Raw genomic sequence first — 60,948 nt, forward strand, 5'->3', positions numbered from 1 at the left:
TCATAGAACCATCCTTCTTTTCACAAATAACACGGAGCACCCCAAGGTGAAAAACTTCGGTCTCACAAAGCCTTTATCACCAACTCTTGCAATCGCGACTTTAATTCTTTCAACTCTGTTGGTGCCATTCTATATGGAGCAATCGAGATCGGAGTGTTCCCTTATCAAATCAATACCAAATTCTACTTCCCCGACCGGAGGCAAACCCGCAATTCTTCCGAAATACGTCCGCAAATTCACACACAACCAAGACTGATTCAACTTTCTTTTCAACTTCTTTTGTATTAATTACATACGCCAAATAAGCTTCATAACCCTTTCTCGATATCTTTGAGCCGACATTGAAGAAATCACACTAGGCAATGCCTCGATTTATCCGATTCAACCCGCAGAGTTTCACCATTTCCACACTTTAATTCTATAACCTTTTCTTTTCAATTTACTATAGCATCATGCAATGTCAACCAATCCATACCCAAAATAACATCAAATTCATCAAACGGCAACAACATCAAGTCGGTAGGAAAGTAATGATCCCGAATCATTAAAGGACATTTCTTACATACTTTATCAACAAATCACACATTTGCCTAACGGATTCGACACTCTAATCATAAATTCAGTATTCTCAACAGGTATATTCATACTAGACACCAATTTCATGCACACATATGAATGAGTAGAACCGGATCAATCAAAGCAATAACATTAACATTATAGAGAGAAAATGTTCGGTAATCACATCGGTGAGGAAGCATCTTCACGCGCTTTAATAGCATAAGTTCTAGCGGAGCCCTTCCTTCAGTCTAACCTGCATCCTCGCTACATTCTTACTACTTGTTTCACTTCCAACTTTTCTCGGATACCTTCCCTCGAGTCTGCACCACTAGCTTTTACATTCGAAATTTTTCTTTCTCGGCTCTCTGCAGGCGGTCTCTAATAAAATGATCCGGAGAACCACATCGAAAACATTCATTTGCTCTGCGCGGACCAAAATGATTTCTACCACACACGGCACTTTCGGGTTTAACAAATCTCGTATTTCCCACACTAGCCGCAGTAGTAGTCCGAGATTTAGGACCCACATTTCGCTTCTTAAAATTTCCATATGATTGCCCAAATGAAACTTGGGAACGAGGATTCATATTTCTTGACTTTCCGGTTTCTTTGTGAGGGTGCATTACTCATTGGTCTTTTCTTCCAATTTCGTGTTTGATTCTACCTTTTCTTTTCCTTCAAGAATTCTTCACCTTGCAAGCTCGATCGACAAGTACCACCATTTCTTTTAGTTCAAGGATCCCAACAAATACCTTAATGTCTTCGTTAAGCCCGTCTTCAAATCGTCGGCACATCTTGGCTTCAGAGGAACATATTCCCGGCATACTTACTTAATCGAACAAACTCTCTTTCATATTCTCGAGATCGTCATATTACCTTGCTTCACTCAAGAAACTCTTTACATTTCGATCAATAAATCTTTCACTAATATATTTCTTCCAAACTCTTCTTGAAAGAATTCCCGGTTACCCTCTCTTTGGTACCACCGAAATCAAAGTCTTCCACCAATTATAGGCTGAATCTCTCAACAAAGATGTAGCACATTTCAAACATTCTTCGTGTACAAGATAATTCATCAAATACCCGATAGAATTTTCAAGCCGAACTCGCTTTCTCGCATCATCATCAATATTTGCTCTAAATTCTTCAGCCCCTTGTTTACTTAATTCTATCAACGGGGTTCTGTGAAATTTTATCATATCCACTCCTTGAGGTATTGGAGGCATAGGTTGAGGAATTGGGGAGGTGGGGAGGTCGTACATTTGGGTTCGTCGAACGAACTCGATGTACCATGCACTCATCATTTGGAGAAAGGCTTCCGATCCCTTTCCTCCTCCCCGACCAACAGTGGGGTGGGTTTTCAGTCGCGCTCCATCAGCCGAGTGGCGCATTACTTTGTACTTCATCTGCCACAATGGATCGGGATCCATTCACTATATAAAAAAAATTTCATTTAAAAAGGTCAGAAGTCGTCACACTATCACAATTCATACATATGGCATGTATAGCAAAATCCGTACATACAACACGTAGTCCGAGAACCGACTAAACCTGCTCTGATACCACTAAATGTAACGCCCCCACACCCGAGACCGTCGCCGGAGTCGAGTATGAGGTGTTACTAAGCTTAGTTTAACATTTTTAGAACTTTGAATTATTTGTTTCTACATTCACAGCTTTTAAGCTACTTGCGTCACAGTTACAAGAAAAATCATATCTCGAGTTACGAAACTCGAAATTAAGATCCGTAAATTTTTGCTGAATCTAGAATCATAAAACTATCTACTAATTTTTTTTTAGAATTTTTGGTTGGGCCAATTAGTACAGTTTATTAGTTAAAGTTACCCCTGTTTCAAGACTCGACTGGTCTGACCTCTGTTTACTACGAACCACATTTCTCTCTGTACAAAATTCATATGACTATGAGGTTTGTTTATACTAAAACTAGACTCAATAAGGATTCTGAGGATATAAAATACACCACCTAATTATATCTTTACAATTTATGGTGAATTTCTAAAGTAGGAATAGGGGATTCAGAAACTGCTATGACTCTGTTTCACTAAAATTAAAATATCTTCTAACATATACTTCCTTTACTTGTTTCATTTGTTTCATGTGAAACTAGACATAATAAGCTTCAATTTGATATGTATTTCACCACCAAATTCAATTTCTATGATTTTTAGTAAATTTTCAAACTCGCGTTAGTATTGCTGCGGTATTCTGTTTATGGTAAATTTCATCCTTTTTATGAGTTTTTATGCACTAAGTATCTTAATAGTTTTCCTTAACATCAAACATAATCTAAACTAACCATTTTCATAATTTATCATTATCAAGCATTTCCTCAACCATTTCACAACCATACCATAAGATCATTTACACAAAATGGGTATATTGCTATACATGCCATACTTAAATTTACAAGCCATTTACCAAAAATCTTACGGATAGTGTGGTGAGCCTTCGACCTATCCCGACTCTGAAATGGCTTGTCCAAAACTACAATGAGTAAGAAGGAGGAGTAAGCATAAATGCTTAGTAAGTTCATATGAAAATAATAAGTAACATAACAAACAGTTATACCAGTCAACATTAGCATACATCACTAAAACACATATCACATTTTAATCATTCTTCATCATCTTATTACCTTATCGTGGTTGTATCAATACTCAACCCGAGGGTTAAATATATACCTGTCCAAAATATCCATTTCATATCACTTACCAATACGTCTCTTTACATCTCAAATTTTCCTCCATTTGAGTAGAACTTTACCCGTTGAACACATCGAATATAATTCGGATACATGGAAAGTTTGCACATAAGTGCCACATATGTAGCCAAGCTACCATGTAACCCGCCCATAACGAACTCGGACTCAACTCAACGAGCTCGGGCGTTCGCATCCATAAGTGAACTCGGACTCAACTCAACGAGTTCGGATGCCTAGTTACATCTCAGAACTCGGACTCAACTCAACGAGTTCGGACATTCGCATCCATAAGTGAACTCGGACTCAACTCAACGAGTTCGGATGCTCAACCATCCTAGTGACATGTCACTTGTATCCTAATCTATTCCTAAGGTTCAAACGGGCTTTTCCTCGAACAATTATCCTTGCCGTCTTCCGTAGAATGCCAAATCAATACTCAGTAACAATTATATTTAACAAGTAGTTCACATAATTTACATATTATTTGAAATTAACCACAAAGCATACATTTCATAATAAAATTCAGCATAACACATAATTAATATCAATAACTTAAAAATAACAATTATGCTACATTATTTACACATGAACTTACCTTGGTACCAAAATACAAAGATTTTGCAATTTAGTCCACAATCTTTTCTTTTCCTCGATTGAGGTCGATTCCACGTCTTTCTTGATCTAAAATAACACATTTAGCTTATTTAATACTCACATTATCAAATTAATCCTTAACTCAAATTTTGGTAAAATTACAATTTTACCCCTAAACTTTTGCATATTTACATTTTTGCCCCTAGGCTCGGGATTAAACTTTATTCCTTATTCTTATGTTTTACAACATGCTGATCACTTTTCTCTTCTATGGCAACATCAAATTCTCACTCTAACATGTACTTGTGACTATTAGGTATTTTTACCGATTAAGCCCTTTTACTCGTTTTTGCTTAAAATCGAGTAGTACAAGTTGTCTAACATAATTTAAAACTTCATATTCTATCATAAAACATCAAAATACACAAATTTCACCTATGGGTATTTTTCCAAATATAAACCCTAGGTTAAATTATTGCTAACATAAGCTTTATCGAGTTCTGAGATCTCAAAAACGTAAAAATCATTAAAAGCGGGCTTGGAATCACTTACTATGGAGCTTGGAAGCTTGAAACAAACCCTAGCTATGGAGAACCCTTGAAATTTCGGCCTAATGAAGAAGATGGACAAAATTGGCTTTTAATTTTGTTTTTAATTCATTTTAATAACTAAATGACCAAAATACCCTTACTACTAAACTTTCCAAAATTCCTTCCATGTCCTAATTTTGTCCATGAACTTAAAATTGGTAAAATTGCTATTTAAGACCTCCTCATTAATATTCCAAAACAATTTCATACTAAAACTTCTAGAATGCAAGTTTTGCAACTTATTCGATTTAGTCCCTACTTTCAATTTAAGCACTTTAGGCATAGAATTTCATCACGAAATTTTCACACAATCATGCAATCATATCATAAACATCAAAATCATTGTAAAATAATTATTTCTATCTCGGATTTGTGGTCACGAAACCACTATTCCGATTAAGCCCTAATTTAGGATATTACAACTCTCCCCTTTTAAAGATTTTCGTCCTCGAAAATCTTACCCGAAACAGTGTGGGTATTGGTTTCTCATAGTTTCTTCAGTTTCCCATGTAGTCTCTTCTACCCCATGCTTTTGCCACAACACTTTCACAAGTGTAACACTTTTATTTCTTAGTTGTTTGACTTCTCGAGCTAAAATCTTAATCGGTTCTTCTTCATAAGTCATATCGGTCGCAGCTCAATTTCATCGGTGAAATTATATGTGAAGGATCTGAACGATACCGACGTAACATAGATACGTGAAACACATCATGAATCTTTTCTAATTCGGTGGTAAAGCTAGCCGATATGCTACTGTCCAACTTTTTCAATTATTTCATACGGTCCAATAAAACGCGACTTAACTTGCCCTTTCGTCCAAATCTAAGGACTTTCTTCCATGGAGACACTTTCAAAATACCTTATCACCAACTTGAAACTCAATGTCCTTTCGCTTTAGGTCGCATAAGATTTACATCTATCTGAAGCGACTTTCAAACAATCTCGAATTATCTTCACTTTTCTTGATTTCTTTTATTAAATCAACTCCATAAATCTGATTTTCCTTGAGTTCACCCAATACAAAGGCGTTCGACACTTGCGACCATACAATGCTTCATAAGGTGCCATTTTCAAGCTCGTCGATAGCTATTGTTGTAAGCAAATTCTACCAACGGCAAATATCTTTCCCAACTTCCTTGAAATTCCAATACACAACATCGAGCATGTCTTCAAGAATCAATTACTCTCTCGATTGTCCATCGGTTTGTGGATGAAAAGCATCTTGAAATTTAACCCGTACCTAACGCGTCTTGCAACTTTTGCCAAAACCGCGAGGTAAACCTTGGATCTCTATCTGAAATAATCGATAATGGTATTCCGTAATCTAACAATTTCTTTAATATACAGTTCAGCCAACTTGTTAAGAGAATAATTAAATGCGCATCGGGATAAAATGAGCCGACTTAGTTAATCATCAACTATTACCCGGATGGCATCTTTCTTTCCGAGTCAATGGCAATCTGAAACAAAATCCATAGTAATCCGATCCCATTTCCATTCAGAACCATAATAGGTGGAGTAATCCTCAAGGTACTTGGTGTTCACTTTCACTGTTGACAAATTAAGCATTTGGACACAAACTCGATATATCTCTTTTCATTCCATTCCACCAATACATTTTCTTCAAGTCATTATACATTTTCGTACTACCCGGATGAATCGAGAAATAACCACTATGTGCTTCCTGTAGGATCTTTTGAATCAATTCCTCATTCTTGATACACAAATCCGATCTTTAAACATTAAGCACCCATCGAACCAATTCAAATCGATCCCGTCGACTTCACACTTTATTTTCTTTTGGCTAGCAAATCTTGATCATTTTTCCGAGTTTGAAATCTCTTGTAAAAACATTGGTTTTGCTCTTAACTCTGCTAGAATCGAACCATCATTTGACACTTTCAACCGAGTGTTCATAACTCTCAAAGCAAACAACAACTTTCGCTCAAAGCATCAAGAACCACATTCGCTTTTCCGGATGATAATCAATAACAAGCTCGTAATCTTTCAACAACTCCAACCATCTTCGTTGTCTCAAATTCAAGTCTTTTTGTGACATCAAGTACTTAAGACTTTTGTGGTCGGTATATACCCGACATTTTTCACCATACAAATAATGTCGCCAAATTTTCAAAGCAAACACCACCGCAGACCAATTCCAAATCGTGAGTAGGATAATTCCTCTCATGAGGTTTTAATCGCCTCAAGCATATGCCACCACTTTTCCTTCTTGCATGAGCACACACCCCAAACCATTTAGAGAAGCATCACTATACACCACAAATTCTTTACGATTCGGTCTGTACTAACACTTTGGTGCCTCTGTTAATAACTTTTCAATTCTTCAAAACTCGTTGACATTCTTCCGTCCATTCAAATTTAACATCCTTTCGGAGTAATCTAGTTATAGGAGCAGCAATTATAGAAAATCCATTTACAAACCGCCGATAATACCCAGCTAGCCCCAAGAAACTTCTAACTTCGATTCGTTTTTGGTGGTTTCCAATCAACAATGGCTGAAATTTTACTAGGATCAACCCGTATACCATCACCAAACAATATGACCCAAAATCCAACTTCCGGAGCCAAAATTCACTTTTACTAAACTTAGCATACAAATGCTTATCTCTCAAAGTTTGCAAAACTATCCTCAAATGCTCAAGATGTTCTGTCTCATCTTTTGAATAAATTAAAATATCATCTATAAACACCACAACAAATTTGTCCAAGTATGGCGAAATATGCGATTCATTAAATCCATAAACACAAAGCAGGAGCATTTGTCAATCTGAATGGCATAACTAAAATTCATAATGACCATACCTTGTTCTAAAAGCGCTTTTAGGTACATCCGACTCCTTTACCCGCAGCTTGGTAATACCGGATCTCAAGTCAATCTTTGAAAACCATGTCGCTCCTTTTAGCTGATCAAACAAATCATCAATTCTCAACAGCGGATACTTGTTTTTGATTGTCACCTTGTTTAACTGCCGATAATCAACACATAATCTCATAGAACCATCCTTCTTTTCACAAATAACAGGGAGCACCCCAAGGTGAAAAACTTCGGTCTCACAAAGCCTTTATCACCAACTCTTGCAATCTGCGACTTTAATTCTTTCAACTCATTGGTGCCATTCTATATGGAGCAATCGAGATCGGAGTGTTCCCTATCAAATCAATACCAAATTCTACTTCCCCGACCGAGGCAAACCCGGCAATTCTTCCGAAATACGTCCGCAAATTCACACACAACCCAAGACCGATTCAACTTTCTTTTCAACTTCTTTTGTATTAATTACATACGCCAAATAAGCTTCATAACCCTTTCTCGAGATATCTTTGAGCCGACATTGAAGAAATCACACTAGGCAATGCCTCTGATTTATCCGATTCAACCCGCAGAGTTTCACCATTTCCACACTTTAATTCTATAACCTTTTCTTTTCAATTTACTATAGCATCATGCAATGTCAACCAATCCATACCCAAAATAACATCAAATTCATCAAACGGCAACAACATCAAGTCGGTTGGAAAGTAATGATCCCGAATCATTAAAGGACATTTCTTACATACTTTATCAACAATCACACATTTGCCTAACGGATTCGACACTCTAATCATAAATTCGTATTCTCAACAGTATATTCATACTAGACACCAATTTCATGCACACATATGAATGAGTAGAACCGGATCAATCAAAGCAATAACATTAACATTATAGAGAGAAATGTACCGTAATCACATCGGTGAGGAAGCATCTTCACGCGCTTTAATAGCATAAGTTCTAGCCGAGCCCTTCCTTCAGTCTAACCGGTGCATCCTCGCTACATTCTTACTACTTGTTTCACTTCCAACTTTTCTGGATACCTTCCCTCGAGTCTGCACCACTAGCTTTTACATTCGAAATTTTTCTTTCTCGGCTCTCTCAAGCGCCTCTAATAAAATGATCCGAGAACCACATCGAAAACATTCATTTGCTCTGCACGGACCAAAATGATTTCTACCACACCGGCACTCGGGTTTAACAAATCTCGTATTTCCCACACTAGCCGCAGATAGTCTCGAGATTTAGGACCCACATTTCGCTTCTTAAAATTTCCATATGATTGCCCAAATGAAACTTGGGAACGAGGATTCATATTTCTTGACTTTCCGGTTTCTTTGTGAGGGTGCATTACTCATTGGTCTTTTCTTCCAATTTCGTGTTTGATTCTACCTTTTTCTTTTCCTTCAAGAATTCTTCACCTTGCAAGCTCGATCGACAAGTACCACCATTTCTTTTAGTTCAAGGATCCCAACAAATACCTTAATGTCTTCGTTAAGCCCGTCTTCAAATCGTCGGCACATCTTGGCTTCAGAGGAACATATTCCCAGCATACTTACTTAATCGAACAAACTCTCTTTCATATTCGAGATCATCATATTACCTTGCTTCACTCAAGAAACTCTTTACATTTCGATCAATAAATCTTTCACTAATATATTTCTTCCAAACTCTTCTTGAAAGAATTCCCGTGTTACCCTCTCTTTCGGTACCACCAAATCAAAGTCTTCCACCAATTATAGGCTGAATCTCTCAACAAAGATGTAGCACATTTCAAACATTCTTCGGTGTACAAGATAATTCATCAAATACCCGGATAGAATTTTCAAGCGAACTCGCTTTCTCGCATCATCATCAATATTTGCTCTAAATTCTTCAGCCCTTGTTTACTTAATTCTATCAACGGGGTTCTGTGAAATTTTATCATATCCACTCCTTGAGGTATTGGAGGCATAGGTTGAGGAATTGGGGAGGTGGGGAGGTCGTACATTTGGGTTCGTCTTTAACGAACTCGATGTACCATGCACTCATCATTTGGAGAAAGGCTTCGATCCCTTTCCCTCCTCCCCGACCAACAGTAGGGGGTGGGTTTTCGATCGGCGCTGCTCCATCAGCCGAGCTGGCGCATTACTCAGACTTCATCTCGCCACACTGGATCGGGATCCATTCACTATATAAAAAATTTCATTTAAAAGGTCAAGTCGTCACACTATCACAATTCATACATATGGCATGTATAGCAAAATCCGTACATACAACACGTAGTCCGAGAACCGACTAAACCTGCTCGATACCACTAAATGTAACGCCCCACACCCGAGACCGTCACCGAGTCGAGTATGAGGTGTTACTAAGCTTAGTTTAACATTTTAGAACTTTGAATTATTTGTTTCTACATTCACAGCTTTTAAGCTACTTGCGTCACAGTTACAAGAAAATCATATCTCGAGTTACGAAACTCGAAATTAAGATCCGTAAATTTTGCTGAATCTAGAATCATAAAACTATCTACTAATTTTTTTAGAATTTTTGGTTGGGCAAATTAGTACAGTTTATTAGTTAAAGTTACCCTGTTTCAAGACTCGACTGGTCTGACCTCTGTTTACTACGAACCACATTTCTCTCTGTACAAAATTCATATGACTATGAGGTTTGTTTATACTAAAACTAGACTCAATAAGGATTCTGAGGATATAAAATACACCACCTAATTATATCTTTACAATTTATGGTGAATTTCTAAAGTAGGAATAGGGATTCAGAAACTGCTATGACTCTGTTTCACTAAAATTAAAATATCTTCTAACATATACTTCCTTTACTTGTTTCATTTGTTTCATGTGAAACTAGACATAATAAGCTTCAATTTGATATGTATTTCACCACCAAATTCAATTTCTATGATTTTTAGTAAATTTTCAAACTCGCGTTAGTATTGCTGCGGTATTCTGTTTATGGTAAATTTCATCCTTTTATGAGTTTTTATGCACTAAGTATCTTAATAGTTTTCCTTAACATCAAACATAATCTAAACTAACCATTTTCATAATTTATCATTATCAAGCATTTCCTCAACCATTTCACAACCATACCATAAGATCATTTACACAAAATGGGTATATTGCTATACATGCCATACTTAAATTTACAAGCCATTTACCAAAAATCTTCGGATAGTGTGGTGAGCCTTCGACCTATCCCGACTCTGAGTGGCTTGTCCAAAACTACAATGAGTAAGAAGGAGGAGTAAGCATAAATGCTTAGTAAGTTCATATGAAAATAATAAGTAACATAACAAACAGTTATACCACCAACATTAGCATACATCACTAAAACACATATCACATTTTTAATCATTCTTCATCATCTTATTACCTTATCGTGGTTGTATCAATACTCAACCCGAGGGTTAAATATATACCTGTCCAAAATATCCATTTCATATCACTTACCAATACGTCTCTTTACATCTCAAATTTTCCTCCATTTGAGTAGAACTTTACCGTTGAACACATCTAATATAATTCGGATACATGGAAAGTTTGCACATAAGTGCCACATATGTAGCCAAGCTACCATGTAACCCGCCCATAACGAACTCGGACTCAACTCAACGAGCTCGGGCGTTCGCATCCATAAGTGAACTCGGACTCAACTCAACGAGTTCGGATGCCTAGTTACATCTCACGAACTCGGACTCAACTCAACGAGTTCGGACATTCGCATCCATAAGTGAACTCGGACTCAACTCAACGAGTTCGGATGCTCAACCATCCTAGTGACATGTCACTTGTATCCTAATCTATTCCTAAGGTTCAAACGGGCTTTTCCTCGAACACTTATCCTTGCCGTCTTCCGTAGAATGCCAAATCAATACTCTGTAACAATTATATTTAACAAGTAGTTCACATAATTTACATATTATTTGAAATTAACCACAAAGCATACATTTCATAATAAAATTCAGCATAACACATAATTAATATCAATAACTTAAAAATAACAATTATGCTACATTATTTACACATGAACTTACCTTGGTACCAAAATACAAAGATTTTGCAATTTAGTCCACAATCTTTTCTTTTCCTCGATTGAGGTCGATTCCACGTCTTTCTTGATCTAAAATAACACATTTAGCTTATTTAATACTCACATTATCAAATTAATCCTTAACTCAAATTTTGGCAAAATTACAATTTTACCCTAAACTTTTGCATATTTACATTTTTGCCCCTAGGCTCTGGATTAAACTTTATTCCTTATTCTTATGTTTTACAACATGCTGATCACTTTTCTCTTCTATGGCAACATCAAATTCTCACTCTAACATGTACTTGTGACTATTAGGTATTTTTACCGATTAAGCCCTTTTACTCGTTTTTGCTTAAAATCGAGTAGTACAAGTTGTCTAACATAATTTAAAACTTCATATTCTATCATAAAACATCAAAATACACAAATTTCACCTATGGGTATTTTTCCAAATATAAACCCTAGGTTAAATTATTGCTAACATAAGCTTTATCGAGTTACTGAGATCTCAAAACGTAAAATCATTAAAAGCGGGCTTGGAATCACTTACTATGGAGCTTGGAAGCTTGAAACAAACCCTAGCTATGGAGAACCCTTGAAATTTCGGCCTAATGAAGAAGATGGACAAAATTGGCTTTTAATTTTGTTTTTAATTCATTTTAATAACTAAATGACCAAAATACCCTTACTACTAAACTTTCCAAAATTCCTTCCATGTCCTAATTTTGTCCATGAACTTAAAATTGGTAAAATTGCTATTTAAGACCTCCTCATTAATATTCCAAAACAATTTCATACTAAAACTTCTAGAATGCAAGTTTTGCAACTTATTCGATTTAGTCCCTACTTTCAATTTAAGCACTTTAGGCATAGAATTTCATCACGAAATTTTCACACAATCATGCAATCATATCATAAACATCAAAATCATTGTAAAATAATTATTTCTATCTCGGATTTGTGGTCACGAAACCACTATTCCGATTAAGCCCTAATTTAGGATATTACAACTCTCCCCCCCTTTTAAAGATTTTCGTCCTCGAAAATCTTACCATAAACAGTGTGGGTATTGGTTTCTCATAGTTTCTTCAGTTTCCCATGTAGTCTCTTCTACCCCATGCTTTTGCCACAACACTTTCACAAGTGTAACACTTTTATTTCTTAGTTGTTTGACTTCTCGAGCTAAAATCTTAATCGGTTCTTCTTCATAAGTCATATCAGTCGCAGTTCAATTTCGCTCGGTGAAATTATATGTGAAGGATCTGAACGATACCGACGTAACATAGATACGTGAAACACATCATGAATCTTTTCTAATTCGGTGGTAAAGCTAGCCGATATGCTCTGAGTCCAACTTTTTCAATTATTTCATACGGTCCAATAAAACGCGGACTTAACTTGCCCTTTCGTCCAAATCTAAGGACTTTCTTCCATGGAGACACTTTCAAAATACCTTATCACCAACTTGAAACTCAATGTCCTTTCGCTTTAGGTCCGCATAAGATTTACATCTATCTGAGCGACTTTCAAACAATCTCAATTATCTTCACTTTTCTTCAGCTTTTATTAAATCAACTCCATAAATCGATTTTCCTTGAGTTCAGTCCAATACAAAGGCGTTCGACACTTGCGACCATACAATGCTTCATAAGGTGCCATTTTCAAGCTCGTCGATAGCTATTGTTGTAAGCAAATTCTACCAACGGCAAATATCTTTCCCAACTTCCTTGAAATTCCAATACACAACATCGAGCATGTCTTCAAGAATCAATTACTCTCTCGATTGTCCATCGGTTTGTGGATGAAAAGCGATCTCGAAATTTAACCCATACCTAACGCGTCTTGCAACTTTTGCCAAAACCGCGAGGTAAACCTTGGATCTCTATCTCAAATAATCGATAATGGTATTCCGTGTAATCTAACAATTTCTTTAATATACGCTTCAGCCAACTTGTTAAGAGAATAATTAAACGCGTCGGGGATAAAATGAGCCGACTTAGTTAATCATCAACTATTACCCGATGGCATCTTTCTTTCCGAGTCAATGGCAATCTGAAACAAAATCCATAGTAATCCGATCCCATTTCCATTCGGAACCATAATAGGCTGGAGTAATCCACAAGGTACTTGGTGTTCAACTTTCACTGTTGACAAATTAAGCATTTGGACACAAACTCGATATATCTCTTTTCATTCCATTCCACCAATACATTTTCTTCAAGTCATTATACATTTTCGTACTACCCGGATGAATCGAGAAATAACCACTATGTGCTTCTGTAGGATCTTTTGAATCAATTCCTCATTCTTGATTTACACAAATCCGATCTTTAAACATTAAGCACCCATCGAACCAATTCGAAATCGATCCCGTGTCGACTTCACACTTATTTTCTTTTGGCTAGCAAATCTTGATCATTTTTCGAGTTTGAAATCTCTTGTAAAAACATTGGTTTTGCTCTTAACTCGCTAGAATCGAACCATCATTTGACACTTTCAACCGAGTGTTCATAACTCTCAAAGCAAACAACAACTTTCTTCAAAGCATCAAGAACCACATTCGCTTTTCCGGATGATAATCAATAACAAGCTCGTAATCTTTCAACAACTCCAACCATCTTCGTTGTCTCAAATTCAAGTCTTTTGTGACATCAAGTACTTAAGACTTTTGTGGTCGGTATATACCCGACATTTTCACCATACAAATAATGTCGCCAAATTTTCAAAGCAAACACCACCGCACCAATTCCAAATCGTGAGTAGGATAATTCCTCTCATGAGGTTTTAATCGCCTCAAGCATATGCCACCACTTTTCCTTCTTGCATGAGCACACACCCCAAACCATTTAGAGAAGCATCACTATACACCACAAATTCTTTACGATTCGGCCGTACTAACACCGGTGCCTCTGTTAATAACTTTTTCAATTCTTCAAAACTCATTGACATTCTTCCGTCCATTCAAATTTAACATCCTTTCGAGTAATCTAGTTATAGGAGCAGCAATTATAGAAAATCCATTTACAAACCGCCGATAATACCCAATAGCCCCAAGAAACTTCTAACTTCAGTTACGTTTTTCGGTGGTTTCCAATCAACAATGGCTGAAATTTTACTAGGATCAACCCGTATACCATCACCTGAAACAATATGACCCAAAAATCCAACTTCCCGGAGCCAAAATTCACTTTTACTAAACTTAGCATACAGCTGCTTATCTCTCAAAGTTTGCAAAACTATCCTCAAATGCTCAGCATGTTCTGTCTCATCTTTTGAATAAATTAAAATATCATCTATAAACACCACAACAAATTTGTCCAAGTATGGCCGAAATATGCGATTCATTAAATCCATAAACACAAGCAGAGCATTTGTCAATCCGAATGGCATAACTAAAAATTCATAATGACCATACCTTGTTCTAAAAGCAGTTTTAGGTACATCCGACTCCTTTACCCGCAGTTGGTAATACCCAGATCTCAAGTCAATCTTTGAAAACCATGTCGCTCCTTTTAGCTGATCAAACAAATCATCAATTCTCGGCAACGGATACTTGTTTTTGATTGTCACCTTGTTTAACTGCCGATAATCAACACATAATCTCATAGAACCATCCTTCTTTTCACAAATAACACGGAGCACCCCAAGGTGAAAAACTTCGGTCTCACAAAGCCTTTATCACCAACTCTTGCAATCTGCGACTTTAATTCTTTCAACTCTGTTGGTGCCATTCTATATGGAGCAATCGAGATCGGAGTCGTTCCGGTATCAAATCAATACCAAATTCTACTTCCCCGACCGGAGGCAAACCCGGCAATTCTTCCGAAATACGTCGCAAATTCACACACAACCAAGACCGATTCAACTTTCTTTTCAACTTCTTTTGTATTAATTACATACGCCAAATAAGCTTCATAACCCTTTCTCGAGATATCTTTGAGCCGACATTGAAGAAATCACACTAGGCAATGCCTCTCGATTTATCCGATTCAACCCGCAGAGTTTCACCATTTCCACACTTTAATTCTATAACCTTTTCTTTTCAATTTACTATAGCATCATGCAATGTCAACCAATCCATACCCAAAATAACATCAAATTCATCAAACGGCAACAACATCAAGTCGGTAGGAAAGTAATGATCCCGAATCATTAAAGGACATTTCTTACATACTTTATCAACAACACATTTGCCTAACGGATTCGACACTCTAATCATAAATTCGTATTCTCAACAGTATATTCATACTAGACACCAATTTCATGCACACATATGAATGAGTAGAACCGGATCAATCAAAGCAATAACATTAACATTATAGAGAAAATGTACCCAGTAATCACATCGGTGAGGAAGCATCTTCACGCTTTAATAGCATAAGTTCTAGCGGAGCCCTTCCTTCAGTCTAACCGGTGCATCCTCGCTACATTCTTACTACTTGTTTCACTTCCAACTTTTCTCGGATACCTTCCCCGAGTCCGCACCACTAGCTTTTACATTCGAAATTTTTCTTTCTCGGCTCTCTCAGGGTCTCTAATAAAATGATCCGGAGAACCACATCGAAAACATTCATTTGCTCTGCACGGACCAAAATGATTTCTACCACACCGGCACTCGGGTTTAACAAATCTCGTATTTCCCACACTAGCCAGTATAGTCCGAGATTTAGGACCCACATTTCGCTTCTTAAAATTTCCATATGATTGCCCAAATGAAACTTGGGAACGAGGATTCATATTTCTTGACTTTCCGGTTTCTTTGTGAGGGTGCATTACTCATTGGTCTTTTCTTCCAATTTCGTGTTTGATTCTACCTTTTCTTTTCCTTCATAATTCTTCACCTTGCAAGCTCGATCGACAAGTACCACCATTTCTTTTAGTTCAAGGATCCCAACAAATACCTTAATGTCTTCGTTAAGCCCGTCTTCAAATCGTCGGCACATCTTGGCTTCAGAGGAACATATTCCCCGCATACTTACTTAATCGAACAAACTCTCTTTCATATTCTCGAGACCGTCATATTACCTTGCTTCACTCAAGAAACTCTTTACATTTCGATCAATAAATCTTTCACTAATATATTTCTTCCAAACTCTTCTTGAAAGAATTCCCGTGTTACCCTCTCTTTCGGTACCACCAAATCAAAGTCTTCCACCAATTATAGGCTGAATCTCTCAACAAAGATGTAGCACATTTCAAACATTCTTCGGTGTACAAGATAATTCATCAAATACCGGATAGAATTTTCAAGCCGAACTCGCTTTCTCTGCATCATCATCAATATTTGCTCTAAATTCTTCAGCCCTTGTTTACGAATTCTATCAACGGGGTTCTGTGAAATTTTATCATATCCACTCCTTGAGGTATTGGAGGCATAGGTTGAGGAATTGGGGAGGTGGGGAGGTCGTACATTTGGGTTCGTCTGAGCGAACTCGATGTACCATGCACTCATCATTTGGAGAAAGGCTTCCCGATCCCTTTCCCTCCTCCCGACCAACAAGAGGGGTGGGTTTTCAGTCGCGCTGCTCCATCAGCCGGAGCTGGCGCATTACTCTTGACTTCATCTGCCACAATGGATCGGGATCCATTCACTATATAAAAAATTTCATTTAAAAAGGTCAAGTCGTCACACTATCACAATTCATACATATGGCATGTATAGCAAAATCAGACATACAACACGTGTCCGAGAACCGACTAAACCTGCTCGATACCACTAAATGTAACGCCCCACACCCGAGACCGTCACGAGTCGAGTATGAGGTGTTACTAAGCTTAGTTTAACATTTTAGAACTTTGAATTATTTGTTTCTACATTCACAGCTTTTAAGCTACTTGCGTCACAGTTACAAGAAAAATCATATCTCGAGTTACTGAAACTCGAAATTAATATCCGTAAATTTTTCTGAATCTAGAATCATAAAACTATCTAATAATTTTTTTAGAATTTTGGTTGGGCCAATTAGTACAGTTTATTAGTTAAAGTTACCCCTGTTTCAAGACTCGACTGGTCTGACCTCTGTTTACTACGAACCACATTTCTCTCTGTAAAAATTCATATGACTATGAGGTTTGTTTATACTAAAACTAGACTCAATAAGGATTCTGAGGATATAAAATACACCACCTAATTATATCTTTACAATTTATGGTGAATTTCTAAAATAGGAATAGGGATTCAGAAACTGCTATGACTCTGTTTCACTAAAATTAAAATATCTTCTAACATATACTTCCTTTACTTGTTTCATTTGTTTCATGTGAAACTAGACATAATAAGCTTCAATTTTATATGTATTTCACCACCAAATTCAATTTCTATGATTTTAGTAAATTTTCAAACTCGCGTTAGTATTGCTGCATGGTATTCTGCTTTATGGTAAATTTCATCCTTTTATGAGTTTTATGCACTAAGTATCTTAATAGTTTTCCTTAACATCAAACATAATCTAAACTAACCATTTTCATAATTTATCATTATCAAGCATTTCCTCAACCATTTCACAACCATACTATAAGATCATTTACACAAAATGGGTATATTGCTATACATGCCATACTTAAATTTACAAGCCATTTACCAAAAATCTTACGGATAGTGTGATGAGCCTTGACCTATCCCGACTCTCGAGTGGCTTGTCCAAAACTACAATGAGTAAGAAGGAGGAGTAAGCATAAATGCTTAGTAAGTTCATATGAAAATAATAAGTAACATAACAAACAGTTATACCAGTCAACATTAGCATACATCACTAAAACACATATCACATTTTTAATCATTCTTCATCATCTTATTACCTTATCGTGGTTGTATCAATACTCAACCCGAGGGTTAAATATATACCTGTCCAAAATATCCATTTCATATCACTTACCAATACGTCTCTTTACATCTCGAAATTTTCCTCCATTTGAGTAGAACTTTACCCGTTGAACACATCGGAATATAATTCGGATACATGGAAAGTTTGCACATAAGTGCCACATATGTAGCCAAGCTACCATGTAACCCGCCCATAACTGAACTCGGACTCAACTCAACGAGCTCGGGCATTCGCATCCATAAGTGAACTCGGACTCAACTCAACGAGTTCGGATGCCTAGTTACATCTCACGAACTCGGACTCAACTCAACGAGTTCGGACATTCGCATCCATAAGTGAACTCGGACTCAACTCAACGAGTTCGGATGCTCAACCATCCTAGTGACATGTCACTTGTATCCTAATCTATTCCTAAGGTTCAAACGGGCTTTTCCTCGAACACTTATCCTTGCCGTCTTCCGTAGAATGCCAAATCAATACTGGTAACAATTATATTTAACAAGTAGTTCACATAATTTACATATTATTTGAAATTAACCACAAAGCATACATTTCATAATAAAATTCAGCATAACACATAATTAATATCAATAACTTAAAAATAACAATTATGCTACATTATTTACACATGAACTTACCTTGGTACCAAAATACAAAGATTTTGCAATTTAGTCCACAATCTTTTCTTTTCCTCGATTGAGGTCGATTCCACGTCTTTCTTGATCTAAAATAACACATTTAGCTTATTTAATACTCACATTATCAAATTAATCCTTAACTCAAATTTTGGCAAAATTACAATTTTACCCCTAAACTTTTGCATATTTACATTTTTGCCCCTAGGCTCGGATTAAACTTTATTCCTTATTCTTATGTTTTACAACATGCTGATCACTTTTCTCTTCTATGGCAACATCAAATTCTCACTCTAACATGTACTTGTGACTATTAGGTATTTTTACCGATTAAGCCCTTTTACTCGTTTTTGCTTAAAATCGAGTAGTACAAGTTGTCTAACATAATTTAAAACTTCATATTCTATCATAAAACATCAAAATACACAAATTTCACCTATGGGTATTTTTCCAAATATAAACCCTAGGTTAAATTATTGCTAACATAAGCTTTATCGAGTTACTGAGATCTCAAAACGTAAAAATCATTAAAAGCGGGCTTGGAATCACTTACTATGGAGCTTGGAAGCTTGAAACAAACCCTAGCTATGGAGAACCCTTGAAATTTCGGCCTAATGAAGAAGATGGACAAAATTGGCTTTTAATTTTGTTTTAATTCATTTTAATAACTAAATGACCAAAATACCCTTACTACTAAACTTTCCAAAATTCCTTCCATGTCCTAATTTTGTCCATGAACTTAAAATTGGTAAAATTGCTATTTAAGACCTCCTCATTAATATTCCAAAACAATTTCATACTAAAACTTCTAGAATGCAAGTTTTGCAACTTATTCGATTTAGTCCCTACTTTCAATTTAAGCACTTTAGGCATAGAATTTCATCACGAAATTTTCACACAATCATGCAATCATATCATAAACATCAAAATCATTGTAAAATAATTATTTCTATCTCGGATTTGTGGTCACGAAACCACTATTCCGATTAAGCCCTAATTTAGGATATTACAGCTAGCCTTTTAGGTTAATATTTTATTATCAATTAAGTCACCTAACATTTGACCATTCCATGAATTAAAGCTTCATGTCTAGCCACTAATATATTTGTGGTCTATTTACTGAATAAGGACCTCTAATTTAATGTTTCATAGCCATTTAACACTTTCAGCTAGTAAAACAAATCTGTCGCACTTTATGCAATTTAGTCCTTTTTCGAAATTAAGCAAGAAATCGCCAAAATTAGTTCACCAAAATTTTCAAACATTCATATAACCATGCTATAACACATAAAATAATATTAAAATAATTTCTCCGACTTTGAATTAGTGGTTCTGAAACTACTATTCCGACTATGCCCAAAATCGGGCTGTTACACTCTCTTCTTTCTCTCTCAGTCCCTTCTCCGACCATGGCTCCAGCCATCGGCCACCATGTCGACCATCGGTCGTTGGCATAAGCACCGTCATCTATGGCGGCGGGAAGGCCAAAAGTCACCTTTTTTCTTCCCCTCAGCCTCTCGAGCGCTGATCTGCCGATCACCGGCTGAAAAATGGTAAAAGGCTCCGATCTTTCTCCTTTATATTCGGTTTTTTATATATTTATATACATATAGATTTATATTTGAAGTAGAAAAGAAAAAAAGAAAATCACCTCTTAGATTGCTATTTATTTCTTAATTTCTTTCTCTTTTTTTTGGATTAGATTGCCTGTTTTTTTTTTTTTTGTATTCAATCTTGTGTCTAAAAAAAATTACAATCGATTTGTAATGGCTTTTATAGCCATTTTACAATGTCCTTTTTAATCTATTTTTACTATTTGTTGCCACTGTTGTTTGCGTGTTTATCTTACAGGTGCAACTTGAGGGTGGTGACAAAGGCGGTGCTGACATCGGCAGAGGCTAGGGGCGACACTAGGTGGCAAGGGTTTTATCTTTTTTTGAAAATAGGTTTAGGGCTAGTTGGGCTAGGGTTTGTTTGTAATTTGGGCTATTTGGAATTTGGGCCATATTAGGCTTGTAAGGACTTTGGGACTGTTAATTTTATTATTTGGTGGGCCCGGGCAAATTGGTCTGATTACAAATATCATTGTCTTGACCATTCATCATTCCCATCATCACCACTTACCACCTTATTTGGTTTTCAGAATTTGTTCTAATCTTCCTTTTTATTTTCTTTTCACAACATTTTATATTACAACGTCTCTTCAACTTAACAAAACTATTTTTATTTGCTAAGACACAATATATATATATATATATATATAAAAGACAAAATAAAATTTTGGTACAATTATCAGTACCTTAAAAAGATAAATTAACTTTATTTTTTAATTACCTAAGATTAGGGTAAATAGTGAGAAATCGAAAATGTATAAAATTTTTAAAATTATAAAATAAATTTTATGTCCTAAAATGATAATTATGATGTTTGATGGAGTTGGTTATATGATAATAGGTCCAAAATATATTTAAAGATGGCCAATGATGTGAGTAAGAGGTGTTATAATGTGAGTTTTGCTACTCAAATCTTTAGTAATTTGGGTCTCATCTTATCAATAATATCTTTTGCAACCAAACTACAGAAAAATATCATCTTTGTAACCTTTCTTTTAACTGTCAAAAGCCAGCTACTATACAAGGGACAAAAAGGGTAAAAGAGTAATGATACTCTTTGAGAAAAATCATGTTGTGCTGACAAGGCAACCTAAGAGAGCATTTATCTTCAAACTGACGCCAGTTCACAAAATTCACTTATCTCTGGCTGAAAAATACTTCATAACGTGGAGAAAGAACAGTTACGGATATGGCTAAGACCTCGGAATCAGGAGCCTTCGTCGAGAAATTTATTCTCCAACCAACTTCTTCCTCTCAGCAACTTCCCCTTAGTGGCCTCACTTTTGCTGTTAAAGACATGTAAGTCAATTTCAATTTAATAATCTTTATTTTCTATGATTATGGTTATTGGATATAGCTCAAAGCATGCTCCTTGTTCTGATGTTCTTTAATGCTCATATACCCATTGTTTCCTCTTTGGGTCTTCAACTTTATCAATATAAAGCTTATCTGTCCAATTGTTTATGCGAGTATCTACATGTTAAAACATGGAAATAGATTTGATGTGGATGGATATGTGACTGGGTTTGGAAACCCTGACTGGAAAAGGACTCATTCAGCTGCCACATTGACCGCACCAGCTGTGCTCGATGTCTTAGAAGGAGGTGCCACTTGTGTTGGCAAGACTATCATGGATGAAATGGCATACTGGTTAGAATTTTCAAGTCCAATCTCTTTCCATATTTGCCACCTATATATGTGACTAAACTGTTCCCCTTTGCTTTTCAGTATAAATGGAGAAAACATACATTATGGCACTCCCACAAATCCATGTGCATCAGATAGAGTACCTGGAGGATCTTCCAGTGGCTCTGCTGTTGCAGTAGGCGCAGGGCTGGTCGACTTCTCCTTAGGTGCAAATTCCTTCTTTAACAAGGACTCGATTTCTTAGTTTCCTCCATAGTTTTATTTGAAGTTTGTTTCGGTCTTTTAAATAGGATCCGACACCGGAGGAAGTGTGAGAGTTCCTGCATCATATTGTGGGATTCTCGGGTTTAGGCCTTCACATGATGCCATTAGTACTTCTGGAGTTATTCCAATGGCTCAGAGTTTTGATACTGTCGGTAAGTAATGGTTGAGAGATCCTGTGTAAGTTGTCGAACTGGTCGATTTTACGAGTCATTCTTCGAACATTATTTCTAGTGTAGGATGGTTTGCTAGAGATCCTACAGTTTTAAACCGAGTTGGACGTGCTCTGCTGCATTTACCTAATGTAAACCCTGTCACACCTAGTCAGATTTTTATTCCAGAAGATTGCTTCAGTTTGTCGAGCATTCCAAGTGCTCGAACAACTGGAGTTCTCATAAAATCAATAGAGAAGCTCGTTGGAGGTAATAATCAAACTGCAAAAACTCATTTATGGTATTGAGATGGTAGAGTTTATTCAGGTCAGATGCACTTTATACATTTACCACTGCAGGTTCAATTCTAAAGCATGTAAATCTTGGAGACTATGTGAAGGAAAAAGTACCAAGTTTGCATCATTTCATGGCCAAGGGGAACGATCATGCATATAATATACCGTCATTGGCCGCCCTTTCAAGCTCGATGCGATTGCTTCAAAGGTGCAAAGCATCCTGGAACTTTTAACCGATTCAGTCAACCTGAATGCCGATCCTTAAATGGACTCCTGAACTTTGTTTTGTGTTTCATTTCATAGGTGCGAATTCAAGAAAAACCATGCCGAATGGCTCACGACGGTGAATCCTAATTTAGGCCCCCGACTATCCAAACGTATATGGGATGCCGTTAGATCACCAGAAGAAAACATCGGCATCTGCCGCTCCGTTCAGACTGAATTACGTGCTGCTCTTACGGATCTTCTTAAGGTACTTAACAACAAACTTGCCAAAAGAGCAACAAAGATTGTAATTCCTTCATAGCACTGATGTTTAGTTTCTTCAGGATGAAGGCATCCTTGTTCTTCCTACAGTTCCAGGTGATCCACCAAAGCTACAGACGGATTTGGCCTCGCTCGAAGTGTTTCGTGCTAGAGCTTTCAGCTTGCTATCCATTGCCGGAGTATCCGGATTCTGTCAGGTCCTCTTTCTCTCTCAGACACATACACACACACAAAACAGAACACAAGAAAAAGGTCCTGAAAATATCAAAATGATCATCTTCTTCTTGTTTTTTTACAGGTGAGTATTCCGTTGGGGATGCATAATAATCTGCCTGTATCAATCTCCTTGCTAGCAAAACATGGTTCAGATGCTTTTCTGCTGAATCTAGTTGAGGCTTTTTATGATACCATTCAAGAAGAAGCTGGATTTGCCGAGAAATTTACTAACTGAACTTTCATTTCTTTTCCAGTCTTTTCTCTTCTACATAATTTCTGAAGCTAGTATAAGATTCGAATAAAAAAAATTTAATATTTAATTGTTAGAATATTTGGTACTCCTTTGAGGATAACCAGTAAGAATTTGATTTTCATTTTCTCACCAACCTACAACATTTTGAAGCCCATTACACCATTAAAATTTTCAATGTGGATTTGGATTATTTTGACAAAAACAACATTTGCTGCTCTTCTTATGTTAATTAAAAAAAGTTAACTTCCCAAATCTTAAAGTTCTAATTATGCTTTTTATCCTTATACTCTTTGCACTTTGGAATCATCTACTTTTAATCACATTAGTTTAATCCTTTTACTCTCATGATATGATAATTAAAGTTCAATTGATAACACACACCATCAATGAAATCCGAATTTTATACATATGGAAGGCCACATAAACAAAAGAAAAATATTAAATATGGGATTCTAAGGTTTTTTATTTTGAACATGGAATTGTGAGAATCTTCAGCATTGTTTTAAAAAAGCAAGGTAAAAGTCGATATTTTTCTTTGCTTTTATGGTTTTCACATGACATTAAGCTGACAACTTTATCAATTTTTAAATTATTTTAAAAATGTCACATAATCCAATTTAATGAATTTTTTTTAGATATTATCAATTGAGTTTTATTGAAACAAAAGTGTAGAGGGATAAATTTATGGGATTAAAAGAAGAGGAAAAGGCAGAAATAGTGGTCCTACAAACTTTGAGATCTTGTATTTAAATCTCACTCAGATGCTTATAATAATTTATTATATTAACTAGGTTGGAACTTGTAACTTATAAAAACAAAAGGAGAAGAGGGACCATATTATAAATGTGAGAAGAGTAAAGAGACTTTGAGCAGCATTAGACCAATCTTAAAATAACAAAAAATAAAACTTAACTTGCCAAATTAAGCATTGAGAAATTCACGCGCCAGCAAGTCTCGTGGGCATGACTTTAATCTCAAGTTATAAGAACACAAGCAAACGAGCAAATAAGACAAGAATTCATTCTGGTTTGATTGGTGCGAAGAAGTGTCTTCAACTTCCTTTGCTTAGCCACCTCCTCCGCCTCCTAGGCCAACCCACGGTTGCCACCGAGCTGCCTTGTTTCCTTTTCAATATTTGCTCCAACCTGCCACACCATCACTTAACTTCCAAAGTCTCTTTTATCTTAAAAAAGAAAAGAAGTTGATTTTGGAATGTTAAGTATGACTCATATTTCAGTCAAATTTGAGAAATAATTTTCTAGTTAAACTCTGTTTATTTGTTTCAATCAAACACTGATTAGTTTAGATTATTTTATTATTATTTGACCTATGAATTTAGCCTATAAATAGACTCTTTTACAACCTTAGAAAAAACACCCATTAGATATTAGAACTCATAACACATTTAGAGAATTTTGTGTTTACGTTTTGAGGGTTCTTTGTTTTCAGGTTTTCGGGGTTTAGTTTTTTTATCTCCATCTTTTGTACTCTTCATTCTTTTGCCATTATAGTCAAATTATCTTTGCCTGTGGTTTTTTATACTCTTTGGAGGGGTTTTCCCACATTAAATTTGTGTGTTCAATTTCTCAATTTATTCCGCTATTTTTTTTACTTGTTACTTAATCGGGTCGATTCTAACAAGTGGTATCAGAGCTAATTCAATTTTCATAGATCAACCCATTCAGATATGGCAGCAACAAGGTTTGAAATTGAGAAGTTCGATGGTGAGACAAATTTCAATTTTTGGTAAATTTGGATTATGGAAATTCTAGTTCAAACTGGCTTAAAAAGGTTGTTACCGGGAAAAAACCTGAGAATCTAAATCAAATAGAATGGGAAGAGCTTGATGAAATGGCCTTGTCTGCAATCCAGTTGTGTCTCACGAATACGGTATTGCAGGAGGTATTGATGGATAAAACCTCATCTGCCTTGTGGAAAATGTTAGAAACTCTTTACGCGACTAAGTCTTTGGCTAACCGTTTAGTATTGAAACAACGTCTATTTACGTTTCGCATGAACGAAGGTGAGCTTCTTAGAGATCACATCAGTCAATTCATTACTTTTTTAAATGATTTCAAGAATGTTGAGGTTCATATTGACGATGAAGATCAGGCTATGCTATTATTGTGCTCTTTACCCCTTTCATATAAGTCTTTCAGGGAGACCTTGATTTATGGCAGAGACAGACTCTTGTTTGAAGATGTGAAGGGTCATTTGTTGAGCAGAGACAAACTCGACAATGAGTTTGGTTTGGATAGCAAGGTAGATAAGCAAGTTTTCGTTTTGGTAGCATCAAAGAAATGAGACAAAAAATGTCGCTATTGTAAAAAGTTAGGTCACATCAAAGTAGATTGTTATAAATTGTGAAATAAAAGAGTTGTTGAGAGTAACGAGGAAGATGTAGCTGGTGCTAAATTGGCCAATGAAAGCAGTGATGATTTCTTATTAGTATCAACGGGCGATAACTCCAAGCTCACGTCTAAGTAGGTCTTAGATTCGGGATGTTTTTTCCATATGTGTCCCAATAGAGAATAGTTCTCCACATACAATTTGGTTGAAGGTAGAGTTGTGCGCATGGAAAACGGTTCATCTAGTAAGGTAATTGGTATTGGTACTATTAAAATTAGGTACACGATGGGACGATTAGAACATTCTCAGATGTCAGGTATGTAACTGACTTACGAAAGAATTTCATCTCATTGAGTATTTTAGACTTGAAAAGGATGCAGAATTAATATCGAGTCGAGCGACATTAAAGTATCTCGCAAAGCTCTCGTTTTTTTAAAAGGTAAAATAACTGGCAGTCTTTATATTCTGAAAGGTTCTATAGTGACCGATGAAATCGGACGTCCCTTGTCCGTTACAGAGTCGAAGTCAACTCATTTGAAGCGGAGGCAACTTGGTCATAGGAGGGAAAAATGTATGACCGTTTCATTGAAGAGACGTTCTCTTTTAGATGCAGGTTTTGAAAAGTTAAGGCACTGTGTTCGTGAAAATCAAACCCAGGTTAGTTTTGATTTGGCAATTTACAAGTTGAAGGCTAAAATTCTTCCAGTTTCTAAGCATAGATTCGACTCAGTTAATTCCCTACATAGTTCAAGATAGATTCGTGGCAGGCTTTGGCAAAGATGGCGTTGTGGAAATATGAGTCAATGTGGAGATTTGTTAAGTATGACTCATATTTCAGTCAAATTTGAGAAATAATCTTCTAGTTAAACTTTGCCCATACTTTTTTATCCTCTTTGGATGAGTTTTCACACATTAAAAATTTATGAGTTCAATTCTCAATTTATTCAGCTAATTTTTTTTACTTGTTGCTTAATCGGGTCGATACTAACATGGAAGAAACCCAATAATCATCATCAATTAAAAATTTCAAATTCAACATTTCTTGGATTAAAGAAAAAAAAGGAGAAAGAACCGGAAAAATGGATATTACTACCAAAGCTCTGGAGAAGGTTATTCTCGCCAGTGAACATGCGGTGGTTCATAGGTATACTGCTATTGCTTCCTCCATTGATCTCTATATTGTTGTCTCTCTTCGTCTTCACTCTAGTATATATATCTCTCTTTATTTATTTATTCACATGATATGTAAGTATGTAACTATTGATCTTTTTGAGATTGTTTAAATGATGATTGTCAAACACCCTCTCGAGATCATAAAAAATTATAATTGAGTTCCCACTTTTTGCTTGTTTCTTACTTTCTTTCTATTGTTTTTCATGTAATTTGTTGGATGATGACTGATGAGGGGATCTTCCTTGACTTTATTTTATTTCATTTCATTGCGTTTGATTTTGTTCCATAGAGAATAAAGATCCAATAAGACTTTAGCTCGAGGATGTTGGATTAGACTTTTCATGGCCAATCAAAAGAATCAAAGAAGTGTTATCTCACTTGGGTTCTCCATTTTCTTCGATACCTATATTATGCTCATTGGAAACTATTAAATCGATTGCTGCTCTAGTTGATGAGCAAAGTTTCCTTGAGACAATGATTTGTCTTGATTCAGGTGTTTGTGCATTTCTTTGGCTCTACACCTCTATTTTCTTCGACACCTATATTATGCTCATTGGAAACTGTTAAATCTATTACTTCTCTAGTTGATGAGCAAAGTTTCCCTGAGACAAGGATTGGTCTTGCTTCAGGTGTTTGTGCATTTCTTTGGCTCTACACCTCTATCCTAGGGTATGTATGTTGTTTGATGTTTCGATGTAAGTTTGATGTTTCAATGTAACTCTTTTTCATGTTGAGTATCAATGGTCTAGTTATGGACTCAGTGACTGTATGAGTTAGGTTTAAGCCAGGTACAGTTATTGTAACTTCTGAGCTTCCATTAGGTGCTGCTCTTGGCTCATCAGTTGCATATTGTGTTGCGCTTTCAGCAGATCTACCAGCTTTTTCTGATTCTATGAAATTGGATATGAGCCAAAAAGAGTGGTTGATGTTAAAGAAAACTGGTGTTGGAAATGGTGAATAAATGGGCTTTTGAATAGGAGAAGATAATTTATGGGAAACCCTTTGGTGTTGACAACTCAGTTAGCACATTTGGTATCTAACTTGGTAAGCATCATTGTTTATTTTTTATCAATATCTACGTGATTGATTAATTTCTCTTTTTCATGGGACAGGCAACGTGATAAGATACAAGTGAGGTAGTATGACTGGTATCGATTCCAACATGCCATTGAGAATGCTGATTACCAACATAAAAGTTGGGAGAGATACAAATGCATTGGTTGCCAATGTTTCAGCAAGGAAATCAAGGCATCCTGATGCCTTGTGTTATGTGTTATTGAATCTATTAGCAAGGAATGGTCTACGATTATCCAGTCACATACTATAGATGATTTATCTGTAACTGCAAATGAAGAAAGGCTAAGAGAGTTAATGGAAACGAATCAGGGTTTGTTCCTATCTATAGGTGTTACCCATGCATCTAAAGAAACTATTCTTCAAATAGTAATGAAGTATAAACTAGCTTCCAAGTTGACAGGAGCTGGTGGTGGAGGTTGTGTGCTTACTTTTACCTAATTGTATCCTCGTTCTAGTTCTCTTTAATTTGCTTATATATACCTGTGCCATTTATGTTTCAATTAGAAAATGCTCGTTTGTGTTTCTACTGGTGATTTCTGTAAACCATTATTACACTTCGATCATATATTTTGCTCCTTAATTTATAATTTATTGAATCTCGTATGAATTCACTTATTCCCTTTGACAACATGAACTAGAGCTACCAGGAGTAATTGTGGATGTTCAAATTTCTTTTGATGGATGTTCCTGATTTCCTTCCCCATATTTGAAAATCGCAGTTAGATTTTCCTCCGAATAACAACATGAAGACTGTGTTATAACTACTTCTGTTTATATTTATTTTCTGTACTGTGCTATATATCCAAAATGAAGCAAACAACTGCTGCAGAAAACAACACTGCTATAGCTGCTTCCATTCTCCTAGGTAACATTAGTCCGTTGTTTTGAATTTGAGTTCACTGTAATCTTTTGGCCTCATGCTAAAGACCTATATTTAAGTTTTCTTTTCCTGCAAGGTACCATATGAAGATTGTGTATGTTAAATGCGTGCTTATACCATTCTAACAGAAACAAAACTATGCAAATTTGCATTTGTTTTTGTTATCTTTCTATTCCATTAAGCATCAATGGTTACTTTCCTTTGAAAAACTCACTCGCACTGATCGTGACCTATGTTTTTTTGCATTAGCAGCTTTGGCTTTACAATGCTGCATCCTATTAAGTTAGCTTTGTAGTCAAATCTTTATGGAAAAGCCTTGTATCCAGTATGTACTCAAAAACTTTTGCTACAGACTTACAAATGCATAGTGAAAATTGAAGGCAAATCACTAGGTATAATTATATAAACATTTGATCTTATTTGATAAGGGTCCTGGTTTATTCCCTTATTATTTCTTAGAGATCCTAATGACCAAAAAGTGTTTTTCTACATAATAAAAACAACCCCAACATTCATCGTTCTAAGCATACGTTCCATCTCTAACTTGCATATCAAGCATTCACTATGTCGCTGTCATCAGATGGAGGACTTGACCAGTTATGTAGGAAGAGCAAACATTACAGGCATGGAACACATAGCAGGGTGCAACTTCAATAAGATGGTTAGCTTTCTTCATCGGTACATCGTTTCCAAACTGGGCAATCTTCTTGTTGGAACATTGGCAGCAACTAAGCATGAAAACAAATTTGAATCTGCTAAGAAGCTAAATCAAAACCGAAGTAAAAAATAGAGTTTGAACAACAAGATTGAAGGAAAATTAATTTATTTCATTGATAAATTCAAAATATATGTAAGTTACAAATCAAATTTGACAGTTACCTAATAGCATAACTGCTCCCGCTAATACAAACTTGAATTACACACAAAAGCAAGCTGACATATCAGCTACTACATCAATTTCAAGTCAAATTCTAATCCTATTAACTTTGAGTACATATTACAAAGAAACTAGACTAAGTTATATAGGAACAAAGTGGACAAAATGGATCAAACTAGTTGCTGCACTCGATTCTGCTCCATTGCTGGTTTGCTTGGTGAGCTGCTGGTCACATGTTGCATTGCAGGCCAATGCTCAACACTCCTCCTTGGACTGTATGCAACATACACCAATTTTTTTGTTAGAATTTTAAACCTTGTAGCATCGAGTGGCTTGGTCAAAATATTAGCCAATTGATTTTCTGAGCTACAATGAATAAGATTGACTTCCTTTGATTGCTCGGCTTCTCGAACAAAGTGAAACTTGATTTTAAAATGTTTAGTCTTACCATGAAAGACTGGATTTTTAGCTATAGCAACTGTTGATTGGTTGTAAACCATGATTGTTATTGCTTCAACCTGATTTTCATTCAAGTCACATAGCAACTTTCTAAGCCAAATGGCTTGATTCACAGCTGCTGTGGCAGTAATATATTCTGCTTCAGCTGTAGACTGAGCAGCATTTTGTTGCGTCTTGGATCTCCAGCAAAAAACTCCTAAGCCAAGGGTAAAGAAGTAACCTGAGGTGCTCTTCATGTCATCAACAGACCCAGCCCAATCGTTGTTAGAGTATCTAGCCAGCTTAAGCTCCTTTTCCTTCTTAAACATGACTCCATAGCTCAAGGTTCCCTTGATGTATTTGAGGATTCTTTTAGCTGCCTTAAAGTGAACCACATTACAGCAGTGCATGAATCTCGATAGAAGACTAACACCAAACATAATATCAAGCCTGGTTGCTGTTAAGTAGAGCAAGCAACCTACTAGGCTTCGATATTCTTTTTTATCAATCATTTCTTCACTTTCAATACTAAACAACTTCTCCCCTTGTGCCACTGGTGTGCTAACTGATTTATAGTTGGTCATACAAAATTTTTTGAAAATCTTTGAAGCAAAGACATGTTGACTAATAAAGATGCCTTGATCAAGTTCTTTTACCCCTATACCAAGGAAGTATGTCATGATTCCCAAGTCTGTCATTTCAAACACTTTCTGTATTTGAACTTTAAATTCATTAATCAGTTCATTCTTACTTCCAGTCACCAATAAATCATCAACATAGAGTGATACAATCAACAATGGCTCACTTTCTGACCTCTTCACATAAAGTGTGGCTTCACTAACACTTTTTTTAAACCCAAGCCTAGACAGGTAGGTGTCAATCCTGTCATACCAGGCTCTTGGTGCCTGTTTCAGGCCATACAATGTCTTCTTTAGCCTATACACTTTATCCTCTTCTCCTGGAACCTTAAATCTATCAGGCTGTTCAATGAAAATTTCCTCCTTTAGAAATCCATTGAGGAAAGCTGACTTGACATCTAGCTGATGAACTTTCTATTGTTTTTGAGCAGCTAAGGTAAACAGTAGCTTGATAGTGTCAAGCCTTGCTACTGGTGCAAAGGTTTTCACAAAATCGATCCTATATTGCTAGCTGTAACCTTTCACTACACACCTATAACTTTCTTGTAATCTGGTCTGTTCACTAACTCCTAGGTGTCATTCTTATGGATCATGTCTAGTTAAACTTCATAGCCTTCTTCCAATGTTTATCATTGGCAGCTTCCTCAAAATCTAAAGGTTCCATTATTGCAACATCACATCTTTGGTAGATTTCAACAATAGTTCTGGTACCTCTTACAGGAGCATCATTAACATCTTCATTGCTTGATCCTTCTTCAGCAAGTTCAACATTGCAGTCTAGCTGATCTTCTTCAATCAGACTTGCATCTTCACCATTCCAGCTCCAAACCTTTTCTTAATTAAATTTGATGTACCTGCTCACCACAATTTTCTTTGTTGAAGAAACAAACACCCTGCAACCTTTCTTAGTACTGCTGTAGCCAACAAAGATTCCTGGAACAGCCCTTTGATCAAGCTTGGTTCTCCTCTCAACTGGGATATGGGTATAACAGATACAACCAAATACTTTGAGGTGTGAAACTGTTGGCTTGAGTCCATGCCAGACTTCAAATGGAGTCTTTTCCTTTACTGCATGTGTTGGTAGCTTGTTGAGTAAGTGCATTGAGGTATTGACAGCCTCAGCCTAAAATTTGTTTGGTAACTTGCTTTGAAATAGCAGACATCTGACCATGTTCAACACTGTTCTGTTCTTTCTCTCACATACTCCATTTTGCTGGGGAGTATAAACATTTATGAGCTGACAATGAATCCCAGCTTGTTGACACAGCTTCTGAAATCTTTCATACATGTACTCAGTCCCATTGTCTGTTCTTAAAGTCTTAATCTTGCAACTTGACTGGTTCTCAGCTAGTGCTTTGAACTTAATAAAAGCTTCAAACACTTCAGATTTCTGCTTCAAGAAATTAATCCAACAAAACCTGGTCAAGTCATCTATAAACAGCACAAGGTACTTATTGTCATTCAGATAAGAAGTCTTCATTGGTCCATAGACATCAGAATGGACCAGCTCAAGCTTGTCTCGAGCTCTCCATGCTATGTTAGCTGGAAAAGGCAATCTAGCTTGCTTATCAAGCTGACAGACTTCACAAATAGTATCCCTGGCCTCAAATTTGGACATGTCTTCCACTAAATTCAACTTATGCAAGAGATCAATTGATCTAAAGTTAACATGGCCTAACCTTTTGTGCCATAGGTCAGCATTATCAACAAGGCTAGTGTAAGCCTTCTTCTCAAGTTGATTCATGTTAAGCATGAAATACTTATCAGTCATAGCTACTGAGACTAGCTCCTGACTATATGTGTCCTTAACAATGCAAGTACCATTCTCAAAAATCAGTGAACACCCTTTCTCTACTAGTTGGCTAACACTAAGTAGGTTCTGATTTATATCAGGTACAAAAAGCACATCAGAAATCACTTTGTTAACTGAACAAGTGTTGATTACTACATTGCCCCTACCTTTGGCTTCAATCAGATTCCCATTGCCTATTCTGACTTTCAAGACAAAGCATCTGTCAAGGTCTTTGAACAGGCTTTCATTAGCTGCCATGTAGTGTGTGCAACCACTATCCACAAGCCAATTGCATCTGGCCTTGTTTAAACTTGCAAAACATGAAGCAGTAAAGACGTGCTCCTCTTAAGCTTGAAGGTCCTCAGCAGCCTGAGCTTGAATTTGTTGCTGAACTGGTGCCTTCCCTTTGTTCTTGCACACTTTCTCTATATGGCCAAACTGCTTACAGCCTCTGCACTGAATATCTGGCATGTACCAACAGTATTTCTCCAGATGTGTGGTCTTCTTGTAGTGAATGCATGGTGAGAACTTCTTCTTGCCTGCATCATTTCTTGGTTTCTCCCTTTTATCGAGCCAAGGCTTCTTTCCTTTCTGGCTTGAACCTGAGGCTTCTTTGGCCTTTGCTTGGAAGGCTCCTTCAGGATACTCTTCTTGCCTATTGGCCCTCCTTTGTTCAAGTGCATACAATGAGTTTATCAGCTCAGATAATGAAATAGCTGACAAATCTCTCGAGTCCTCCAATGATGAAATTTTGGACTCAAACATTTCAGGGAGAGTGGTGATCACCTTTTCAACAACTCTGCTCTCACTAAAGTCTTCTCCAAGAAGCCTTATACTGTTGACAGTGGTCATAATCCTGTCTGAGTACTGCTTTATAGTCTCAGACTCTTTCATCTTTAAATTCTTAAAATCTCTCTTGATATTGATCAACTGTTGCTACCCTGTTTTGTCTGAGCCCATGAACTCCTCCTTCAGCTTCTTCCAGGCTTGCTTAGGTGAGTCACAAGCCATGATTCGAGTGAAGATTACATCTGGCACTCCATTCTGCAGACAAGCCAAAGTTTTGTGCTTTTTAGTACTCTCTTCAGCATGTTGCCTCATTTGGGCAATCGTGGGATTGGCCCTCAATGGAGGTGGTTCGACATCATTCTCAACTACACTCCACAAGTCTTGTGCTTGAAGGTAGTTCTCACCAGCAAACACTGAAGGTGGAGATGGTGTGAAACTCATCCTGCTGAAACAAACTCAACAGCTTCAATTTCTCTCTTCTTAAACTTTTGTTCTCGATGCAGCAATTAACAACAGAGTCCCTCAAAGACTTAGGCTCTGATTACCATTTGTTGGAGCATTGGCAGCAACTAAGCATGAAATCAAATTTGAATCTGCTAAGAAGCTAAATGAAACCGAAGCAAGAAAAACAAAGTTTGAACAACAAGATTGAAGGAAAATTAATTCATTTCATTGATAAATTCAAAATATATGTAAGTTACAAATTAAATTTGACAGTTACCTAATAGCATAACTGCTCCTACTAATACAAACTTGAATTATACACAAAAGCAAGCTGACATATCAGCTACTACATCAATTTCAAGTCAAATTCTAATCCTACTAACTTTGAGTATATATTACAAAGAAACTAGACTAAGTTACATAGGAACAAAATGGACAAAATGGATCAAACTAGTTACTACACTCGGTTCTACTTCATTGCTGGTCTGCTTGGTGAGCTGCTGGTCACATGTTGCATTGCAGGTCAATGCTCAACACTTCTCTTTATCAAAGGATGCTGGGATCAACGGAGTCCATATCGGTCTTGGTGCAACACCATTAACTCGAATGCCTTTGTTGACAAGCTGAAGTGAAAGGCCTCTAGTGAAAGCTAAAGGTGTGCAAAATTCGGGTAAAACCGAAAAAATTTGATTAACCGACCGAATTCAGTTAATCAGTCGGTTAACCGAATTAATTCGGTCTGGGGTAGGTTAATTAATTTTTTAAGTTTTCGATTAACGGTTAATTCGGTTCGAAATCGGTCGGTTAATTGAATTTTTTCGGTTTAACCCAAAAAATTAATAAATAAAATTATAATATATAAATAGCTCACTATTCACTCAAACCCAATCCAACATAAACCCAAATACCCAATCTAATATATATTAACCTAAGTACTCAACCCAACCCAATCACCCAACCCAATCATAAAAATTACAAATAATTTAAATAAAAATAAAAATCTAAAACTAAAAATAAAAATAAAAAAATATAATTTTATACAAATAATTCTGTTAATTCGATTAATTTGGGTAATTCGTGTAATTCGGTTAATTCGATTAATTCGGTTAATTCGGTTAATTCGGTTAATTTTATACTTATTTTAACCAAAAATTAAAAAATATATAATTTTCGGTTAATTCGGTTAACCGACTGAATTAACCGAAAAAAATTTGGTTCGGTTAATTTTTTTAAAAAAAATTCAGTTCTGTTAACGGTTAAAAATTTTGAAGAATTAGTTAATTCGGTTAATGTTATTTCGGGTCCGTTAACCGGTCGGTTAACCGATTGAACACCCCTAGTGAAAGCCACAATGGCACCCTTGGTTGCTGTGTAATCAAGTATGCATTCACCGATGTTGTGTTTATAATGGAACTCCCTCATTCATGTGCTTCAGAGCATGCCTATACAAATAATCACATCACATATAATCATTCACCATCATCATATTTTACTGATTTTGTAAAAGCTTGGTACAAGCAGCATCACCTGGTAATAAAGAAGTAAGACAAGATGTTGGTCCTAAACACCCTTAAAAGCCTTTCCTTATCAATCACCTCCACATTGCTCTCGTACTGTTCAGCTGCATTGTTAACCAGAATATCTATCCGACTGTACACTTCACGATGTCGTCGACAACCTGTTTGCTGTTCTTATCAAACCCCAAATCCGCAGGTATAGCCATGAGATCCTTGGCATCTGAGGTCTTATCCTTTTTCAGCATCTCTAGGGTGTCCTTTGCATCCTTATCCTTTTGAGCCTTTACATATGTGAAGGCCACGATTGCACCCTATAAATGGCGAACTGATCGGCCTATCTCAGAATCACCATTGGTAACCAAAGTCATCTTTCCCTGGAAAAAAAGAAAAACCCTTAAATTGAGAAATATATACTGTGCTGCTACTACAATTAAATTGGAAAAGAAAATAAACATGAGAAAGTACGTGTAAGGTGTCCAAAATGTTCTTATGAAAATTTAAAATAAGCTACGTGCAAATTACTATAAAAAATTTTGATAAAAGAATAACCAGCTTCAATATATTTAAACTCATATTTTTTACAATGTCAACTGAGCTAAAACTTAATCAACAATTATAATAAATTTTTTAATATTTGACATTGCCGTAAAAAATACTATAAAATATAAAATGATATTATTATTATTTATAATAATTAAATAAATTAATGGTATTAAATATATATATACGAGAAAATTAATTTTATTTTTTATATAAACATAAAAATATATAATTATTTAATAAATATAAAATAATTACACCCAAAAAAGGTATTTGTGGTTAAGTAATTTTCTTATAAAGGGTGTTTCGGCCTTTAAATTTTGAAAAAGTGTTGTTAGGCCCTTCATGAAAACTTTAATTAGGTTTTAAAATTTTGTAATCTTACATGATTAGGCCTTTCAAAACTTTTAAAACTTTTTATTAAACCCCTCAAAATTAAAAAAAAAAATTGTTAAGCCCTTTAAAAATTTGAAAATTTTTAATTAAACTCTTGAATTTTTTAAAAATTTTATTTAAGCCTCCTAAAACTTAACACAAAGATCCCTGGCAAATTTTGAATTTCATCTCTACAAAAGGTATAAAATTAAAATTAATACAATGATTAAATTTCATTTGGACCTTAAAAATTTCTAGAATTTAATAATTCAAGTTCCAATTCTTTTTTTTTCTGACAGGAAAAAATAAAGTGCTTGAAGCTTGTTAGAAGGATTGTAATTAATGAGGGCTGCTGAACTGAGGGATAGGATTCATAACATGTTCTTCGCTAGGTTGAGAATCCTGTTTCTGAGGAGGCTGTTGCTGTCCACTTGAAGCCTTTTTTATCTTAAATAATCCAACAAAATTTTCTGACTCTCAGGAAAATAGTATTTCTTTGAACACTGATTTGTGTTTTGTTTGGATGCCAAGAAACTACAGTTTGGAATTAATGATCGACGTATAGAAGAAGAGAGCTTACGGTTAATGTAAAAAAATCAAAGAAGAGAGTTGTTTGGATGTTAGTTCGTAGATTTGTAAAGTTGTTTCATAAAGAAATAAATATAGAAGAGAAGGGAAAGCGAGTTTTTGATTGGTGTAGATGATATGAATAGAAAAAGTTATATAACAATAATTTTAGCGGCTAAATGACTTAAATAATTTTTTTAATTCTAAGATGATAAAATATATAAATATCCATATATTATACACTATTTTTAAAATTTTGTTTTTAAATCTCATTGATTGAATTAATATTTATTTGATTCATAACATCAAATTTAATTAATTTTTAATATAGATTATCAAATAATTAGGATTGTGAATGAATGAAGTTTGAAAGAAATGAATTTCTATTTAATTTCATTTTATTCATTTTAATCTTGATTTGTGTTTAATTTGTGTTCGATAATAAGTTCAAATATTGTATTAAAATTCATTTATTTAAAATTAATTATGTGTTTGCTTATTTAAGTTGCATGTATATATATATATATATATATATATATATATTAAGCAAACATTTTGCAAACATGTTCGTAAATATATAATTAAATATGTTCACGAATAATTAAAAGTCTATCCATAATTAATAATAATTTCTTATTTGATAGATATTTATTTGATAGAATATTAGGAAAGAGGAGAGGAAAGAATGACAAGGTTTAAACTCGTACTATCTAAGTGCGAGATGAGAATATTAATCATTACTCTAAATAAATCTTGATCAAATATAAATCTTTATAATTATATTATATTATATTATATTATAAATAAAATAAACATACAAACAACAATAATATTATTAATTATTATATTATAGCACAGTGATGATATGAATGAAAAAATTATGTAACGATATATTTAAAAAATAATTTAAGAATTAGATGTTTTAATTAAAATGATAAAATATTGAAAATTGTGGTATTTTGTGTTTGAATCACATCAAGCATATTTTTCTGAATTTTACATAATTTGAAATGACAAAAAATCCCCATAATTATATTAATTATTTTACAAAAGGAAAAATATTTTGTAAATACTCAACTAAGTTAGAAAACCGGTTGAAGAGTGATGCAAACTCATAAAACTTCTTAAATATGGGAAAATATTATTTATATTCGTTTTACTTTTTAACTTGTAAAAGAATATAAAAAATTCATTTATGAAAATTTCCATTAATATACGTATTATATTTGTTTTTAACATAAAATATTTAATCTCGTAAATAAATAAATAAATATAAAAAAAATGGGCCAAAAGACAGCTCCAATAATGGGGCTACTGTTTTTTTTTTTTTTGGTTTTGTTTTGTTTTTTAATTAATTTAGAGGAAAAGGCCCAACCATTTTAACTGCAGTAGGTGCGCACAACCTAAATCTACGCACCCGTTCTTCACAACATGCTTCGAAATAAAAAGCAGAGATTTTCAGATCAACCGATCGATCGCGCGAAAAAAAGGGAAATAAGGAAAGAGCTGTAGACGCCTTCGAAACTATGGCCGGAATCGGCGATGACGTTGGATTCGGCGATTTCTTGTTCTTTTCTTCCTCATCGTCACATTCAATCAACGGTCCTCAGTTCTCCGCCAAAGACATGACCACCACCGCTGCCGCCGCAAACGACGACGACGACGATGATTGGGGAGATTTCATCAACTCCAGCAATAATCTCTCTCGCACTGAATCTCTTCCCGTCAATAACTTTCAGTTTGATTCCTCTCCCGGCTCACCCCCTCCAACTCAATCCGACTCGGCTCCGAGCCGAGTGGAATCGGTGAAAGCCCAATGGGACAAGCTGACTGGAGCTTTACCGTTGTCGATTTTCGGGGAAGAAGAAAAAGAGGATGGGGGATCTGACGCAGTGGACGCAGGGTTTAATGGTGTGAACAGTTCGTTTTCGTTCCCTAAACAGGACGGAAATTTGAAGGAAAAAGGATCGAATTTAAAGGATGTGTTAGCGGATTTGTATAAAGAGAAAGAGAAGGGGAATGAGGCAAATGGGTTTAGGTCGGGCCTGGATGTTAAGAAGGCAATTGATTTGAATTCTAATGCGGGGACTTGGAATTGGAACGGATCGAATTCGGGGTTGAACGGATCAGGGTTGAAGGTGGATGCATTGGATTTGAGTACAAACGGTCCTGCTTCGGTTAAAAAAGAGGAGAATTTAGGTTCAAATGGGTATGCATTTGGGATGGAAAGAAAAGAAGTGAATATGGGGTTAAGCGGGTTGGATTTGAGCTCAAATGGGTCGAGTTTGGGTCAGAAAGGGTTGAATTTGGATTCGAATGCGGGGAATTCTGTTTTGGTTGATGAGGAGGACGATGATGGGTGGGAATTTAAAGGAGCAGAGCCAAAAGCAGAAGCTGCAGCTGAAATTTTGAAGGTAAAGTTTATAGCTCTTTTGTTATTTTGATTGTTAATGTCATCTCCAGTTTTCATGTTTGATTAAAAAGAAGTGAGAAGACATAGAAATTTTGATACATAACCCTCTTGTAGAATGTAGATAAATGACTGTTTAGAAAGTGCTTTTTTTTTTTTTTACGGGTTCTTTATTGATGTTGTTTAACCTTTTGTTTTATTAGAGTAATCCAAATGTGCCAATGTCGAATTTCAATATGTCTACTTTGAGTTGGGATCCATTGGGTACAAATGCCAGTGTGCTGAGTTCAAATATTAATGGGGTAAACGCAAATGCAAGTAGGTTGGACTCTAATTTAGTTGATGAAAATGATAAGACTAGTGTTGATGCTGATGATGATGCTGATGATGATGATGATGGATGGGAATTCAAGGCTGCAGAGCCCGAGACTCGCTTCTCAGCCAGTGATGCTAAGGTTAAACTTTAAATTTTTTTTTTTTTGGTCATTTCGATAAGCCAGCAAATCCTTGTTAACCAGATATCCACAAAACTGTTCTGTAAGTTCTTTTGCTTTTTGTTAGTGGTGATAGTTTGTTGTTACTAGTGTGTAAGATGTATAATTTTTGCATGTGGCTCTTGTTTATACATAAAGGCAATCCTTTTGTATTTCAAGTTTGATTCATACATATATTTTCATCAATCGATAAGTTGTTCAGGGATTCTATTTTGTTCACTACTGCTGACATTTACTACATTGAAGGTTGAGGACCAGGATCGGGAAAAACCTCAGGGAGCTGAATTCAGCGTTGGGTTTGGGAATGGTGCGAATGGTTCTAGTGATTCTTTTGGCACATCAGATGGAATATCTAAGAAACCTGGTGAATGGGACTTAGGATTTAGTTTCTTCCCTAGTTTTGAATCTCAAAGCAAGCAGAATGATACTAAAGATGGTGAGATTTCTTCTTCAGCTGTTATAAATATTGGTTCTGGCAAAATGTCCTGGGCTTTTAAGGACGCAACTTTTGGACATGAATCAAAGGCTAAGGTGATGAATTGATTGATATAAGTTCATTCTTTTTTCTCTTTTTATATCACAATCAATTTGCCTTATCAAGCTCAATGTTTTTACACTTATATCCATAGGAAGAGCCAAGGGTTGCTGATGCTTCCTCTTCTGCGGTTGAAGGTTTTTCATTTGACGGTCATATCCAGGTATTAGATCATTTTGCTGCTTGAGAAAAATATCATTAAAAAAAAAAAAAACTTGATGGGGCGTTGGTGGATTGGATATGTTGTGCTAAGCTTCTATAAATTGAGCTCATGTTAAGCATCAAATGACTGTTGCATAAGACATACCTCTTCATCTAACAAATTGTATTTTGTTTGTCATTGAGAAAGAAGTTACTAGTGGTACCCATTGGAAAATTTTCTTCTTTTGTTCACCGTTCATCTTCCCTTTAATGTGTGTAGGGGAATGAGGAAACTTCAAAGAAAAACAAAGGAGCATTGCCCCTGTCCATCTTTGGTGATGAAGAAATTGAAACTGAGGATCCATTGAAACATGAAGATGTTTCCCTTCTTAAACCAACCACTACAAAGGGTGGCTTGAAGGATACTCGTTCAAATATATCCATCAATGATCTTATATCAAGTTTATATAGCCAATCTGAGATAAATACTTCTTTAAATCCAATCAGCAATCAAAATGGACTTCTTTCCTCTCAGATAGATGCGGGTTCCAGTTTAGTAAATGGTGATAATTTTGATGACGACTCCTGGGAATTTAAAGGTGCCGTTTCTGGAACTGGAGGAGAAAACCAGAATTCTTCATTCAGTTTTGGAGATTCATATGAAAAATACACTATCAAAACGGAGCTAAATGATTATCTGGACTTGTATTCTAAATTGTCCACTGAATTGTGCTTTGTTGCACTTAGCCATCTTGAGAATATGAAGGTTGGTAGAGTCATTTAATTTCATGTCTTCTCATCTCCTTTTTGTTGATATCAATGTTTTTAAAAGTATTTTGTTTCTGAAATATGCTTTTAATTAGAAAGATAAAAGTACTGCTGCTCCTTCTGGTGAAGATGCTGAAGTAAAAGCTATTGAGGAGGAAATCCAGGTATGCAGTTATTTCTTATCTTTCTTGCTATGTTCGTTTCCCCTCTCTATTATTTCTGGAGTCTCTTTTATTTGAAAGGTACATGCCAAAAAGATTAGATGAGTGTCTATAAAAATCCCTTTCTGTTTATTTTTCTTGAATTGTGACCCCTTCTAACTTCATACTAAAATCATAAATTTGGAAGATTTCTTTTGACACTGTTTTGTACAGTTTATATTTAATTTAAACAAGACAAATTTCCAATTAAACAGTATTATCCTTGGATTATTATATAGTTGTTCATGTTCATTGAATATTTAATGTCAGGATTATGTCTGTTGCCTGTGGTTGTAGGGTCTATATAATGAACTGCAAAAAGATGGCATAATATCTGAAGAAGTCACCTCAGAGAATCTCCAGTCAAGAAGTATTCACCTTGGTGAATATGCAAAGGTTCTACTAGAAAAAAAGTTTCAAGTGCTGGAATCTGAATATCAGTTATCAGAGAAATTATCATTGGTTCGTATCTTTTGGCTTTGATTCATGGGGCCATATGCTCTTATTTTTCGAGAAATTGATTTGATTCAAATCTTGATAGACACATTAACAAAATGTAAGTATAGTTGTTTCCATCCATTACAACTCCTAGGAGTCTAGGACCATCATTTGGTGGGACTATATCTGGTATTACCCCTTTTATTTTCAGAACTCCCAAACATCAAGTTGATCTACTTTCCATAACAGGCTGTTGTTATGTAGGATTCTAGCTGGTATCCTAGATTCAATACCCATAAGCTTCCCTTCATGCACCTGTTTGTCATATATTTATGTTCATAAATCTACTATTTCTCAGTATGGATGGCTATATCTGAACTAACATCTCCGAATATGAAATGCTATGTAGTGGGTGAATATTCTCTTTTCCATATGATTGGTGATTTTTTTTTTATTTTTATTAGTGGCTTTGTCCATGGCATGACCTTGGCTTGTATTTTCAAATCAATAGGCAGAGAAGGATATGGCATCAACAATTGAACTCTTGAAACATGCTGCATCAACATTGAAGGTTCTAAAATTAGGGTCAGCTGAGGATCAATCTTATTATGTATCTACCTGGTTGAGGATTTTGACTGTTTGTGCACTAGAGCTGAAACATGGTTCTATGATTTGGAAGCAGTCATTGCAGAAAAACATCCACAGTCAATTATTGTCTAAACCTCAAGGTGCTTCACTTGAAAGTCGAGCATATAATTTTTTTTTTAGCTCTTTGTTGTATTAAGTTTATTGAGATGATATTTGGGGCATCTGCAGGCAGACAGTACATTCTAGCTCTTGGAGAAATTTACAGAGTTGTCAAAATTGTCGGATCTTTGTCCGCCAAACTCTACAAACCTTGGATATTGTTTAGTTCTGAAAATCCCACAAACTTCCCTGCTCTTGTGAGGGAGTGTTCTTCTGTGTGGTCAAGTTCAGGACTTGAAGAAGCCCTTCAAAATCTGACTGATTTGACAGATTTAAAATATGATGTTGAAGCTTTACTTGGTTCCATTCAGAGTATTCATGATCCTGATGCGCATGAACTCTATAAACAAGTTTTCTTGGAGCAAGAATCTACATGTTGTCTGTCAGGTTTAACTGCAGGAGCAGTGCCAGGTATGAAATTTTTTGGTTTTAAGCTAAGAACAGGATAACTATAGAATTTTCCCTAGGACAAAGAAGTAGCCGGAGAGAGAGCTATTTCAAGCTGTCATCTGTTAGATGTAGGTAGATCATTCAATGTGCTTGCTCCATAGGGTCTTTAAGAGTGTAGATTCATGGATGATACACCTCGGCCTTTCAGATAACCCTGATTAGTTAGTCCTTGACGTTTTTGAACCTAAGTTCCATAAACTTTGAACTTAATAAAACATTGTCAATGTTCTTGGCTTTTAAGTTCCTTTTAGGGCCAATGTAGGGTGAAGTTTTGATATCATAATCATATTAACACGTTAATTTTCCCCTTAACAGATTAATCTGATCTACCAACCTGATAATCATGCTTAGTTAACAGATTATCTTTTGAAGTATGATAACTGATTCTAAAGGATATCGTTTTACTTGATCTTGGAATATAACCAAGCAAAAGATTGTGCAACTCCTCAATTGAATCTGAACTATCTTTTTTAGGACCACTTGAATTTGTCTCTAAAATTATCTTGATTCTCTTTTATCAGGCATGAAAATGGTGCTTTGGGATGGACGGCATTACTTTGTAACCATTGTCAACTTGTGGGCAAATTTAATAAGTCGCAATCCACCAAATTTGCCGCTCATACATGCTCGAAAATAATGCTGTCATGAAAAGACGTACATTTTCCAAAAGTTTCACAGCATAGGTCACACTGAATGAAGTTTCTGGATTGTAATCAGGGTTGCCCCAGTACTAGAATTTTACTTTGGAAAGAAAATGCAGTAACTCTTTGAGTTATCCAGAATCCGATGTGGTGCAAGGTGCTAGGTGCTTAATTAAGCCAAATATCTATTCAATATTTACTTAGATTGGTTGTCATTCTTTTTAAGAGAGCTGTTATATAGCAATTTGATGTAGAAATCTTGTCTTTATTTATGATTTGCTTGTATTCTATTATTCATTTGCAAACTGGGTGAATCAAATAAGCACCCCCATACATCTAGAGAAGAGTTGTGAGGCAAATTAGTTCATCAGTGTCTTTCTTTTCTCATTTTGTACTACAACACGAATAATTTAAATGAAAAAGAAAAAAGACGAAAAGAAAAAGTCTTTATTTTGTACCAATTGTGCAACATATGTTGAAACGCCTGTTGGATGTCTTAGAAGCTGCCGTAATGTATAGAGAAATTTTGGACTGAACTGTTTCAGACCCTTGCTTGCTTTCAGAATCATTGCTGTGACCATGGGCTCACACAACCATACTGCTTCACTAATCAGTATTTGAAGCTCTGATCTTTTAATTTCTTTTTTAAATATCTGTGTTTTATGCATACTAGAACTTAGCTATGAAAATATCATATTTTGGAAAATATTAAGTAGAAGTATCATGAAAGCTTTTATATTATGAGTTAGATTGTATTTTGTCTCTTTTAGTAAGAAAATGGAGAAATTAGTCCTTGAACGATAGATAAAAGAGCAAAATAGTCTTTTTTGTTAAAATTTACGTCTATTTCTACTATTAAAAATTGACTTGGTTGACAGAATAATGTTTACCTCACATTGATGTATAAAGACTAGTTTCTAATAGTAGAAATTAATGTAATTTTAATAGAAAGATTAATTTGTTTTTTTATCTAACCTATAGAGATTAATTATCTTTTTTTTAGTAAATGGTAAATTGCAATTTTACTCCTAATATAGGAGTCTCCAAAGTACTTTTACCGAAAATGTTAAAACATGTATGTATCAAATATATATTGGTGTTTAATACTGAGTACTTAATATCCCCTGATACCATAATGCCATGAACCACCAAACATGTTTCCCTTATGCCTTTGTTGATATAGTTGAAGAAGGCAAAATTGGTTGAGCCATGGTTGGAACCCCAACTTCACTCTCCAATGCAAGTTTGGCAATCATTAACCTAAATCTGGACCGTCAACTGTTTCATGTATTAATCAACTCCGTTACAAGCAGTAAACCATTGCCAAAATTTATAAGCAAATTTCTTTAGCGTCCTTGTTGCTTATTTCCTCTGAAACTGAACCAAAAAAAAAGGAAAGCAATATAGTTAAGATGAAGGCTTGAACTTTGGATAGGCCTTTAATATTTGATAAAAATGTCCCCTGGGATTACCTTTCTTGCAAAGTACTACTCTAAAACGTGTGGTTTTTACTTTACAAGTTCTTAAAATGTAAACATGATTTGAAGTATTTTTTTTTCCCTTGTAGGCGTATAAAATGGGCGGTGAGGGCCCTAAGTGTTGGGGTAAATTCAAACCTATTGACCTAATCTAGTTAGAAAATGCATGCTAGCCCTTGGGAACAAAACAAGAATCCAAAACATTGAAATTTCAAAGAGTTAACACATTAATCAATTTTATATTAATGGTAATCAAGAGATGAATTCGGTAGTCAAAGAATGATGATATCCTGATGCATTGCTGATCTTATTCACATTTGTGCATGCTTATCTTGTTAGCTTCAGCTTTCAAGTCCTTACTCAAGCAAGGTTGTTGGGGTTTATGCTTCCGCCATATTCTATCACTGGTTTTCTACTTTGCTTTCCTTCTATTTTACTTAGTCTCGACAATGAGTATCAGATTAGGTATTTGTTGAGGGAAAGCCAACTTTTTTCAGAGAAGTCTTCGAATTGTCATCCGTCTGAAGTTAAAAGATCTCTCGATGGGTCGACATTGTCCCCAGGTTGAGCCAAGGTTTTGTCTCTAGACTCTACAAAGAGCTCAAGTGTCTAAAGAAGCCACATTGGACGGGAGTTCACCAAACGAAAGTGCCTCGCCAAGTTGGACTGTGCATGGCACATGGTCACCTACCAAAGAAATGGTAACTATTTGTCATTGGTAGGATTTGAACTCTGTAACAATCCTAACCTAAATCCATCGCTAGGACAAAATTAATACCAAAAAATGTAAGGTAACCCTATTTTAGCGACAGATTCGGGTTAAAGGTGTTACAAATCCTAACCTAAATGGAGGCATGCTTCCTATTGTCACCGTGTGAACCATCGCCCAAGCTTCTAACCTCCTCTTCTCCTGTACAGTATCTCCGATATTAGGGTATTAAGTTTATCAAAGTTCATCTATATATGTAGAGGACTGTATCCTTATACCCATAATTGAACATATGTTAGACACAAATATCAACATGGATATTTTTAAGAATATGAAATTGGAAACACATATGCATGGATGAAGTGTCTCTTTTAAGATAAATGTTTTCCCATCCAAGTCTTTTTTATATTATGGATATATATCAATCATTCTTTTAAGTTCAACAACAATCCCTCATCTTTTCTATCATGTGTTGCAGATTGAACTTCCCCAAATTTCTTAACCATCAAAAGAGATATCTTTGCTGAAATACTGAACCAAAAGATCATATAAAAGTATGAAAGAATGAATTATTGATCTCTGTCTTGATTTGTAAACCATTAACAACCACATCAAAATTTTGATCAACCAAAAAAAAAGAGAAACAAGAGGCTACATTTTGTATCCAATATATGATATAAATTCATATTCCTTTTTTTTGCATACAAGTCTCCTACAAACCAAGAATCATCCTTAGAGTTCCTATATAAAGAACTTTGAATATATAAGGGGAAACAAAAAAAAAAAAAAACAATAGGAACTATGTATATACAGCTTGTGAAAGGTATATATGTATTGCATTTGCTACTTGTTGTGTAGTGGATCAGGACAAGAAGGGACTTCTCTGTTAATTGTTGCAAAAAACCCATCACTCCCATTATCCAGATTCTGATCCTTCCAACTTCTCTCAGTCTTCTCTTCATCTTCAACCTTCTCTGCTAGTAACCTTGCTCCCATCACTCCATTTTTTAGAGCTGAAATACTCAGCATTATCAACAAAACATACCCTATTAAACCCTTTGACACCATTGTCTCTCTTACACTACAAGCTTAAAGTGGGAGAACAAAAGATCAGAAAGAAAAGAAAGTTTGAACTAGAAAGTTTTTTAAGTTGGTAGAAATGTTATATAGGGATATGCAAAAGCCAAATATTCAAATGGTAAAACTAAAAATTTTATGGTCAAATTCCCTTGCATTTGACAATTGAGGGGGATCTACAGACTTTTTTGCTTGGGCACTTTCTATAGGAGGAGCCCACTGTAACAGCTTGCACTTTTCTAATAATTTTGATTACCAAAGTTGTCCCATATGTGATAATAGTGTACAAGAAGTTTTATCTTGGGAAGATTGTATTTTGTTATTTTATTAAAAATAAATAAATTAGTTATTATATATTAGATTAAAGAGTCAATTAATTATTTTCGTTAAAATTTTATTTTTTTGTACGGTTAAAAATTGATTTGACTAATAAAATAATCAAATAGTAACATGTGACATGCCATATGTACCTCATGTTAATGTGTAGAGATCAATTTTAACAATAAAATAGATGAACTTCTTAAGAGCAGGACTAATTTTCTTTTTAATCTAATGTGTAAAGACTAATTTATTTATTTTTAAATAAAATAGACAAAATATAATTTGACTCATAATATAAAAGTTTCGATAATTTCTACCCAATTACACTCTTCCAATTGCTAATACGATTAGCAAAATCTTTTGTTACTCGAATTCAAGATAAGCGTAGAATACTGATATGTGTTTAACACGAGTACATGGTTTAGTACGTGATTAATTGAAATTAAAAGGGTATTTTGGAACTCTTGAGAGTGGATGAATGGTGGTTCATTCTAGTCCAAATCTAAGACCATTCCAGCCATGCTAAGTCAAGGTAATGTCACTCAAATTCCAACAGATAAAAATAATAAAATTTAAAACCACACCCAACACAAAAAAGAAGAAAAAAAGTAATCTCACAAAGGGACCTCATTTTCAGGATCTTACATTTGACCCTTACTTACCCTTTTCTTCCTATTGCTAATGTTCTACATTAATGCAGTTTTCAAGGGCTACCACCACTCATTTTGCCATTTCTTTATGTTATAAAAAATGGGTTTATTTGCCTTTTGAAGAAAACAATACATTTTTCTTATAAAAAGGCATCTTCATCTTTTCTGCTGTTTTAGCTTATAGGGTTTAGGTTTCAAACTAATAATATTTTAATAGGATTTTGTATCTTCTCATGGACTTCCTCATGGCAGCTATTGCCCATAGTGTAAATAATGATTTCTATAATCTTGTGTTTAAGATTTGTCTTTTACTTTTAACCCCCCCTCCCCCTTTTTCAATTATTCTTTTTTTTTTCTTTTACATGATTATGATTTGTGAATCAAAAGTCTAAGCATATCCCTAACTTGCTAATTATAACATTATTAGAAACTCTGTTAAGGCCCCCAAATAAGAGAGAAGAAGCCCACATGTTTTGACTCAAAGGGAGGACATGGAAACAAATTTTCATTGAAAAACATGATGGTTATGGACTCTTCTAAATCCTTTTTTTTTCACGTAGGATCCAAAGCATGAAATGATGTGAAGTTGACCATTGCTTGTGTTTCTCAATTAAGTTTGTCCCCAAAAATTGTTTTTCAATCAGTGTTGAATTATTGGAATGAAAGCTGCAACAATAGAGCATTGAGACATTATTATTGTTATCATTCACCATAAATGGTCAAATTTTTGTTCATGTTCCCTGCCTTTACTCATCTGTCTATATCTTCAATCACCTTTGCAGGGAATTTACCTCTAGTTGTCTAAAACATTAAGTTGACCTCTAGATCGACTGGTAACCAGAAGTTTAACCGATCTAACCGGTATTTCCTAGTTTTCGTGTTTGTTACAACATATATTTTTTGTAAGGAACAAATGTAAATCAAGTTTGAAGAGACAATGGTGAAGAAAAGCCGCAATTACATTGGAATAGTCAATTGCAATTCATATTTCCCACAGGCATTAAAAATGAATGAATAGATGATGTTTTTACTTGTCATGAATAATATTTTCGCCAATTAAACGGCCGAAGGACAAAAATTCACTTTCTTTGTGATCTACAACTAAACCGATTTAGCTTTATGGAAGAACGGTTTACTCTTATACCGAAACGGTGAACAAATAGAGTTTGAGCACAACAGCAAGACCCAGCTGCAATAGAAAGATGCCAGCAACGATTAAGACCCATCTTTCTCCAGCTGAAGTAATGTGAGCTTTGAGATTAAGTGCCACAAAAGTTGCTGACATGAACCCAGCTACAGCTGCAATTATCCATCTGAAAATTTCCAAGGGGACAACAGATAGACACTGCAACCAAGGACAAATAAAATTTTTAGCTACAAATGAAGTTATAGAACATTGACGAAGGACTGTTATATCACACATATATGTCATATTAAATGTTATGTTGTTAAGGACAAGAACGTCCAGATAATATGCCTCACTCGAGCAAAATCTCTGAAAGTCGAGATGTTAGCTTTACAATGAATATTTTCCACATGAACGTTTCAAGCATGAGGTTCTTATTTCCTTCAGACAGTTTACTCAGTTCATTCTGAGAGCAATATTCGAAAACCAAAGAACTTACCAGTGCTGGAATAAAGATAAATAATGAGTATCCATATAGACAAAACAGTTGGACAAGGCCTGATGGTGCCGAGAAGTACTTGAGAATAACATACAAGACAAGAGGAACGACAGTGACATAGCCATAGAACACACCAGCAGACCATGTAACCAGATTTATGTCATAATTCCATTCTTTATCCCGGAGCTTGTGTGCTACATAGGTCACAAATGTCCCAATAGACGCTGCTACAAATATAAGAGTGGTGCAAATCCAGAATGGTCCATATCTGAACAACATTGAGCATTTTCAATCACGCATGAGTGGCAAAGAAGGGTGAAGAAAAGACAAAGTGAAATATTTCCAGAAGATGAAAGTTATTAGATGAGAGTTACTGAGAGAAAAATATTTTCAGAAAGGCATACTTGAATTGCATGTCTGATAATATCCAAGAAACTAAAGTTCGGCAATGATAAACTCTTTTTCCTTTTTATTTAGTGTTTTAGGCACCCATTCCTAAATAAATGTTTCTAATCAAGTGAAATAGCAAACAAACTTTATAACTTCTCATACATCCAGACTTGATAATTATTCAATGCTTAGCTCACTATCTTTAAATACAAACGAGCCACGGGGAGAAAACTCACAAATCTGGGTTGGTAGCTGTTTTCTCTGTAAATGTTCCCCTAAATGGATAGAGTGACTCCTTAAGTCTATCCAAAACATCTGTAGTATCAACATCAAAATATGGCTTGTATGCAGCAACTGTGAATTTATGAAGCCATCCACTTGCTTGTGGTTCATCAGAGCCACTAGAAGAGCCACCAGCAGGTCTTGAAAATGAATCTGCCTCAACAAAATGACATCATTTTTCAACCAACATAACAACAAATTTTGTTCATGTGACAAGCTAATTAGAGTCGTCATCTGAACTACACATATCGGAAATGATATTTAAGTCTATTTGAAATTTACTTTCATTAAACTGTTTGATATTTCAAATGTATCATTGATGTTATGGATCATTTTTCATACTAAGAACTTGATCAAACCAAATCCTTAAATTACTAATTCGTCGGCATGATGATAAAGCTAATGCAATTAGTACATGCAATGCGACCAGCATCATGAACCCTTTACATAATGCACGATGATGAACAAATCAAAGCACAAGCACTGTCATGACTGAGATTAACCTAATACAAAAATCAAATTAAAAAAGAAAATGAGAAATACCGTCGGCATCAGATGGAGGTAGAGTTCCACCAGAGATCTTCCCCTGCACACCCGATGGAGGAAATGTTTGAAGGCCCGAATCTACAATAATTAATTAATTTAAAAATAAATATATAATACAAACAAATTAGATACCTTAAAGCTAGAACAACACTCTTAACACTCCATTATCCATTAAATCACAAATTCAACTCATTGATCAAATTCCGATCATCCTTTCATTTCCTACATTTCTAGCAATCAAACAATTATAAAAATACAATAATTTCAATTCAGATCCATAATTTGACAATTACAATAAAACGAGGACCTGCGAATTGGACCGGGACACGGCCGGAATCCGAAACGGCCTGTGAAATTAAGGATTAAAAACAATTAGAGAAAGAGATCTAATCAATTTTATCCCCCCCAAAAAAAGAAAAACAAAATTAAATTCCTAAATTGATAATAATTTAAAAAAAAAACAATTCGTAAAACAAAACCTACGGGTACGGATCCAGAAACTTTCTGGTTATCAATGCTGGTATAACCTCCGGACATCATCTTTTCGTCTTTTTCCTTTCACTTTCTTTTTTCCTTTCTGTTCTCTTCGTTCTACAGATCTTCTCTCTCTTGTTGAAGTCGAGAGGTTTTTATTTTTATTTTTTGTAAATAATTTTTCCCGTTTGTTTTGTGTCAAATTGAGCGAAAATTTTGGATTAAGACAGGATCCGAGAATATCGGCCCAAATAAAAAACAGGGATTTCAGTTATTGGACTACATTGGGCTTGGCTCTATCCATTTTACATTTAAATCAACGTATCTCGTCAAATTTTCTCATAATATTTTATTAACGTCTTCCTCGAAGGAAATTATGGAAGCTGCCAAAGCTTGTATTTTTGAGAGACTCCAATGCTTTCTATTGCTTAAGTTACGAAAGGTGATAACTATTGAAGGGGTCTTTCAATAGAGTAATAGTCGAGCAAAGTAAGGGTATTGCTGAAGATAGACTAAACCTGATTATGGGTTAATCCATGAAGGCTTGTTCGATAAGTGAAAAGATTTAGATAAAAATATAGGTTTGAAATTTTGGCTTGGGTAGAAAAGTGACCCATTTCGAATAAGTTTTTTGTCTGAGCCTGACTTAGCCCGAAGTTGAAAAAAAATATATTGCTTTTTTGTTGCTGTTTTGGTATATTTCCGCTATTATATTATTATTATTTTATTGTTATTATCTGTATATTATATAACTCTTGTTTTATTGTTAATTTTGTTATTATTTTAAAATATTTGCTTACTAAGTTGTATATATCTTAGTGTTATTTAAGTATAAGTAATTTTTAATTTATTTTCAATTGGTTGAGAATCATATATTTTAATATTTTTAATTTATTTAATATATTATGTTTTTAAATTTATTTTTATATAAAATAATTTATTCAACTATAAAATTTTAAGCTTTATTTTTAAACCGAGCTAAACCTAAAAAAAGAGGCTTAAAATTGTATTGAGGATGAGCCCATATTGAGATGTGGACATAAAAGAGCATTTATGGGGGTGTTGGTTGCATCAAAGTGCATAAAAGATGAAGCCATTCTTCGCATGTGATTGGGTGAAGTTGATGTGGAGGATGTTTTATAATTTATTGCTAGTATTTTTGACAGCTATGTATAACTTATATTTCGCCAGCAAGGAAAGACGAATTCAGAAGATGCAATGGCCTGACTCCCTTTTAAGTAAAATGTGTATATCGTAAATTTGGACCTTCTCATTGTTTAGTAATACAATTTAATTCTTTTTAAAATAAATTTTTTCTAAAATTTGACCCCCAACTATTTATATTCTTATTTTGACCCCAACAAAATTTTCTGATTTCACCTTTACCAACAAGTATGGTTGGATCTAAAGCTTGTTTTCTTATTCAATTGGGTTGGTATAACATTAATTTATTAATTATTTCAAAAATATGTTGATACTATGTGATGCAAAATCTTTCATCTTTTATAGTACAATTTTAAAAATCAATAGTTTATAGTTTTTTTAGGAGTATAAAAATCTTTAATTTAAAAAAATTAAGTCCCTATTTTTATTTGTATTAAATTAAGTATTTAAACTTTTAAAATGCATAAAAAATGCTCTTAAACTTTTTCAAAAATAAAAAAGCAATTAAGTCCTACCTTTTTTTTATACTCAATTAGGTACTTGAACTACCAAAATGCATAAAAAAACCCTTAAACTTTTTCAAACAAAATAAACCCTTACTTTTTTTTTTCACTCAATGGGGTGCTTTAACAATTGTTAATCGTTAAAGTTAACCGCCTAATTTTTTAATTAAAGCCACCACGTGTCACAACCACCGCGTGACATGTGGCAAAAAATTATAAAAATAAAAATTAATAAAAATTATAAAAATAGATAAAAATTGTAAAAATATAAAAAGTGTAAATTTTTATAAAAACATAAAATATAGAAAATATATAAAAATATGGAAAACAATTATAAAATTTTATAAAGTCGTAAGAAAATTTTAAAACTATAAATAAATATAAAATTTGTAAAAATTTAAAATTATCGTACTAAAAGAAGTATCTTATAATTTTATTGATTTTTATTTTTTTATAATTTTTCACCATATGTTACACTGTGTTGTAACACATGATAGCTTTAACTGAAAAAAAATTGGCAGTCGTTAACTTTAACGATGCATTTTATAATTTTTTTATGATTTTTATAATATTTTTGTCGCATGTCACATTTTAGTTGTGACACAGGGTGACTTTAACTGAAAAATTTAAGGACAATTAATTTTAACGGTCAATTGTTAAAATACCTAATTGAGTGAAAAAAAAAAAAGGACTTAATTATTTTTTTTAAGTTTGAGGGTATTTTTATGCGTTTTGACAATTCAAATACCCAATTGAATGCAAAATAAAAGCAATGACTTAGTTGTTTTTTTTTTAAAGTTTAAGAGTTTTTTTGATCCAATTGAATGAAAAAAAAAACTTAATTATTATTTTTTAAAAAGTTTTAAAGGTTTTTTAACACGCTTTTTTGAGTTTTTTTTTTTTTTTTGGTTAAAGGATAACACAAACAACACCATGTACTACCATAATGTAATTAAAACCATGGGCGTGTGACTGTAGTGTGTCAAACCGTTGGCTATTACCGGGAACTATGTATGATGTAAATATTCAGCAAAGGAGACGAGGAAATGACTGATAAATTATTCAACTTGCATCTGATTGTCGCTGAACAGCTTAATTGTCAAAATCACATTTTCATATACCTTTCACCATATTCTACAAATATATATATATTAAAGAAATGGCATTTATAATACTTTTAATCACAAAAGAATTCTGAAAAACTTTTAAGCCCTTGCCTGTCATGGTAAGACTAATTCAGATAACAAGTACAAAAGAATCATAAGCTATGACATATGGCCAACAACAGCCATTTCCAAGTTTTGAGCAAAAATGCTCCCCTCTTCTAACCAGAAAAAAAGAATGACAGATAATGCTATACTATAACTCGAACAGGATATGCAATTGTACTATAAGTACATATTATGCGAGTGTCTTCGCATTGTATTCTGGCATACAGGATTATTTCGAGGATGAAGCAAAAAGAGAGAGCTCTGGTTGGTTTACCTACTAGAGCATCTATGTTGCTGCAGCTATGCTTTGTGTTCTAATGAAGCCGGATTATTAACTTGATCTCCAAGTAATATCTGATAGTGTTCATATCATGCCTTTTTTAACTTACCCCTTGTAAGCAGCAAATACCTTTGGATAGCAAGTATAAGAACCCAAGCGGTGGCTGAAATTTTTTCTTTGATCATCAGAAGCAAAGCGGAGCTTAATACAGTCTTTGTGATTTGAGCCTCTATTCCTTTGAAAAAGCCGGGAATCCCTTCCTTTTTCCAGATGTTACAGAAAACACTTGACACTGTTTTCCGTGGTTTTCGTTGAGCTCTCTTAGTTTTATCATCATCTTCGTCTGGATCTGAGGCTTGGATCATTACCTTGCACCTGCATTGAGTAGATAAACACATTACTTCCATATAGCGCACTCTAAAGCATGCTTTTATAGTGTCAAGATTTGGGCGAGCAGGTATGCACCTGATTGCTGGATAAGTCAAGATAGTTGCAACACTCTTCGATATTGCGCCTACCAGGAAAGCTGTAAAGGCAGATAGAACTACTGGAGAAGAATCATGGTCTGCTTCCTTCAGTTTTTGCTTAAGTAGTCGTTGTTTCAGCTGATCAAATACTGTAAACTGCAGTTTACCATTAATCTAGCCTTAGTTATGGGGACGGGGACTTAACAATCAATATTCAAGAGTAAGAATTGAGAATAACTTTATAGGCAAGCAGTCTATTGTTTTAAATTCAAAGCAGGGTGTAGCACCTGAATTGCAGGGTTGGAGGTCAGTAAAAGAGATATGCCAAGGCCATCGAATGCATCACTCAAAGTGCCCTCTGTGAGGGTCTTCCAGAGCCCTTTTGATTTTCCATATGCACTTGTCTGCATTCTTGAGGAGGCTGTATCCAGAGGCTACAAGTGATAAACCAAGTATTTTACATAAACCACCAGCATTAAAATACATATGCTCTTCGGACAGCAAAATTGTACATGATAAAGAAAGATGGTTGAAAGTTGAAACTTTAATGGCAACAACATCAGTATCTTTTCCACTTCAGTTCACAAATCAATAATGTTAACAGTACTCTAAAATTTCTTATTACCGGTCAACTATCCCCATGATGTAAAACAAAGGAGTAGTCAATCGAAAGGTCATTCGTAATCAAAGTATTAGACAGGAGTGTCCAATGATAAAAGATAAACCGAAGACGTTGCATTCTAAATTTCAATGGCATTAAAGTTTCATTTTCTATTCCTCTTCGATATTTTTTTACAGAAATTTCAATGTAGCACGTTTTTGTCATGTTTAATCTGTCTTTGTAGCAACATGAAATGCTTCCAAGCAAAAGTGGAAGTCATAAATGATTGTAGTTTCCAAATGAACATGGAAGATCGAGTGTTCCATATTTTCCAAAGTATCCTACAGTTCAATATCCATACACTATGCAATAAGGATTGGAACAAAACGAAAACATAAGTGACTCGTCTTACCTGAGTGACAATAGCAGTACAAGCCCCTGCTGCCGCAGCAAGAATCAAGTTTGCTTTTGTCCCAATCGACTTGAAACCACTCTTTTCTAGATACAGTCTTTTGAAGTAGCTATATCCATAAAAATAAACAAATTGTGCAATAAATGACTGTAGGTTTTTTGTGCCTAATCCCTGGTATAAGGAAAGAACTTGGCGGTTAGATATCGCTTCCCATAATACATCTGACAGGTTCCTACATAAGATAAGAGAAATTAAGATCAGAAAACTGACAAGTTAAAATCCTAGAACTTCCTGCATTGCCAAAAGGCCTTGTAGTACGATCAAAATAGAATAAGCATCTTCATTTTTCAAGCATATTATCAAAAGGTAAAACACATAACATGAACAGTGAAGTGAAGGGAACTAAATCTATAAGGTAAAAACTGTTGCTCAATTACAATTCATATGATCCAATTCAATTAACATGACTAAATCTATAAGGTAAAAACTGTTGTAAACTCATTCAAAGACGCAACCCCAGGAAAAAAAAAAGTTATTTTATTTTTTAAACCACCTAACAATCAACACAGCTAATAAAAAAACCCTGAAGCCATATTAACAAAGAGAGTCATTTCAACACAAATTGACACATTAAAAAAAAATCAAATTTCAGAATTACCCGGATCATCATGATCACAACAAAACAAACCCAGAATTTAGAAACATCAAAAAATTTTAAAAAGAAACTCGAAAACAAGAACTGGGTTACCTGTATTTTTGTTGACCATGGTCTTGAACCTCGACTTGATACTTGGTTTTGCAAGTGTCAAGAGGGTACAAAATCGTGGTGCTTAACAATGACCCTAAAGCACCTGAAGTAGCCTCCGATAAGGACTCTAAATCAACAGCCATCTAAAAGATTTTCTTCTTTATTTATTTACTCTCTTTTTTTTTCTCTATATTTTGATTAGGCTTTCTAAATTAGAAGTTGAATTCTATGAAAGTTGTTTTGATCTGGTTTTTAATATATAAATAGGAAGAAGGAAAGGGAGGTAGCTGAAAAAGAAAACACGCTAGCGAGATGGAGATGCGCTGTCGTTTCTTTGTATTGGGATTTGAAAAAACGTGGGATTTCTCCGTCCATTTTAACGGCAATGCTTACGTCAGTTGTATCGTTTTTAACGGATCAGTATGAGCTGGACAGTCGGTAGTTCGTACCGTGGTAATATTTACTCTTCTTAGTAGTCGCCCAAGTCAGCCGTTACTAACGGCGTTTTGTCTCCATAGTTATTGATTAGTATATTTCTGACAAATTGGATAAATTGATAGTATTTGGATGATTTTTAAACATAACTTAAAAATGGTAATTATTAGAATTGAATCAAATTTTATTTTTGTTTAATTTATCATGTAAAAAATATTTATTTAAAATAGTTAAATAATTTTTAAAATTTATATAAAATTATTTTTTAAAAATTATATAAAAACTTGATTGTTTTTTATTTACTTAAAATTTTATTTTAAGAAATATTTATAAAACAATTAAAATATTATTCAATAATAAAATAAATCTTAAAAGTTAAAATGAAAAATCGAAACCTGAACAAAACTATCATGGTCGGTTCAAAAAATTTCAAAAGATCGATCAAATCGAACCAAATTTATCTTTATTTTGTTTTGATCATCCAATTCAAAATTTTTTTCAATTTGATCTTAATTTTTAATAAAGTAAAATTTTTAATATTAATAAAAATACATAAAATTCCAAAAAAATCTAATTTGCTTTTCAGATTTTCAATAAAAATTCGTAAAGAAGATTTAAAGTTCTAAAAGTAAAATATAAAAGCTTTGTGGTAAAATTAAAAATGGTATGACTTTGAATTACGGCGATGATCAACGAAGGCGAATCCAATTGAATACATGCAAGTAGTGAAAGTGGGATAAGTAAGTAAAGACTAAAACCACCAACATGGTTATGTGGTATCTTTGCATATTTGGGTGGCGGCTAGTACTGATTATGGGTCCCCGTCTAGATTCAAAAATCTGCATGAAAAATGAGAAGATTTTAGTAAAAATATAGATCTAAAAAATGAATTTAAATAACAAATAAGATCCATTTTTTAAACAGGCTAAATATTGGATAATATTTTTTTACCCAGGTCAGCTTAGCTTGAATTTGGCTAAATTTTTTCTGCTATTGTTGTTTTGATGTTATTTTGCTATTATTTTACTATTATATTACTATTATTCTATTATTATTGTTTGGGAATTGAATAACTTTTATTTTATTGTTAATTTTATTGCTATTTTAGAGGCATTTGCTTGTTAAATTGTAATTATTTTAGTGTTATTTAAGTATAAAGATTTTTAATCTATTTTCAATTTATTGGGAAACATTTATTTTAATATTTGTAGTGTATTTGATATATTATATTTTTAAATAAATAATAATATAAAAATTAATACGGATAGGTCGGATAGAACCAAGCTCAGGTTTAGCAATTTTTTATCTGTTTGGGCTTAGAAAAAATTTTAAACTAACTTTTCATATCAAACTCAAACCCAAAAAATAAGTCTAAAATTTTACATTCACTTAATTCGAACCTGATACAATTCGACCCATAATTAAATTTAATAGACACAGTACAATAGTGGGTACGAAATGTTATAAATTAAGCTGAATGATCTAACATTATTATCAATTCAAGTTAATATTTTCCCAAAATTTTAGGGTAAGCTTTTGAATAGTAGCTTCAAAATGGCTGTGGAAGATTGTAAACGATTAATATTCAAGTCATTTAAGGAACCAAAATTGACCCATTAATGAGAAAGTGATTGTGAAGGTTTTCAAATGTGGACCCCCAATCTTGAAATCTAATTTGCAAGGAAACAAGCATTTTTTTTCCTGGTCAATGGATGTTTCCTGCAAAAAACAAATATTGGTTGCACGTAACAATTAGTAAAAACGTTTTTTTTTTTTTAAGTGTCCCATTTTAAATTTTTTTGGATTTAAATTTATTATATGAAAATTACATTTTTATGCAGGGATGACAAAAATCCTCAAATCTAAATTTTAATTGATTTCAATTTTATATAATTTTTCCTTCAGGTAACAGAATTAGAATTTTCATTAAAATTTTTGGTATTAAGTTAGAATCGGTTAGATCGAATACGCTTTCTTCATATCTATATATTTGTTAAAATGCTCATTTTTAAAAACTATTTTAATTATAATTTCTTAATTTAATAAAATTTAGATTAATTGTGTTAGAAAACCCTAAACTATGACTCAAATTCTAGATTGGTCCTTAAATTTTAAAACATTTTAAATTGGTTCCTAAACTATAGCAACTAAAGGTGGATTGATCTTTTTTATACCATTGTACACATACGAGGCTAGGTTCCACCTTCCCCTCCATTTTTTTTGTTGTGTGTGTGGGAAAGTTCTGAGTTTGTATGGGGCGCCAAGGCAGTTAATGCGGACATCCTAGTGTCACGGGCTGCAAATCAAAGCCCATGATGATTGCGCAAAGAGCATCCCATGAGGGTCGATCGATTAAATGAGGCTTATTTGACCCACTTAAACAAGCCCAATTTGTGGAACATATGGAGAAACTCGTCTACTTGAAGCCTGATGGCCTAGTGAAGCATTTACGGGAAATTAGGGCTACCTTGGTAGATATGGAAAGTAATTTTAAAAAAATTGTAATCTGATAAGATTTGATTTTGTAATCTTAAATGATTGAGTCAATCCCTTAAGAATCACAATTGTATATAAGTTTTAATCTTGACCGTCAATGTAACTCAATATGTACCGTTGGTTTTGGGGGAGCTTAACTATAAATAAAAGCCTTCTTCCGTCATTTGTAATCATTCCATTCTTTGTATTCTTTCTATAGTAATAGGATACTTTGAGAGCATTTACTCAAACACTTGGCGTACTTTGCTTTCTTGTGGCATTTTCTGTTTTTTTTGTTACTCTTTCATTTTGAGTTGTTTCCGTTTTATTTCAGTGCATTGGAGAATTTCTAGTGAGAATTCTCACTTTGCTAGATTTAGGCTAACATAAGGGGGATTTGAACCCAAGAAATCGCCTAAGGTTGTACAGTTTATGAGACTAAAGTTCTGGCTCCGTGACAGTTAGTATCAAAGTTAAGGTTCGAAGGAACCAATCGAGATGAAAAAAGGAGTAGAAGATAAAATTAAGCCTATGAAGATCCGTATGAAGTCTAAGAAAGCTAGTCGATCAGCGGACATGTTGTTGGATTTGTTAGAATGGGTGATCAATCTCGACGAGTCCATGGCAATATGAAGGAGACACTTGAGGTAGTCGAGGGATGCACTGTAGAGTTGAACTCGATGGGAGAGCAACTCAAGGAAAAAGCATTGAAATCTTTCGGTTCCAATGTAGAAGAGATGCATAGGGTGCTCTATTCCACAACAAATAAGCTGAAAATAAGGGACGATGCTCTCGAGGCCACGATGATTGCTTTGAAAGAGAAAACAATAACCAAAATGAGGGCTTTGAGCACAAGAATTTAAGAGCTCAAAGGAGAGCTTACTATGTGTCGAGCCGCCGTAGGTCAATGAGTGTTGGGTGCAAAACTAAATCTTGAGATAGATGCCCCTAAATTGGAGAAGTTCAAGGGGGCAAGGTCCGTAAGGGAAGTGGACAACTTTTTTTGGGAGATGGAGCAATACTTCCGTGTCGTGGGCATTAAGGATGACGATGCTAAGGTAAATACTACTACTAGATATTTTACTGATTTTGCTCTTTTTTGTTG

General features: G+C 34.6%; 5 protein-coding genes across 6 annotated transcripts; 3 read left to right on the forward strand and 2 right to left on the reverse strand.

Moving 5' to 3' along the window:
* Positions 1-21,452: 21,452 nt before the first annotated feature.
* On the forward strand, positions 21,453-23,920 carry LOC108471093 (amidase 1-like). Of its 2 annotated transcripts, none has more exons than XM_017772676.2 (9): positions 21,453-21,703; positions 21,875-22,054; positions 22,133-22,257; positions 22,342-22,467; positions 22,552-22,734; positions 22,824-22,968; positions 23,064-23,232; positions 23,309-23,443; positions 23,545-23,920. In XM_017772676.2, the coding sequence occupies exons 1-9, from the start codon at positions 21,594-21,596 to the stop codon at positions 23,695-23,697; spliced, it is 1,326 nt and encodes a 441-aa protein (XP_017628165.1). In that variant the 5' UTR covers positions 21,453-21,593; the 3' UTR covers positions 23,698-23,920. The 2 variants fall into 2 exon arrangements, with proteins under 2 accessions (XP_017628165.1, XP_017628166.1); XM_017772677.2 differs by having other exon boundaries at positions 21,456-21,703; positions 21,902-22,054.
* Positions 23,921-27,143: 3,223 nt separating this feature from the next.
* LOC108471560 (mevalonate kinase) lies at positions 27,144-28,752 on the forward strand. Its single transcript, XM_017773161.1, is given in 7 exon segments — positions 27,144-27,270; positions 27,527-27,697; positions 27,822-27,906; positions 28,015-28,179; positions 28,181-28,269; positions 28,350-28,508; positions 28,511-28,752. Coding segments are annotated over 7 exon segments (1,038 nt in total).
* A 9,714-nt stretch (positions 28,753-38,466) lies between these two features.
* Positions 38,467-44,456, forward strand: LOC108473935 (uncharacterized). The gene is made up of 10 exons (XM_017775765.2): positions 38,467-39,585; positions 39,785-40,036; positions 40,322-40,606; positions 40,705-40,773; positions 41,032-41,517; positions 41,615-41,683; positions 42,017-42,181; positions 42,669-42,885; positions 42,974-43,315; positions 43,876-44,456. Exons 1-10 carry the CDS (start codon positions 38,698-38,700, stop codon positions 43,989-43,991), a joined length of 2,889 nt encoding a protein of 962 aa, XP_017631254.1. The 5' UTR covers positions 38,467-38,697; the 3' UTR covers positions 43,992-44,456.
* A 4,731-nt stretch (positions 44,457-49,187) lies between these two features.
* LOC108470796 (uncharacterized) lies at positions 49,188-51,772 on the reverse strand. Its single transcript, XM_017772271.2, has 6 exons — positions 51,557-51,772; positions 51,381-51,420; positions 51,071-51,151; positions 50,482-50,680; positions 49,856-50,123; positions 49,188-49,575 (listed from the first exon to the last, which is right to left on the reverse strand). The coding sequence occupies exons 1-6, from the start codon at positions 51,611-51,613 to the stop codon at positions 49,369-49,371; spliced, it is 852 nt and encodes a 283-aa protein (XP_017627760.1). The 5' UTR covers positions 51,614-51,772; the 3' UTR covers positions 49,188-49,368.
* A 2,589-nt stretch (positions 51,773-54,361) lies between these two features.
* Positions 54,362-57,268, reverse strand: LOC108470920 (peroxisomal adenine nucleotide carrier 1). Its single transcript, XM_017772447.2, has 5 exons — positions 56,934-57,268; positions 56,186-56,417; positions 55,460-55,606; positions 55,171-55,328; positions 54,362-55,080 (listed from the first exon to the last, which is right to left on the reverse strand). Exons 1-5 carry the CDS (start codon positions 57,074-57,076, stop codon positions 54,795-54,797), a joined length of 966 nt encoding a protein of 321 aa, XP_017627936.1. The 5' UTR covers positions 57,077-57,268; the 3' UTR covers positions 54,362-54,794.
* Positions 57,269-60,948: the final 3,680 nt, after the last annotated feature.

The sequence above is a fragment of the Gossypium arboreum genome, chromosome 11, assembly GCF_025698485.1.
Source record: "Gossypium arboreum isolate Shixiya-1 chromosome 11, ASM2569848v2, whole genome shotgun sequence".
In the NCBI taxonomy this organism is placed as follows: domain Eukaryota; kingdom Viridiplantae; phylum Streptophyta; class Magnoliopsida; order Malvales; family Malvaceae; genus Gossypium; species Gossypium arboreum.

What these genes read in the sequence shown, in the direction of transcription:
- LOC108471093 (XM_017772676.2), top strand. Translation starts at nt 21,594, where the DNA reads ATGGCTAAGACCTCGGAATCAGGAGCCTTCGTCGAGAAATTTATTCTC. An exon ending in TCAGAGTTTTGATACTGTCG is followed by an intron (nt 22,468 to 22,551) that starts GTAAGTAATGGT and finishes TTTCTAGTGTAG; the next exon opens with GATGGTTTGCTAGAGATCCT. An exon ending in CTCTTACGGATCTTCTTAAG is followed by an intron (nt 23,233 to 23,308) that starts GTACTTAACAAC and finishes TAGTTTCTTCAG; the next exon opens with GATGAAGGCATCCTTGTTCT.
- LOC108473935 (XM_017775765.2), top strand. Translation starts at nt 38,698, where the DNA reads ATGGCCGGAATCGGCGATGACGTTGGATTCGGCGATTTCTTGTTCTTT. An exon ending in CTGCAGCTGAAATTTTGAAG is followed by an intron (nt 39,586 to 39,784) that starts GTAAAGTTTATA and finishes TTGTTTTATTAG; the next exon opens with AGTAATCCAAATGTGCCAAT. An exon ending in AACTGCAGGAGCAGTGCCAG is followed by an intron (nt 43,316 to 43,875) that starts GTATGAAATTTT and finishes CTCTTTTATCAG; the next exon opens with GCATGAAAATGGTGCTTTGG.
- LOC108470796 (XM_017772271.2), bottom strand. Translation starts at nt 51,613, where the DNA reads ATGATGTCCGGAGGTTATACCAGCATTGATAACCAGAAAGTTTCTGGA. An exon ending in TGTCCCGGTCCAATTCGCAG is followed by an intron (nt 51,152 to 51,380) that starts GTCCTCGTTTTA and finishes TAATTATTGTAG; the next exon opens with ATTCGGGCCTTCAAACATTT. An exon ending in TTATCTTTATTCCAGCACTG is followed by an intron (nt 49,576 to 49,855) that starts GTAAGTTCTTTG and finishes CCTTGGTTGCAG; the next exon opens with TGTCTATCTGTTGTCCCCTT.
- LOC108470920 (XM_017772447.2), bottom strand. Translation starts at nt 57,076, where the DNA reads ATGGCTGTTGATTTAGAGTCCTTATCGGAGGCTACTTCAGGTGCTTTA. An exon ending in CATGGTCAACAAAAATACAG is followed by an intron (nt 56,418 to 56,933) that starts GTAACCCAGTTC and finishes TATCTTATGTAG; the next exon opens with GAACCTGTCAGATGTATTAT. An exon ending in GTACTGCTATTGTCACTCAG is followed by an intron (nt 55,607 to 56,185) that starts GTAAGACGAGTC and finishes TATCACTTGTAG; the next exon opens with CCTCTGGATACAGCCTCCTC.